The sequence below is a fragment of the Malus domestica genome, chromosome 17, assembly GCF_042453785.1.
Source record: "Malus domestica chromosome 17, GDT2T_hap1".
NCBI lineage: Eukaryota > Viridiplantae > Streptophyta > Magnoliopsida > Rosales > Rosaceae > Malus > Malus domestica.
The window spans coordinates 2948865-3017509 of NC_091677.1; the positions used below are offsets into that span (position 1 = coordinate 2948865).

At 38.4% G+C, this 68645-nt stretch overlaps 8 protein-coding genes and 2 long non-coding RNA genes across 13 annotated transcripts; 5 read left to right on the plus strand and 5 right to left on the minus strand.

The window, feature by feature from the left end:
• Nucleotides 1–7402: 7402 nt before the first annotated feature.
• On the minus strand, nt 7403–9160 carry LOC139193833 (uncharacterized). Of its 2 annotated transcripts, XR_011578335.1 has the most exons (5): nt 8801–9160; nt 8353–8407; nt 8080–8138; nt 7897–7975; nt 7423–7805 (listed from the first exon to the last, which is right to left on the minus strand). It is a non-coding gene; the product is annotated as an uncharacterized lncRNA (long non-coding RNA). The 2 variants fall into 2 exon arrangements; XR_011578334.1 differs by lacking the exon at nt 8801–9160 and having other exon boundaries at nt 7403–7805; nt 8353–8719.
• An 891-nt stretch (nt 9161–10051) lies between these two features.
• LOC103425825 (uncharacterized) lies at nt 10052–13747 on the plus strand. The gene is made up of 14 exons (XM_008363928.4): nt 10052–10282; nt 10370–10467; nt 10594–10773; nt 10871–10931; nt 11050–11096; nt 11219–11311; nt 11439–11529; nt 11994–12042; nt 12350–12466; nt 12563–12710; nt 12894–12986; nt 13087–13155; nt 13301–13343; nt 13463–13747. Exons 1-14 carry the CDS (start codon nt 10234–10236, stop codon nt 13561–13563), a joined length of 1239 nt encoding a protein of 412 aa, XP_008362150.3. The 5' UTR covers nt 10052–10233; the 3' UTR covers nt 13564–13747.
• A 1541-nt stretch (nt 13748–15288) lies between these two features.
• LOC103404376 (uncharacterized) lies at nt 15289–18979 on the plus strand. The gene is made up of 2 exons (XM_008343277.4): nt 15289–15517; nt 15773–18979. The coding sequence occupies exon 2, from the start codon at nt 15891–15893 to the stop codon at nt 18642–18644; it is 2754 nt and encodes a 917-aa protein (XP_008341499.3). The 5' UTR covers nt 15289–15517; nt 15773–15890; the 3' UTR covers nt 18645–18979.
• Nucleotides 18980–20551: 1572 nt separating this feature from the next.
• Nucleotides 20552–25339, plus strand: LOC103404378 (alpha-mannosidase 2-like). Of its 2 annotated transcripts, XM_008343279.4 has the most exons (5): nt 20552–21328; nt 21599–21748; nt 21997–22029; nt 22118–24858; nt 24962–25339. In XM_008343279.4, exons 1-4 carry the CDS (start codon nt 20765–20767, stop codon nt 24854–24856), a joined length of 3486 nt encoding a protein of 1161 aa, XP_008341501.3. In that variant the 5' UTR covers nt 20552–20764; the 3' UTR covers nt 24857–24858; nt 24962–25339. The 2 variants fall into 2 exon arrangements, with proteins under 2 accessions (XP_008341501.3, XP_008341500.3); XM_008343278.4 differs by having other exon boundaries at nt 20562–21328; nt 22118–25339.
• A 1855-nt stretch (nt 25340–27194) lies between these two features.
• LOC103404381 (protein transport protein SEC13 homolog B) lies at nt 27195–29031 on the plus strand. The gene is made up of 2 exons (XM_017324273.3): nt 27195–27402; nt 27786–29031. Exon 2 carries the CDS (start codon nt 27871–27873, stop codon nt 28771–28773), a length of 903 nt encoding a protein of 300 aa, XP_017179762.3. The 5' UTR covers nt 27195–27402; nt 27786–27870; the 3' UTR covers nt 28774–29031.
• A 1962-nt stretch (nt 29032–30993) lies between these two features.
• Nucleotides 30994–33310, plus strand: LOC103416981 (uncharacterized). Its single transcript, XM_008355189.4, has 5 exons — nt 30994–31551; nt 31656–31917; nt 32387–32485; nt 32569–32780; nt 32989–33310. The coding sequence occupies exons 1-5, from the start codon at nt 31103–31105 to the stop codon at nt 33062–33064; spliced, it is 1098 nt and encodes a 365-aa protein (XP_008353411.3). The 5' UTR covers nt 30994–31102; the 3' UTR covers nt 33065–33310.
• A 478-nt stretch (nt 33311–33788) lies between these two features.
• Nucleotides 33789–35407, minus strand: LOC103416982 (probable galacturonosyltransferase-like 10). Its single transcript, XM_008355191.4, has one exon. The coding sequence runs from the start codon at nt 35093–35095 to the stop codon at nt 33962–33964; it is 1134 nt and encodes a 377-aa protein (XP_008353413.3). The 5' UTR covers nt 35096–35407; the 3' UTR covers nt 33789–33961.
• A 3655-nt stretch (nt 35408–39062) lies between these two features.
• Nucleotides 39063–48116, minus strand: LOC103425826 (paired amphipathic helix protein Sin3-like 2). Of its 2 annotated transcripts, none has more exons than XR_003770929.2 (24): nt 47757–48111; nt 47578–47653; nt 46714–46920; nt 46438–46618; nt 46258–46356; nt 45961–46134; nt 45577–45874; nt 44923–45059; nt 44650–44725; nt 44525–44554; nt 44144–44343; nt 43914–44068; nt 43595–43722; nt 43232–43486; nt 42450–43121; nt 42236–42327; nt 41515–42129; nt 41329–41429; nt 41082–41220; nt 40825–40977; nt 40576–40739; nt 39745–39869; nt 39425–39597; nt 39063–39316 (listed from the first exon to the last, which is right to left on the minus strand). XR_003770929.2 is itself a non-coding variant. In XM_029097834.2 (24 exons), exons 2-23 carry the CDS (start codon nt 47649–47651, stop codon nt 39463–39465), a joined length of 4197 nt encoding a protein of 1398 aa, XP_028953667.2. In that variant the 5' UTR covers nt 47652–47653; nt 47757–48116; the 3' UTR covers nt 39063–39316; nt 39425–39462. The 2 variants fall into 2 exon arrangements, 1 of the variants encoding a protein (XP_028953667.2); XM_029097834.2 differs by having other exon boundaries at nt 39758–39869; nt 47757–48116.
• A 7712-nt stretch (nt 48117–55828) lies between these two features.
• LOC114822761 (uncharacterized) lies at nt 55829–56300 on the minus strand. The gene is made up of 2 exons (XR_003770938.2): nt 56189–56300; nt 55829–56099 (listed from the first exon to the last, which is right to left on the minus strand). It is a non-coding gene; the product is annotated as an uncharacterized lncRNA (long non-coding RNA).
• Nucleotides 56301–58606: 2306 nt separating this feature from the next.
• LOC103432041 (ABC transporter B family member 15-like) lies at nt 58607–66151 on the minus strand. The gene is made up of 7 exons (XM_008370208.4): nt 65776–66151; nt 65451–65505; nt 65165–65343; nt 64535–64992; nt 63498–64038; nt 60663–61586; nt 58607–60179 (listed from the first exon to the last, which is right to left on the minus strand). Exons 1-7 carry the CDS (start codon nt 66019–66021, stop codon nt 58800–58802), a joined length of 3783 nt encoding a protein of 1260 aa, XP_008368430.3. The 5' UTR covers nt 66022–66151; the 3' UTR covers nt 58607–58799.
• Nucleotides 66152–68645: the final 2494 nt, after the last annotated feature.

The following is a 68645-nucleotide window of genomic DNA, read 5'->3' on the forward strand; positions in this document are numbered from 1 at the left end:
GACTACACTCGTCCTCAGGAAACGTCTCACCTATATGTGAAACAACTATTTTAACGTTATTTTAATCACATAACCAAAACTATGTAATAACATCTCATACGTTGCTCAATTGGGGTATTTGAATATACCATTGTGGCCCACTCGACACCATAAACATCCCCATATTTTTAGAAAAATTTTCTAAGTTCCCACGCCCCCTCATGCGCTGGCCAAGGCACTGCCATACGTGCCTGGTACACTGACGGATTCCCTAACGGCGTTAGGGAATATTCCGTTAAATAACATCATATTCCATTTAATTTACCTAACGCCGTTAGCATATGTCGTCAAAGTTGACGGAATATTCTCCTTCTCCTTCCTTGGTTCGCCGGAGTCCGGTGCCAGTCACCGCTACACTTTCCGGAAACTGGAAAACTGAAAAACTTCAATATCTCTTCCATTTCAACACCAAAATGAAGCTCTTAACAAGGAGAATGTGATCTTACCACTTTGCAGTCCTAAATTCAACCGAAATTGGTTGGAAAAATTTTGTGAAAACCGACTAAGTCTACAACTCGATGAACTCGAGCGTCTCGACGTCCAAAACCTTCCAAAATTCCTTAACAACTTCGTAAAGTCGTTTTAAGACTCTCTTGTACCTTAAAACCTTGCAAAACACTCGTGATCAAACTCGAGCAATAGGACACCTTGTCGAAGCTCATAGGTTCTCGAGTTCCTGAAGTCCTCACGTCAAACTAATGGTATGGTTAGACTCATGAGCTTGCAAGGAACTCGAAAGTAACTTCCACTAGCTCGATGTGCAACGGTTTAAAGAGATTTGGGCCGGTTTCAGGTGTACGGAAAGATAGAGGGTTCGAGAACGAGAGAGAGAAAACGGGAAAGGTTACGAGTGTAAGTGTGTGTGTGGTGATCCGGATTGGGCACACACCTAAAATCCCTAAGTTCTAATTGGGCTATCCAAATTTGGTCCTAACAACCCTACAATTTCGATTGGATCCCAAAACTTAGGAAATAAAATAATTGGTCCATTCTTTTAGCCTTAGCCCATTTGTACATTCACAACCCAACGCTCAAGGGTAAAATTGATATTTCCACGTTATCGAGGACAAAATATATTATAATTCAGGACGAGTTGTCACAAGTTCTTTAAATGAGAAGCCTTAGATAGAAAACATAATACGCAAAAACTTTTCTGTCTCCCTCAGTTTTTACATCTCAATTTACATTCCTACTTTACAATTCTTGGGCAATTGATCACTACTTGGTAATCTCTTCTGTCGTTGGCGTGCATAACGGATCAGACATCCTGTGAGGCTTTATGTTGTATCTTGGAGTTGTATGCACTGCCATAACCTGCACGTAGGGAGTGTTAGAGTAAATGTAGAAATATAGAGAATAATCCAAAGGATGACTTTGAGGTACGACTTGAATCGTTTCCTTAAAGTGTTATTTGCCCCTACTCGAATGAGTTTGCTAAAGGGTTCTTGGCAAATCACTTATATGATACAACAAAGTATGAAATATTCGATTAGCAAAACCGAATTGTATTCCCTTAGAAATAACTAGAAAGAAATTGTATGAATGTGATGGAGAGAAAATAGAGCAAGGAATGTAGAAACAAATTTATGGAAAAAAAAAATTGTGTGTGAAACATTATGCCACAATAGGTATTTATAGGCATTAAAGCACCGGTTCATTGAGCCCTTTCATTTTAGTTGAAGATATATAACCCTTCTTAATAATGTTGACCCAAAAGACATGTTTTCTATTTAGAATTTTCAGAAAATAAATATTGACTAATTACATCTTTTAATTCTACTCATACAATTTGAGTAAGCATCATGTCTTTTAACAAAAAATTGCAACCATTAACAAAATATACAAATATAGAATGAAACCCAACCTTGCCGCCCGTACGCTTGTTGCACACCGCGACATCCTTTACCTATTATACACACATATGTTGCACAATGCAGCACCAAGTCACACACACACATGCTGCACAATGCAGCACCAAGTCATACATACATATATATAATAATAATTTATATATTTATTATTGAAATCTCTAACAGGGAGGCGTCTACAACTTTAGGGTAGCGACATCACGCCTCTCTTCGGTTCACATGCCATATATTCTTATTATTTTTTCCTAATTTAATTTTCATAAGCTTGATAGTGATTATGCATTTGATTTGTTATATTTGATCTTATAAATAGTTGTATATTTCTGCAATATATTTCACACTAGTCCCGAATCACATCGTAATTCTCATTTCTCAAATTTTAACAGCAACCCAACTCAGACACCATCAAAAACACCAAACCCCATAAAGAAAAAAAACTCTTCAAGATCTAAACTTTCTTGCTACTTCTTTACCAATAAAGCCAGTCGAAAAATTAAAGATAAAAAAAGTAAAAGAATGGTAAGAATAAGTAGTTGCAGAAGAGCTAACGAACACATATATGGGTGAATTGAGAAAGAGAGCGGTTCTGTAGAAAGGGGAAGTGGGGGTCGATAAGAGGAGGACGGCAAGGATGAGAGAAAGAGTGAAGACTCCTGCAATGAAGACGGGCTTCACTGAAAGCGCCACCATCTCATTTCTCAGCTCTGCCGATTCGATTTGGATATCTCTTTAATGGCACTCAGAAAGCTGAGCGGAGAAGAAGAAGAAGCTGGGTTTGGGTTCGGATAGGTGTGCTAGGATTGGGTTAGCCATAGTTAGGTTACTGGGTTTGTGGTGGAGGATGAGGAGGCTACAGGAGAAAGGGAAGCTACGGGAGAGAGAGGGAGGGTAGATAGTGGAATTAAGGAAAAGAAGAGGGGTATTATTGTCCAAAAAATTTATAATTTTGTGTTCCATGGGCTGGAACAAGTCGTTCCAGGAGGAAGGTGGAACCAAAATTTAGCTAAAATCTGTTCCACGAGACATCACGTCCCACTCTTTTTAGTGCAACAAATATGGGATGAGCCTGTTCCGTCCTACTGCGTTCCGTTCCATCCCACGTACTAAGCTCTGCCTAACCTTAATTTTCATTCCTTGATGGACATGGTGGCCCGTCCCTTGACAAAACCAAAACCAGAGAGGGATGAGGCTGTGAGCCCCACTGTTGACGGCACACCCTTTCGATTTACAAAATTTAGTGCTTATAATTGAAACTGTTTATGTTATATCTGAGAAAAATTGATGAGCATTCAAGTTATTTAGTCAATCAACTGTAACAAATAAACAGATAATTCGTAATAATTTTGTTAAATTGTAAGAAGCTTAGACTGCAACAATAAACACCATGATATAACGTAGAAAATTTGATTAGTAGTAGCACTCATCGAAGCCATCTCAGCAAAGCAGCAACAACGACACCTTCACGAACAACAAAACACCAGGAGCATCGAATACAATCTCTCACCTGATGAGGATATATTTGATGAGTCTTGCTCTTCTAAGCTCCTAATTTTGAGGACCTGTGAGAACAAGTGCAGAGGTTCGTGGAGTGCTTGAGCTGGACTGGAGATCTCAGCTCCACGGAGATTGTTGGTTTCGTCAAAGAACAAGTGCAGATGATATATTTGAAGCTGGACTGGAGATCTTGAGCTGGACTGGAACGGAACCCCTAGACCTTGAGCTGGACTGGAGATCTCAGCTCCACGGAGACGACCTGAAAGTTTGAAGCTTTGGAGGAGGAGGAGAGAGTTCGTTATTGACTTACTGTCCAAGTTTTACGGTTTAAAAGCACTTTTGCTGACTTTTGGCTTCTGCGGTGAGACTTGCGAATTTATCATAATTTCGATAAAATCGGATCCCAAGGGAGAATATTACTTGGACTCAACACCCTCAACGACGTCGTACGGCGGAAGCTGCGCTTATGTGCACGTGAGGGATTTTTAAATTGGTTAATAAAAGGAACATTTTGTAAAATAATCTCTTTTCTTGCACTTGTTTTGGGTCTCGTCTCTCGATTAAAATAGTTAAAAATATACATAGTCATTATCAACTATCTAATAATTTGGTTTGGTGATAATTTTCATTCTAAAGTTAATATAGAGTAACCGTTTGTAACCGAATTAAAACTCTACTTTCACAGTCGAATTTCTTTCGTAATATAAATTATATCCCTAAAATATTGCTTGAACATGAACCACAAACTACGTTGTCCGCTAAAAGAAGTGTACATATCCAATCCACCCAACAAAACTATCGCCCATTGCATGTTTCTTTACATGTGCAATTACATTCATTAGCCACACAATCATGAGCAACCATTTCTCATGACTGGAGGGGAAGATGCATGCCCATATTCAAGCAAAGAAAGATTTGATTTCATTAAGTTTATAATGTCGGACAAAATCTTTTCTCAGCTTCAAGATGTACACAAAGAAGTCCCCGAACGATGGCAAAAAAAAAGAAGGCGCCGAAAAGTCCATTTGGAACCACCAACAGGCTCCTCAATCGACAACGATGAGAGGGGGTATACAGGGTATTGTCTCGATGTGGCGCTGGTGGGTGTGGTGGAGAATGTGGTAGGTGTAGCGGTGGAGAAGGTGGTGGGGGTGGTGAGACGTTAGGGGAGTGAGAGATGGTGAGGCCTGTGTTGGTGTTGGTGGTGGTGGTGATCGGCCATGTTTGCTGGTTTTTTGCTAGGTTCGTAGAACAAGACTTGAATTTTGATAAGCAAAACATTGTAATCCAGAGGAAGCAATAAATGAGATAAATTCAGGAAATTGAAGGAAAGGTGATTTGGGAAATTAAGGGCTATGCTGGTGGTGGTGATCGGCCATGTTCCCAAATCACCTTTCCTTTAATTTCCTGAATTTATCTCCTTTATTACTTCCTCTGGATTACAATGTTTTGCTTATCAAAATTCAAGTCATGTTCTATGAACCCAGCAAAAAAGCAGCAAACATGGCCGATCACCACCACTACCACCAGCACATGCCTCACCACCTCTCACTCCCCTAACGTCCTACCACCCCCACCACCTTCTCCACCACACCCACCAGCGCCACATCGAGACAATACCCTCTATACCCCCTTTCATCGTCGTCGATTGAGGAACCTGTTGGTGGTTCCAAATGGACTCTTCGGCGCCTCTTTTGTTTTGCCATCGTTTGGGGACTTCTTCGTGTACATCTTGAAGCTGAGAAAATATTTTGTCCGACATTATAAACGTAATGAAATCAAATCTTTCTCTGCTTGAATATGGGCATGCATCTTCCCCTCCAGTCATGAGAAATGGTTGCTCATGATTGTGTGGCTAATGAATGTAATTGCACATGTAAAGAAACATGCAATGGGCGATAGTTTTGTTGGGTGGATTGGATATGTACACTTCTTTTAGCGGACAACGTAGTTTGTGGTTCATGTTCAAGCAATATTTTAGGGATATAATTTATATTACGAAAGAAATTCGACTGTGAAAGTAGAGTTTTAATTCGGTTACAAACGGTTACTCTATATTAACTTTAGAATGAAAATTATCACCAAACCAAATTATTAGATAGTTGATAATGACTATGTATATTTTTAACTATTTTAATCGAGAGACGAGACCCAAAACAAGTGCAAGAAAAGAGATTATTTTACAAAATGTTCCTTTTATTAACCAATTTAAAAATCCCTCACGTGCACATAAGCGCAGCTTCAGCTGTACGACGTCGTTGAGGGTGTTGAGTCCAAGTAATATTCTCCCTTGGGATCCGATTTTATCGAAATTATGATAAATTCGCAAGTCTCACCGCAGAAGCCAAAAGTCAGCAAAAGTGCTTTTAAACCGTAAAACTTGGACAGTAAGTCAATAACGAACTCTCTCCTCCTCCTCCAAAGCTTCAAACTTTCAGGTCGTCTCCGTGGAGCTGAGATCTCCAGTCCAGCTCAAGGTCTAGGGGTTCCGTTCCAGTCCAGCTCAAGATCTCCAGTCCAGCTTCAAATATATCATTTGCACTTGTTCTTTGACGAAACCGACAATCTCCGTGGAGCTGAGATCTCCAGTCCAGCTCAAGCACTCTATATTAATTCGAGTGTAAAAGTAGAGTTTTAATTTGGTTACACATGGTCTACTCTATATTAATTTTAGAATGAGAATTATTACTAAACTAAATTACTAAATAGTTGATAATGATTATGTATATTTTAAGGAGAAATTAGGTTATCATCATTCATTTTGCTACTCTATTGATTAAAATCTTATTCATTTTCAGTTTTTGATCAGTGTCATTGGGTATTAATAACATTATTAATTATTTCAGTAATAAATATTTTTTTATTTCTAAATATATTCATTTAATGTTAAAAATGTTACAATTAGTATATTTATATTTTTGACTAGATATTTTATCATATATTTTTAGTTTTAGTTTGTACCCATTTTTAATTTGTAATTCTTTTTTAACTTGTACCAATTTTCTTTTCAGTTTTAATTTGTACCCATATATTAATTTCTTTTTGTGCCCATATTTTTTAAAAGTTTATTTGTATTTGTACGCATATATTTTTTTTGTATTTGTACTTTTTATTTTGCTAAATGTACCCATGCTAATTATAAGTACCCATTCATGTAAAACTTTTTAATCTTAAAATGCACTCGTTCTTAAATATACCAATTTGTTATATGTAAAATGTACCCTTTTTTTATATATAAAATCTATTCAATTTTTTTTCTAATCCATTTTTAAACTTATATGGGTACATTCTTTTTTCTTTGATTTTAAAATGTATCCATGTCAAGTTTAATCAAAGAAATTTACTAATGTTATTAAGCCTAATATTTTTTTTTTTTTGTGATTTTGAATAATGTACCCATGTTTTGATACAATAAATTTTTTGGTTAATTTTGATGAATGTACCCATGTTTATATATATATACACACACAATAGTATATTTATATTTTAATATTTTTAATCCCACAAATTATGGTTTTTTTATTTAAAATCTCATTTATATAAACAACTAAAAATTCTAATTTTTAATTTAAAAAATATAGTAACGTACATAGAATAAATTATCACATTAATTTCAAGGATCTCGATAAAAAATTAAAAACCAACAAGTTTTCCATAAAAAAATATTCATAACTAAAAATCGCATCCAAAGTCTCCCATATTTTAAACTATTTTAATCTACAAACGATTACTCAAAACAAGGGCAAAAAAAGAGATTTTTTTACATGTTCCTTGTCTTGGACAAGGATCTAGGGCTGGGTTCGGTTTGAAACGGTTCAGTTTTTGCCAAAACCGAAACCGAACCGAAATTTCGGTTCGGTTCAATTTTTTTCGGTTTTTTTTTTGTTCGGTTTTTTTCTGTTCGGTTTCGGCCCGGTTCGGTTTTTTTTTTTTTTTGGAAAAATGAAAACAAAATTGAAATCTAAAATTTTAACATCTCCAACACAATTATAACATAAGCATTCTAACACAATGAACAAAATTTATAGCCTACTGATGTTTCATTGCCGTAGTTTTCATTGCCGTGCTCTGTATGTTTCATAAGCATTCTAACACAACTGAGCAACTTTAGAGACACAACCAATAATTCGTACAATAAATGACACACTGGCGAGGCATAATCCATGTAAACATGCCAAAGATGAGTTTGAGCATATACAAATTAATCGTAGCGCTTCTTCGGATAAACAACTAACGCTTATTTTGGGGAGTTTTTATCTGACTTACTACTGTTGTTGTGGCTATCATTGTATAGTCGGCCCATCTTAAATACTGCCTAGTTTTCCTCTCGAAGAATGATATGAACTTGAGGCGACCCCAACTCCAATTAATGAATTAGCATATAGCTTGGTACTTAGATTCTTCCTGTTTCCCCAAGGAGGATAAATTCAATTAGACCTGATGTATCAGTAAGAATATGTATGTGTCTATCAATTGACTTACAAAAAAATATTACCTTGGGGAGTGGATTCCAAGAACTATAAAAGGAAGTGAAGTGAGCACATTCACGACAGTTTCTGCAACACTCTGATCACCTAATAAAATGGGAAAATATGTAAGCAGATATGTGTTTGTCGTGCAAGAAATCGGATTGCAAATCAGATGAATATGAAAACAAATGCTTTTATATCTAAAATACCTTGAATGCAGCAACCCTGGATGGGCTTCAAACAAGGCGGGCTTTGCTGCCACACTCGCCTGGAGAACAAGTAGACAAAGTTAATTGTGGTGGAATCTCTCTTCTATGTATAACTGAATGTAGCATGACTTCAAGACTGGAATTCATCACAATTATCTTATACAATTACTACTCATCGCTTAGTCTTGTATCGTTGACGAGAACTATACATAATCCAAAATATTATTAGCATACGTTGATAAACAAATCTCATTGATTAGATTTCTCACTCACTGGATAAAAAGCTGCTGATTTCCTCCAATAGCCGAGCTTCCACATATATTACCAGCTTGACAGATTACCCCAAAAACAAAATGATAAGTCAAACATGATCAAATTGTTTGCAAATTAAGACGAAGAAAGAAACTGCAAAAGTAGCTCAAAAATCCAACTGGGTAACAAGTAAGCAAAGTTCCCAACTCAAATTTAGCATGCAAATTCAACAAATGGACTTAAATATTGAAATTTTCTCTACACCTACCTACTTCAGAACCCCAAAATTAGCTTCAACTAATAGTGTTCAGAAATAGCAAAACCAAGAGGAAGTCGCGAAACCAATGAAATTACAGAACCCAAAACAAATCGCAAAACCAATGAAATTACAGAACCCATGAAATTGAAAATAAAATCTGCAAAACCCATGAAATTAAAAACAAAATCTGTAGAACATGAGAGAAATTACCGTGCAAAGGAAGGAGGTAGTGGGTCGAGACTCGAAAAGGCGAGAGGAAGTCGCGGGTCACGGGGGTGAGAGACTGAGAGTGAGACGGCGAGTCGGTGACACTTGCAAATCGACGAGATGTGAGACGGGTCGCAGGTCGCTGGGAGTGGGAAGGAAGAAGACGAAGAGCGGCGGAGCTGGGTGTGGGAAGGAGAGGATTCAGTCGTCCAGAGTACAGATGAGAGGGATAAGGGAATGAAAATTTGAAAAGGTGCAACTAGTGGCTAAGGTTAAAGGGTTTTGTTGTAGGTTGCTGGGAGTGGGAAGGAAGAAGACGAAGAGCGGCGGAACTGGGAGTGGGAAGGAGAGGGTCCAGTCGTCCAGAGTACAGAGGAGAGGGATAAGGGAATGAAAAATTGAAAAGGTTCAACTAGTGGCTAGGGTTAAAGGGTTGATATCTCATAAAAAATAAAAAGATTCTCCGAAATGGAGGCATAAGGGTTCGAACCCATGGCCCTAGCTTCTAAAGTTTCCTTGAAACCAACTTGGCCACGGGTTCTATTTTGTTAGGATTGTATGACTAAACTATTTATAAATATTGAAAAAATAATTAAATATTTATATCGGTTTGGTTCGGTTTCCGAACCTCAAAAATCGAAACCGAACTGGTCAGATTCGGTTCGGTTCAGTTTGATAGTTTCGGTTCGGTTTTTTTCGGCCTCGGTCCGGTTTGGTTTTCGGTTTTTTTTCGGTTTTCAGTTTTTTGAACCCACCCCTACAAGGATCCTCTCCTGAGCAATTCCTTAGGGATCCTAGGGATCCCGCAATCTTGTCCGTTCATCGTATATCGTGTGGTCAGAAATCATTTAAAATTTAAATTTTAAAATTCAAATATGAATAGTACCTAACGAAAACTGATCGCATGATATAAAATTAACGGACAAGATTGCGGGATCCCTAGGGAATTGCTCAGGAGAGGATCCTGGTCCCCTTTTCTTAACCAATGTAAAAATCTCTCACGGGCACATAACCGCAGCTTCCGCTAAACGACGTCATTGAAGAGAGGTTTTTCAGTATAATCGGTACGGGATGTTACATCATGTGTCATTATACAAATGATGAGATATGTGTGTTAAAAAATTAATAACTTAAAAAATAAAATTTCTCATCACTTCTATTAAAACACGTGATGTACCACTTGTGTCCCTATTACCGTCACAATTAAAAATTTCTCGTGCTTGACGGTGTTGGGTTGGGATCCGATTTTATCGAAATTATGATTAGTTCGCAAGTCTCACCGCAGAAGCCAGAAGTCAGCAAAAGTGCTTTTAAACCGTAAAAACTTGGACAGTGTGTCAAGAACGAACTCTCTCCTCCTCCTCCAAAGCTTCAAACTTTCAGCTTGTCTCCGAGGAGCTGAGATCTCCAGTCCAGCTCAAGATTCCGTTTCAGTCATGGAGGAGAAGGTAGTCGCTGTAATCATGGTGGGTGGGCCCACCAAAGGTACTACTCTGTACAATTCCTAATTTTTTCCTTCAATTTTTGTTCTTGAATTTTTCTGATTTTTGTTGCGTTTGATTTTCTGGGCAGGGACTAGATTCCGGCCTCTTTCATTCAACACTCCGAAACCGCTGTTCCCATTGGCCGGGCAGGCCATGGTGCACCACCCCATTTCAGCTTGCAAAAAGGTTGGCTTTTGGCTTCTGGCTTTTAGCTTTTGGATTTTGGCTTTTCAATCTTTAACCAAAATCCCATCAAAGAATTTGGATTTCCAATTCAATAGCAAGAATTGAATGCTTAATTTTATGTTACAGATACCCAATTTAGCTCAAATCTATTTGGTTGGATTCTATGAAGAGAAAGAATTCGCACTGTATGTGTCTTCCATTTCCAATGAGCTCAAAGTGCCAGTGAGGTACTTGAGAGAGGACAAGCCTCATGGTTCCGCCGGCGGACTTTATTACTACAGAGATGTCATCATGGAAGACAGCCCGGTTCGAACTCTATACTTAATGCTCGTTTGTCTCCATTTTCCACTGTTATGTGTACTAAGATTTGCTTAACAATGTTGTGTTTGTGTCTGTGGAACAGTCTCATATCTTTTTGCTGAATTGTGATGTTTGCTGCAGTTTTCCACTTGTAGACATGCTTGGTGAGTTTTATTTTCCATGTTCGTGTATGTTAACGAAGAGTTTATTGCTGGGATTTATAAATAAGACTTTGAGAAAGTAATTGTTTTTGTTGCTTCTTGTTGTTGTTTGTTGTTGCAGAGGCTCATAAAAGATATAAGGGAATAGGTACAATGTTAGTAATTAAGGTTAGTTTGTTGATGGACGGCTGGAATTGTTGAATAATGTAGCAACTCTGCTCCATATAGCCGATGCTCTTCTTCTTCATTTTTCGTCATGCTATTCTTTGTTTTTTTTGGTTCATATGTAGGTTTCTGCGGAATCTGCAAACCAGTTTGGGGAGTTGGTTGCTGATCATGCCACCAAAGAACTATTGCATTATACTGAGAAGCCAGAGACTTTTGTATGTACACGATGCAGTTAATGTTTGGAAATTGTTTATTTAGTTGGTGCTTGATGATCGCAATTCTTTGTTTTATTTGCTTGTTCCCAGCCACGTTTGGTAAGGGTTATCTATGTTCTAAATTCAGGTGAGCGATTTGATCAACTGTGGTGTATATGTATTTACTCCAGATATTTTTACTGCCATTCAAGAAGTCTCCAGTCACCGAGAAGGCAGAGGTTGGTCTTTTTTTCTACTGGCATTATAGTTATGGATTGTTTTGCACTTGGGTTCAAATTTTGGAGCTACAGTTATTATATTACTTGATTTGTAATTATTGAGAACAAATTTGGCCTCAACACGTACTGCTTTTCCTATTTTCTTTTATCCCTATGAAGTAAATATGCATGAATTTCACAGTGAATGAATCATTTATTTTATTGTTAGGCAAGATACTAACTTGATGCACACGAGACATTTTGATAGATGTTAGTACTTTAGTATATCAACAAACCTTGGATTTATGGGAACTCCATAGAATATTCAGAATCATGTCATGAAGCTTGGATCATGATGCAAATGAATAGCCATGCAGCATTCATCAGCGTTTGTCCATATCTGAAGAATGAACTTATAGCTATTTTTCATTTGAATTCCCTGGTTTCCTCTTCTGGGAGTCTGAATTTGTATTTGACAATTGCAGCTAATTTGCGTCGTGTTTCCAGCTTTGAAGCCCTCCAGTCCGCAACAAGGTTGGCCTCTTTCTCCTGGTTGCATGCTTTTACTTTGAATAATGAATTTATAGCTATTTTCATTTAAATTCCCTCGTTTCACTCTGAGAAATGCTTACCACTTGACCGGATTATATCCATTGTGAATACCCATTTATAAGTTAAGGTCTTTCTTTGTTAGTACTAGAAGAAGGAACATATGTTTGAAATCCCCTGGAATGTCATCTCTTGTGTCATGAAGGCGATATAATGTGTGTTTACAAAGAGTGTTATTGGTTTAAATTCAGAGTGTGTCACTTTTAATATCGATATACACTCCTTTCAACAGGACTCTTCCCACAGATTTTGTTAGATTGGATCAAGATATTTTGTCACCTCTTGCTGGAAAGAATAAACTGTATACATATGAGACCATGGATTTTTGGGAACAGATCAAGACTCCAGGGTAGCGTAAATTTTCCTAATAGCTTCATTTATTTTTTCTTTTTCCTTAAACTTTTATTATCATTTGCCTTATACTAATCTTTGTTTGCTGTTACAGAATGTCTTTGAAATGTTCGGGTTTATATCTTTCTCAATTCCGAATTAACTCCAAACATCATTTAGCTAGTGGAGATGGTACCAAGAATGCTAGAATTGTTGGTGATGTTTATGTTCATCCATCGGCAAAAGTACATCCAACTTCTAAGGTAGTTCCAGTTCCATATCATCATCTACTATTTTGTTCTATCCTTATTTGCAGTTGCATGTTATTGTACATAAATATTGGATGAAGTAGGGTAGTGAATATAGTGGAGGCAGCAGCACAATCATTACTTAGAGCTTCCTTCTTCCACATTTCCTTCTAACTCGTGATTTACTTTTGCGCACAGATTGGTCCCGATGTGTCTCTTTCAGCAAATGTTCGTGTAGGTGCAGGAGTAAGGCTTATAAATTGCATTGTCTTGGACGACGTGGAAATCAAGGTATTGAAGTTGGTATATTGATGGATAAACAAGAACTTTTGTGTATTTGGGATGCTTTTGTGAATTTATCCGAACTTTTCAATGTTCTGTGTCATGACAGGAAAATGCAGTTGTTATAAATGCTATTGTTGGATGGAAGTCGTGTATTGGAAAATGGTCGCGTGTCCAGGTAAATGCTATTGTTGGATGTAGTTGCATGATTAGTGAATGAAACTAGTAAACATACCGTTTCTGTTAAGTTATAGATTTCTCTGAACTTGTGCGGATTGCTCCTCATTCTTGTTACTAACTAAAAACTTAACTGACTGGTTTAGGCTGACGGAGACTACAACGCAAAGCTTGGAATTACCATCCTTGGTATGCATGCCTGGTTTCTCCTTTCTTTCTTCTATGAATTTATTGCTGTTGATGTGCAAGGAAAATTTTCAAGTCAGTTGACCAATTTGAAGAGCCCTCATTTTTTCCTCTTTCGGCAGGAGAAGAGGTGACAGTTGAAGACGAAGTTGTGGTGATCAACAGCATCGTTCTCCCAAATAAGACTCTTAACGTTAGCGTACAGGAGGAAATCATTTTATAATCTTCAAGAGAGAGCTTGCTTCCTGGTTTTTGCTTGTTGCTCGCGTTCATGCCGGTATGTTTTGTTTAATTATTTTGGTTAACCAGCGTATTGTACAGTTGAGCTACAAGAACAGATAGGCAACATTTTTGTATTGCATTTGTATCAGATATAAGTTAATTTTTATGAAGGAATTGTTTCCGAATATGTTCGTGCCAATTGGATTCGAGTTCAATTCTGTGTTTAGGGTTTCTAAATCTTTTGATGCACAAAATCGGAGGTCTTGGAACAACGTAAATCCGACCGTGAATCTGCAAGAAATATAAATAACACAAGATGTATCGTGGTTCATCCCAAAGTTTGGGCTACGTTCACACTGATTATGTATTTATTTAGGGAGAGAGCTCTGAGAGTGAGAGCTTTGAGAGGGGGTGAGAGGGTCCTTTTATAGAATAAGGATTCCTCATTTATTACATATTTATCCATTTTTTTTATCACATAATTACATTTAAGTCCATCAAATATTTGTAAGAGATCTAAATACGAAGCCCTAAATATGGTATAAACAAAATCAAAATTTCTATTCAAATTCTGTCTAATTTTACCCATGTGTAAAGGTTAAAATTTCCGAGGCTTGTTTGGTTCTTAAATCAGGCTTGATACCAGCATGTTACCCGTACAAGTAATGTGCATGTTGGTTCGAATCAAAGGAAATTTGGATTGCCAAGAAACCCCCAAGATCTTTCGCCCCCTTACAAGTTCAAGTTAGGACCACACGGACGAAGGTACTAGTATATCAGAAATATCGGTAGTCTAAAAATACGGAAATTTCGATAGAAATATCAGGATATTATCGATATCAATAAAAATTGAATAAAAGCCACATATTGTAAGAAAAACTTGTAAATTTTTATTGAAACTTTGTAGGATGTTTATTTAGTCAATTATCTATTAGTTTATCACAAAAATTGAAAGAAAATGTATTGCATGATGAATTTAAATGATTTAAGTTAATTATATAGCGAGCTGACAAATATTGTAAGTGTAGAAAATATATAGTAATTAATTAAAGAAATTTAAACACACCATAATCATTTATATATAATGAATTAGTACAATATATTTTACACTTTATACATTGCATGGTAAGATACATGAGTGACTTAGTACCACATAGAGTTCCTATCAAGGTCTAAAATATCGATGATATCGGAAATATCGATAATCCAAAAATACAAAAATTTCGATGAAAATATCAAGATAATATTGATATTTTAGACCGACTGATTCCATTACTGCATTCTCATGGAAGTTTCTTCAATGGGGTCGGTGGCATTTATATGTTGCCTAGTCAGGGCAAAGACGATTCGTACGAGCAGTGAGACAGTCAAAGCAACCATCCCTGGTTTCACTTTGTTGTAAAACTGGCTGCTAACAATTATGCGGCAATTAAAAAAAAATCTCTTCCATGGTATACTACCTCGTGAACCGTCATACTAAAAAAATCTCTCTATTGTCTTGAGCCTCTTGTAATCAAAAGAAAATCATGCCGCAAACATCCATACACCACTTACATATGGTGTAAGTGTTACTATACAAATGATGTGATATGTGTGATCAGCACACAATATAATACATCATGTATCATTATACAAATGATATAATATATGTTTTAAAAAGTTAATAACTTAAAAAATAAAATATCCTACCATTTACATAAAAACATAAGATGGACTCGTGTTCCCTAATTAAAAATTTCTAGTATAAGACCAACTGGGCTAACCGTCAAAGCCCACGCGCCCAACCATTCCCTAAAAACACACACGCGCACGCGCTCTGAGCTGCTGCTGAAGCCTGAAATTTAGCAGCTCTCTCTCTCGGTCTCTCACAAACGACCGGCGCTTTCTCCAAGCGGAGAAATTTTGGTTCTCCGATCAGAGACCTCCACCGCGTCGTCTCTCTCTTCCTCTCAGAGGTCAGCCGCTCCTCCGCCGTTATCCTTATTTATATTCCAATGAGAAATCAATTCAATTTTCGGACACGATGTTTTCAGATCTATCACACTTCATTTCTAGATCCTCCCTCACGGAGCTTCCGAAATCACTATTTCTGGAATTTATTTATTTATTTTTTCCTGCAATTAACTGCCATTGATTTTGGATATTTAATTATATTGAATAATTTTTTATTTTATTAATTTGAATTTATCTATTTCAATATCTTGTTGCAGTGATTTGGGAATTTAGGTGTAGAACAAGACTTGAATTTTGATAAGCAAAACATTGTAATCCAGAGGAAGCAATAAAGGAGATAAATTCAGGAAATTGAAGGAAAGGTGATTTGGGAACATGGCCGATCACCACCACCACCACCACCACCAGCACAGGCCTCACCGTCTCTCACTCCCCCAGCGTCCCACCACCCCCACCACCTTCTCCACCACTACACCCACCGCCTTCTCCGCCACACCCACCACCGCCACATCTAGACAGTACCCTGTTTACCCTTTCTCATCGACCCCGATTGCAACTCCGTCCAAATACCGCCTCTCATCCCTCAACCCCAAACCGTTCAACCCCAACAGCAGCAAGTCCTCCCTCTCCTTCCTCTTCCTCCTCCTCCTCTCCCTCCGCTCCCTCTATTCCCTCCTCCCTTTCCTCCGCTCCTCCCCTTCTTTCTCTCTCTTCCCCTTCTCTTTCCTCGTCTCTCTCCTCTCCTTCCTCCTCACCCTCTCCTCTTCCCTCCTCACCTCCTCCTCCTCTTCCAAAGACCCTTTTCACCAAAAGCAAAACCAACCCATCTTCTCTCTCACCTTGATCACACAGTCCCAGCACAGAATCTTGGTTGCCAAATCGATTCTTCTTGCCGTGGTCTTCCTCCTCCGGTTTCAGGCGCTTCGTTATTGCGGCACCGCCGCCATGATCCTGGCAGAATTGTCCGGCAACGTGGCGGCCCGGTTCTTGGCGGATGGCCATGATTCGAGTGTCGGCGGCGATAGGAATCGGTCCTCCAAGGTCCGTGGGTTTCTTGCTCTGTTTTCTGGGTTATTTTTGTTATCTATGAGTTGGGATCGGATTGACTGCTTCCCATTTTCTGCTAAATTGGTTGAAAGTTTGGGACTTTCACTGTTTCCAAGAGTCAATTGTGTGAGAATTTGGCCAATGATGCTTCCATTTCTCGCTGGATTTTTGGGTTGCTACGAACGGGTATCGATGAATTGGGGAACAATTAGGCAATTGGGTCGAAAACGGGTTCGTGTAATTTCGCTGTTTTTTACAACTGTTGTGCTGTTCATTCCTGCTGTTGTGAGTTTTTTCATGTTTGAAGCTATGGGAGATGGAGTTTCAGTGGGAACTTTAGTTTGGCCTCTGGCAAACACCGTTGTTTTTGGGGTGCTTCTGAGTGAAAGTTTTAGTGATGACAAGTCATTGAGTTCAAACGATTTCCGAAGAGAGTATATGGTAACATTTCTGTGTACTCTTGTGTTGGAGTTGTTCTATTTTCCTGAATTATCACTTTGGGGACTGTTGCTATGTGGGTTGTTACTGTATGTTGCTGTTAGGGAATTGGATCCTTACTATTTGAAATATCTTGAACTGGGGATGGAGTCTTCAGAATCGTTTACTACCGCCATTATGAAGCCAATTAAGCACATTTTGAGTGAGAGGAAGTCACGCAAGATTGCACTTTTCCTTATGATCAATACTGGATACATGTTTGTGGAATTTGCTGCTGGGTTCATGAGCAATAGTCTGGGGCTGATATCTGATGCCTGTCACATGTTGTTTGATTGTGCTGCTCTTGCAATTGGGCTATATGCTTCGTATATTTCTCGCTTGCCTGCAAACAATCAGTATAATTATGGGCGTGGGAGATTTGAGGTTCTTTCGGGATATACTAATGCTGTTTTCCTGGTGTTGGTTGGATTGTTGATAGTTTTGGAGTCGTTTGAGAGGATTTTGGACCCTCAGGAGATATCGACTAGCAGTTTATTAGTTGTTTCAATCGGGGGGCTTCTTGTTAATGTGGTTGGTTTAATCTTCTTTCACGAGGAGCATCATCATGCTCATGGTGGATCAGGATCATGCTCCCACTCCCACCATCACCCGCATCCGCATGACTCTGTTGGGCATAATCATGAAGGTCATGGAAAGCATGAGGAATGCATACCTGTTTTCAGTGAAGACCATGAAAAATCATGTTCTGGCCATCATGACCATCATCATGAACAACAACATGGCAGTTCTGTCAGTTCTAAAGATCACAATTGCGGAAGCAAAGAGTGCCATGATCACCAACATGATCAGCATGACCACCATGGCCATAGTAAGCATGACAGCCACGTTCATAGCCACCACCATGACCAACATGATCATGCCCACCAACATCATCACCATGACCATGCCCACCAGCATGAACATCATGACCATGCCCACCAGCACGAACACCATGACCATGCCCACCTGCACGAACACCATGACCATGCCCACCAGCACGAACACCATGACCATGCCCACCAGCACGAACACCATGACCACGCCCACACTCATGGAAGCTTACCCCATCAAGTGGCGGAATCTCACATTCAAGAAGCAGGTTTCCATAGCCATAAACAGCCAATTGATGGAGAAAAATCAGCTAAGCATCAACATCGCCACATTGACCACAACATGGAAGGAATATTTTTGCACGTTTTGGCTGACACCTTGGGAAGTGTCGGAGTTGTGATATCAACCCTCTTGATTAAGTACAAGGGATGGCTGGTTGCTGATCCTGCCTGCTCGATATTCATTTCCGTCTTGATTATATCTTCGGTTATCCCATTACTTAGAAACTCGGCAGAAATCTTGCTCCAAAGAATTCCCAGAGCACACGAGCAGGATTTGAGAAAAGCTCTTATCGAGGTTAGGAAGATAAGGGGGGTTTCTGGCATTCGGAACTGGCACATATGGAGTTTCACAAACAGCGACGTAGTGGGGACTCTCCATCTCCATGTCTCAACAGAAATCGACAAGGCTGCTGCAAAGGCAAAGGTCTCACACTTACTACACGAAGCTGGAGTCAAGGACTTAACATTGCAGTTGGAATGCGTTGGATCATAGCATTGTAACTTTCGACAACTTTCATCCCTCGACAGAATTGACATTGACATTGTAGCCCATTTGTTGTGGACGCGATGCGATTGAGGAGCCTGTTGGTAGTTCCAGATGGATTCTCCGGCGCCTCTCTTGCCATCGTTCGGGGACTTATTCGTGTGCATCTTGAAGCTGAGAAAAGATTTTGTCCGACATTATAAAGTTTATGATGCCAATATGGGCATGCATGTAATTGTGTTTGAACACGTAAAGAAACATGCGAAGGGCGATAGTTTTTTGTTGGGTAGATTGGATATGTACACTTCTTTTTGCAGGCAATATAATTTATATTACGAGGGAAATTGGAGTGTGAGACTAGAGTCGCACGATGTTCTCGCCAATTTGGCTACGCAGTACCCTAAATTAACTTTGGAACGAAATTATCACTATATTCAGTTGACCAATTCGCAGAACCCTCTTGTTTTCTTTTGGCAGGAGAAGAGGTGACGCTGACAGTTGAAGACGAAGTTGTGGTGATCAACAACATCCTTCTCCCAAATAAGACGCTTACGTTTTTTTTTTCCTTAACGAAGACAATTGACGGCAGGTCACGGTTATCTATTCTTTTCGGAGGTCGGGAAGACTCTTAACATTAAGGAAATCATATTTATGAAGGAATTGTTTCCAAAATATGTTCGTGCCAATTGCATTCGAGTTCAATTATTTCATTAGGGTTTCTAAATCAGGCTTTATATGATCATGTTACCCTTACAAGTAATGTGCATGTTGGTTCGAATCCGAGGAAATTTGGACAAAAAAAATTGGAATTTTTTTTTTTAAATTTAATTATTTGTGAGCGAGCACATGTGCTTTCTCTGTTTTTTTGGTCTATCCATGTGCTTTCTAACAAGTGCTTCTATCTTATACGATCCAAGAGTCTAAAATTTGTATCTAAAATTGTGTAGAAAATGCAAGGTTCTAAAAGGTACTAAAATTGTGTAGAAAATGTAAGGTTCTAAAAGGCACTAATTGGGCAACAAAGAGGTACCTAGACAGGTTTTTTTTTTTTTTTTTTTTTTTTGGTATTGGAATAGAATGACATAAATTATAAAGTATTGAAAACATAGGAACAAGATTATAATAAGTGTTTATCCAAGTATTCAACAAGTCTCCTACAATTTATTGAAGAAATAAAATGAAAAATGAAAAGTTATTTATTTTCTGTTTAAAGAAGAGTTGCGACTTAAGCAAGCACTTAGACGAGCTCCACAAGTTTAAACATTATTTTTTAATTTCAAACGCTTAAAAATTAATTGAGATGGTACCTAACTGTCTAACGTCTAGATAAAGGCCTAGACATTGCAAAATGGAGATTTTAGAACGAGAAAATGTAGTGCCATGACTTTGTCTCCTTTATACTTTTCAAGTACCCAATTTTCTCCGATTATGATATGGGCATGAAAAACTAAAAAGTCAATAGCGTGGAAAAGAAAGATTGAAGATTATTTTCGGATTATCTTTGTGATAATTTTAGGATTCTTTAATTATATTTGTTTATTGTATGTCGTGAGATCATAAATTATTATAAATATTTTTATTTAAAATTAAATATAAATAATACTTGACGAAAACTGACTCATGATGTATGATAAACATATGTAATTAGAAGATTTCCAGAATCCTCACAAAAATAATCCGAATAGAATCCTCATTCCAAAAGGAAAGTCCCATAATCCAACGAATCCAATCGGTAATTTGGTATGGAGGTGGATTGTGTATCCTCTCATTTCTATACTTTTTTCATCAGCTTCTGTTTATGTGGTCACGATTAAACCACTTCAACATTTTATATTGATTTTTTTATAAAAATAATAAAACAAAAAGTGATAAGAATATAAAATGTTGACGTAGTTTAAACGTGACTATACAGTACACAGTACAAGTGGATGGGAAGAGTATGAAAATGGAAGGGTATTCATTACTCGACTAAACCAAGACTGCAAGTACAACAACTGCCACACTGAAAGGTCTCCGCCGCGGGTCCCACCCATCATCAGCAAGCAAACGACTGACTGCAAGGTCCGTCTCCTCCTCCTCCCCCTCCCCTTCCGTTCGATCTCATTTCCCCCAAAACAAAACAAACGGGAATGGCTTTCTCGTCGTACATTGGCAGCACCCGCCGCGGCGGCTGGGCCAACTCCCTCCTCCCTTCCTCCTCCGCTTCCAACCCCAAATCCAAGCTCACCAGAAAGCCCCGCAGGCGATTACCCCTCCGCGACTTCATCTTCGCAAACTTCTTCGTTATCGGCCTCTCGATCTCCCTCTTCTTCTTCCTCATCGTCTTCCTCCGCTACGGCGTCCCCACACCCCTCTCCTCCCACTTCAAATCCAAATCCCCCGCCCGCTTCTCCAAACCCCGGAAGCCCGTTTCCCGCAAGAACGTCTCGGCCGCCGACGCCGATGCGGGGGCCACCGTCGACATCACCACCAAGGACCTGTACGACAAGATTGACTTCTCGGATGTGGACGGCGGGCCGTGGAAGCAGGGGTGGCGGGTGAGCTACAAAGGGGACGAGTGGGACTCTGAGAAATTGAAGGTGATCGTGGTGCCCCATTCGCATAACGATCCCGGCTGGAAGCTCACGGTGGAAGAGTACTACGATATGCAATCCAGACATATTCTCGACACCATCGTCGATGCGCTTTCGAAGGTGAGCAAAACATTCAACCCTTCAATTGGGTTTTGCTTTGAGCTTAAATTTTGCTCATTTGGTGTTGAATTTTCTTGTTTTATATGATTAGTGCATTGAGTTCGTATGATCCAGTTAATATATCTGCTAAATGCTAATGCTTTTTCTTGGATTGATTGTTTTAATATATCTGCGAAATGCTACGTATAATCTTTGGTTTTGCTTTTCTGCTTTCGAGACTTTCCAAGTTTGTGTGAGATTCAGTTGGGTGGATTTTTCTTGGATGTGTAGGATTCTCGGCGCAAGTTTATATGGGAAGAGATGTCTTATCTGGAAAGATGGTGGAGAGATGCCTCTGATCACAAAAGGGAGTCATTCACCAATTTGGTGAAAAATGGTCAGCTCGAAATTGTTGGAGGTGGCTGGGTAATGAACGATGAGGTAATATTCATATTCATAGGCTTTTTGTTTAACCGCATGTTTGTTTTTACTTGATCATCGACAAGTATTTTATGATATTTCGTTCTCGTCACCACCCCATTGCATCTAGGTACAATTCTCTTTTCTTTTTTTTTCCAGTGGTCAGAGTTTACCATATGCTTAGATTACTCCTAGTACATGACGTGATTTTGTAATTAATGCGTTTGTGTTGTTGAAGCTTAATACATTGGTTCCTCTTCTTGATGCAGGCTAATTCACATTATTATGCCATAATTGAGCAGGTACATTTATCTTCATTTTTAATATTGTTCTATGCTTCTCTTTTGCTGCTGAGTTGCTGATTTTATCTTTGTGCAATGGATGTGTCAGATGACAGAAGGAAATAGGTGGTTGAACGAAACTGTTGGGGTTATTCCTAAAAATGCTTGGGCAATAGATCCATTTGGATACTCACCTACCATGGCATATCTTCTCCGTCGCATGGGTTTTGAAAATATGCTTATTCAGAGGACCCATTATGAGCTGAAGAAGGAACTTGCACTGCATAAAAATTTGGAGTATGTATGGCGTCAGAGCTGGGATGTGGATGAAACAACCGATATTTTTGTCCACATGATGCCCTTTTATTCTTATGATATTCCACATACTTGTGGTCCAGAGCCTGCTATTTGTTGTCAGTTTGACTTTGCTCGAATGCATGGCTTTGATTATGAACTCTGTCCGTGGAGAGACGATCCAGTAGAGACCAACCAGGGAAATGTTCAGGAGCGGGCACTTATTCTACTAGATCAATATAAGAAGAAATCAACACTGTACAGGACAAATACACTTCTTATTCCTCTTGGAGATGATTTCCGCTACAAAAGCATCGATGAAGCTGAAGCTCAGTTTAGGAACTACCAAATGCTGTTTGATTATATCAATTCTAATCCCAGTTTGAACACAGAGGCCAAGTTTGGAACTCTGGAAGATTACTTTTGGACCCTTCGTGAGGAGGCTGAAAGAATAAATCATTCACTTCCTGGTGAGATTGGTTCCTTTCAGGTTGGGGGTTTTCCTTCTTTGTCAGGTGACTTCTTCACTTATGCTGATAGGCAACAGGACTATTGGAGTGGCTATTATGTTTCCAGGCCTTTCTTCAAGGCTGTTGATCGAGTTCTCGAGCAGACAATTCGTACCACAGATATGATGATTGCTTTCCTGCTTGGGTACTGCCAGAAACCACAATGTGAAAAGTTGCCCATGGGGTTCTCCTACAAGTTGGCTGCAGCTAGGAGGAACTTAGCTCTTTTCCAGCATCACGATGGAGTGACTGGTACTGCTAAAGATCATGTGGTCCTGGACTATGGGACTCGGATGCACACATCTTTGCAGGACTTGCAGATTTTCATGTCTAAAGCTATTGAAGTACTGCTCGGAATGCGCCATGAGAAAAATGACAATAACCCGTCTCAGTTTGAGCCAGAACAGGTGAGATCTAAATATGATGTTCAGCCTGTTCATAGAGCAATCATGGCCCGTGAAGGAACTAGACAGTCGGTGGTGTTTTTTAATCCTTTGGAGCAGACAAGAGAAGAGGTTGTGATGGTTATTGTTAACCGTCCAGATGTTACTGTTCTAGACTCAAACTGGACATGTGTTCAAAGCCAAATATCCCCTGAGCTTCAGCATGATAAAAGCAAAACTTTTACTGGAAGGCACCGTGTCTACTGGCAGGCTTCTGTTCCTGCATTGGGGTTGCAAACATATTACATTGCTAATGGGCTTGTTGGATGTGAAAAGGCCAAACCAGCAAAACTAAAATTTTTCTCAAAGTCTGGTTCTTTATCCTGTCCCACTCCATATGCTTGCTCAAAACCAAAAGCTGATGTGGCTGAAATCCAGAACAGGAACCAAATACTCACCTTTGATGTGAAGCATGGCTTGCTGCAGAAAATAAGCTATAAGAATGGTTCGCAAAATGTTGCGGGTGAGGAAATAGCTATGTACTCTAGCTCGGGAAGTGGAGCCTACCTATTTAAACCGAAAGGTGATGCCCAGCCTATCATTGAAGAAGGTGGGCAGTTGGTGATCTCTGAGGGCCCTTTGGTGCAGGAAGTTTACTCTTATCCAAGGACTGCATGGGAGAAGAGCCCCATTTCTCATAGCACCCGTATCTACAATGGAGAGAATACTGTACAGGAATTTCTCATTGAGAAGGAGTATCATGTTGAGCTTCTCGGCCAGGAGTTTGATGACAAGGAGTTGATAGTTAGGTATAAAACAGATGTTGATAACAAAAGAATATTCTTTTCTGATTTAAATGGCTTTCAGATGAGCCGGAGAGAAACCTATGATAAAATCCCAGTTCAGGGCAATTATTACCCTATGCCCTCTCTTGCATTCATGCAGGGCTCCAATGGTCAGCGGTTTTCAGTCCATTCCCGGCAGTCGTTGGGTGTCGCAAGTCTTAAAAATGGATGGTTGGAGATTATGCTTGACCGTCGTTTGGTAAGAGATGATGGACGAGGTCTTGGACAAGGAGTGATGGACAACCGTGCTATGAATGTAATCTTCCACATCGTTGTGGAGTCTAACATTTCAGCCACATCAAACCCAGTTTCCAACCCATTGCCCTTGAACCCCTCTCTTCTTTCTCACCGTGTCAGTACTCACCTGAACTATCCGTTGCATGCATTCATTAACAAGAAGCCAGAGGAGTTAACAGTGCAGCCACCCCCAAGATCTTTCTCCCCCTTAGCCGCTTCCTTACCATGTGATCTGCATATTGTAAGTTTTAAGGTTCCCCAACCTCTAAAATACACTCAGCAACCTCTCGGAGATTCTAGGTTTGCGCTAATTTTACAGAGACAGAACTGGGACTCTTCATATTGTCGGAAGGGCAGATCAGGGTGCACTAGATTTGCTGATGAGACTGTGAATCTCTTTTACATGTTCAAAGACCTTGCGGTATTTAATGCAAGAGCTACTTCCTTAAATCTTTTGCATGAGGACATGGATATGCTTGGGTATACTGATCAATTTGGAGATGTTGCTCAAGACGGACACGTTCTTATGTCTCCAATGGAAATACAGGCTTACAAGTTGGAATTGCGGCCGCACAAATGAATGTACTAGCAGCAGATTTTCTTACTATATTCTCATGGTTGCTTTTTCAGCAGGGTTCATGGCTAAACGCTATAATGCGTCCTTATCTCTCCTGTGGAAATGCAGGCTTACAAGTTCAAGTTACGACCACACGGATGAAGGTACTGGTGACTTGATTTCATTTCTCCATTCTCATGGATGCTTCTTCAATGGGGTTAGTAGCATATGACAATGGTTTCTCATATCCCACTATCAACATGATCAAAGTGGGAACCATATATACGCTGCTACTTCAATACATGTTACCAAGTAAGTGCAAAGACAATTCGTACGAGTAGCGATACAGTCAAAGCAACCATCCATGGTTGCCCTTGCGAGCAAGTCGATTGATGGACTTGCCCTTGGGATTCTTTTTGTTGTGAAACTGCTGCTAACAATTATGTATGCGATTAGTATTTGTGTTCAAAATGATAGTGAGGTTAATGGTGATGTTTGGATTTTGTATTTTGCTTGTAATGGTTCACATGGTAGAGGGCTATTTTTGAAGTGTCCAAGTACTTCCATCCAAGAGATTCTTGGGTTTGATCACTCGTGCCATGTCAGTTGTCCGTCCAAAGAGAACTTCTTTGGTTCAAGCGCCATGTAGAGCTAGGGATGGGCAAAATACATATGGGTATGGGTAACCGCGGTTACCCGTCCATTTAAAGTTGACGGTTATGGTTATGGGTAATCGTTTGGACAAATAAACGGTTATGGGTATAACCGTTTATCCATGAAATTTAAATGGGCGGTTATAGGTATTATTCGCGGTTATAACGGGTATCCATCGGTTATGGGTAATATTCGCGGTTATAACCGTTTATCCATGAAATTTAAATGGGCGGTTATAGGTATTATTCGCGGTTATAACGGGTATCCATCGGTTATGGGTAATATTCGCGGTTATAATGGGTATCCATTTACCCATTTAATTTAATATATGTAAAATTAAAAACCTTCAGAGAACTCACAACTCCGTCACTCACTCTCTCCGCCTCTCGACTTCGACTCAACCTCACCTCGGCGACCTCACTCAGACAACCTCACCACCCTCCTTGGCCTCACCTCAGACAACCTCCTCACCTCAGAATTCGGCCACACCCACATCACATAGACCATCTGATCTCTCTCTCTACTTCTCATCCATCAGACCTTGACTGTGTCGAAGAGCCTTCCTTCACGGCACAAAGGCAGAGCTATGGGCACCGGTGCCACTCACCTCTCTGATTTCTCTCCCTTGACTTCTTCATCCAGATTTCAGGGCACTGTACACCGATTATCCTCCAAATCAGGTAAATTTTGGAATTAATTTAGGGTTTGTGAAATTTAAATTAGGGTTTGTGAAATCTAGTCTTGATTAGGCATTGTTCTTGATTTTATTAAAAATTTGCATTGTTCTTGATTTTATTAAAAATGTTGGTTGATTTTTAGAGCAATTATCCTTAATCAACCAACATTTTTAATAAAATCAAGAACAATGCCTAATCAAGACTAGATTTCACAAACCCTAATTTAAATTTCACAAACCCTAAATCTCAAACCCTAAATTAATTCCAAAATTTACCTGATTTGGGGGATAATCGGTGTACAGTGCCTTGAAATCTGGATGAAGCAATCAAGGGAGAGAAATCAGAGAGGTGAGCGGCGTTGGTGGCCATAGCTATGCCTATGTGCCGTTAAGGAAGGCTCTTCGACACAGTCAAGGTTTGAGGGATGAGAAGTCGAGAAATAGATCAGAGGGTCTGTGTGATGTGGGTGTGGCCAGATTCTGAGGTGAGGAGGTTGTCTAAGGTGAGGTCGAGGAGGGTGGTGAGGTTGTCTGAGCGAGGTCGCCGAGGTGAGGTCGAGTCAAAGTCGAGAGGCGGAGAGAGAGAGTGACGGAGTTGTAAGTTATCTGAGGGTTTTTAATTTTACATATATTAAATTAAATGGATACCCATTATAACCACGAATATTATCCATAACCGATAGATACCCGTTATAACCGCGGATAATACTCATAACCGTCCATTTAAATTTCATGAATAAACGGTTATACACATAACCATTTATTTGTCTAAACGGTTACCCATAACCATAACCGTTAACTTTAAATGGACAGGTAACCGTAGTTACCCATACCCATAGATATTTAGGAAAACTAATTAAAAGGGCTTGAAAACTTTGAGTTTTAATGATAAGGACAAAATAAAGGATAAAGTGAATAGTATCAGGATTGACTTTTTAGTGTTAAAATGTGGTTTTTCGTTAAAATGAACAGTACAGATGTTTTTCGTTAAAGTTCCTAGATATTTTCCCCATCCCCAATCCCGAATCAGTTATCCTACGCCCGGATTATATATCAAAGCCGACGCGCCCAAACATCGCTAAAAACACGCACGCACGCGCTCTGAGCTGCTGAAGCCTGAAATTTAGCGACTCTCTCTCCTCTCTCTTAAAACGATAAGCTCTTTCTCAGCTGAAGAAATTTTGGTTCTCCGATCAGAGACCTCCGCCGCGTCCTCTCTCTCACTCTCTTCCTCCCAGAGGTCAGTCGCTCCTCCGCCGTGGTCCTTTATTTATATTCCGATGTTAAATCAGTTCAATTTTCTGGCTCGATATTTTTCAGATCTATCGCACTTTATTTCTAGATCTTCCCTTACGGAGCTTCTGAAATCATAATTTCTGGAATTAATTTATTTTTTGCTGCTATTAATCTTAAATAGCGATTGATTTTGGATTATAAGATATGAAAATTTAATTATATGGGTTTTTATAGTGAATTTTTTTTTTTAATGTGACTGTATTTATTTCAATATCTTGTTGTTTGTGAGATAAATTGCCTATAGAAATTATCTGAATTGCAATGATTTGGGAATTTAGTTACAGAATTTTAGACTTGAATTTTGATATGCAAAACATTGTAATCCAGAGGAAGCATAAAGGGGACAAGTTCAGGAAATTGAAGGGAAGGTGATTTGGGGACATTTTTGGCACGAGAATATAAATCGGTAACGATGCCTGCCCAGAAGATCGAAACGGGTCACCAGGACACTGTCCACGATGTAGCCATGGATTACTATGGAAAGCGTCTAGCAACAGCTTCGTCTGATGCCACCATTAAGATAATTGGTGTCGGAAACGCTTCACAGCACCTTGCTACATTGTCAGCTCATAGAGGCCCTGTCTGGGAGGTAGCTTGGGCGCATCCCAAGTTTGGGTCGATTCTTGCTTCTTGTTCATATGATGGGCAGGTGATCATTTGGAAGGAGGGAAATCCCAATGAGTGGCAACAGGCTCATGTTTTTAACGACCACAAGTCATCGGTAAATTCCATTGCTTGGGCACCTCATGAACTTGGTCTAAGCTTAGCTTGCGGTTCTTCTGATGGGAATATTTCGGTTTTCACTGCCAGGGCCGATGGTGGTTGGGACACCACTAAGATAGATCAAGCCCACCCTGTTGGAGTAACCTCAGTTTCATGGGCTCCATCGATGGCTCCTGGTGCTCTAGTTGGATCTGGTCTGCTTGATCCAGTTCATAAGCTGGCATCCGGTGGGTGTGATAATACTGTGAAGGTGTGGAAGCTGTACAATGGGATCTGGAAGATGGACTGCTTCCCTGCCCTTCAAATGCACAGCGATTGGGTGAGAGATGTAGCATGGGCACCCAACTTGGGACTTCCAAAGTCCACAATCGCAAGTGCTTCACAGGACGGAACAGTGGTGATTTGGACTGTGGCCAAGGAAGGTGAGCAATGGGAGGGGAAGGTTTTGAAGGATTTTAAGACCCCGGTCTGGAGGGTGTCGTGGTCTCTAACCGGAAACTTGCTGGCTGTGGCTGATGGAAATAACAATGTAACATTGTGGAAAGAATCTGTCGACGGTGAGTGGCAACAAGTAAGCACAGTTGAGCCATAGGTTTTGTATTTCCTACTTCCAATTACTGTCTTTTAATATGATCATGAACTAGATTGCTAGCGTCTTAGAAAAGGTTTATCTTGGTTTTCCATTACTTTCCCTGTTAGGGGTTTATTGAATTGTTTTCGCTTATTGTGGGATGAAGATTCAGATTTTATATTGTAATCAGTTGGAGTTAGATCGTATGTGTTTTCCATCCTTGTGTATCTGTTTCTGATTTATTTTTTGCTGGTGAAATGGTAATAGTCATAAGTTGCACTTCTCGTTGGTTTTTCTTTTAGACCTTCGTACTAGTCGTTGGTTTTCACTTTGGCGGAAATGCTCAAAGTTGTGACCAAATTATGATATCTTTGCCTATGTTGTCGAAAACTCAACTCTTTTGCCCACCTGCATAGCTATATTTTTGTTAGTCTGGGAGTTCAAAACGGAACAGTTGGTCATCGTTTACTGCCACTGGCTGGAAATTGACGAAGCGGGGAGCGTTACCAGAACTGGTTGACTTTTGATTTCCTGTTTTGTTGAAGCTTAAAGGACCTACCATCGATTCTTCAGTCTTTGTTCTCTTCCAAAATTACTTAAGCTGCTGTTAAGTTGGTGATCTTTGCTCGTACCAAACCCAGGCACAATACTCAAAACCCCAAAGAGAGCTCTGCATGAAAAGACCTTTCTGCGCACCAAGATCACTCTATTATGAACGGCCGTGTCTGCTTGCCCGCGGAGCTCACATTTCGAGTTCGAATTCCCGGGTTTTCTCAGAACCGAGATTTACAGGTAGTGAAGCAGAAATCTCGTGAGGATCAGGCTGTTGTTATTGCCGGCCAGCTCCCGGACGGCGAGGAAAATTGCAAAACCTGTTGTCGCGGTTGAGGATCCCAGAAGGTAGCGTGTAATAGACGGGTTCCATTTGTGATTATACAAGTTGAGGGAAGGATTTTTTTTCCAAGTGTTTCTCCTCTTGTATAGTGACATGTGTATAATGACATGCATATGTGCAGTGCTCCGAGCACACTGAAAAATCTCTCATTTTTGGGTTCACGAACGTCGTTTGGGGTTTAAAAAACGTGTAAGAATGGTTGTCGGCCTAATCTTCACCTTTGAATTAGCCTGGATATGTTTTTAATGTGGGAGAGAAATAGAAAGAGAGAGAATCTAGATCCATATTAATTTTGCGACTAAATGATTCTTAATAAAAACACAAGAAACTCCAGATGACACTGGCATTGGCATTTGTTAGTAGGAGTAGGATTCTCTCTCCTCCTATTCTCATTTTCTTTCGTGTTCTCGTCTCACATTTTACTTTTTGTCATTTTGTCTCTATAAAAAAATTAATATAAGATGTTGACGTGACTTAATAAACATGTCTGATATGAGAAAAAACACGTATACAAATGCTTAGATCTCGTCAAACGTCACACGTTCCTCACAAAAACATAAGATGTCATGTACATTGATCTCACTTGAGTCTACATTCGTTCTATTTGATGTGAGTATTATATTAATAAGATAAGACAATAACGAAGCTTAAACTGGTTTGAGAGTTGCATAAACAAACGCAAAGTGTTCCAGAACTTACGTTTGTTTCAAGTAAAAATATAAGAAGAAGAAAAAAAAAAAAAGATAAAAGGAAGTAGTAACCAAATTCTTTTTCTCCTCTACTTTCCTAACTAGATACTTGGTACATTCGCAAATTGCCAACTCACTCGATTATATTAATTGCAATTTCTTAATTTCATGTTGCAAATAGTAATTAAGTTTTATTGGCTTTTTATCCAAACCCACCTCTATGATTGGTATAACTCCTCACTTAGTTCATGAAATTTAAAATCGATAAAAGTGACCACTGACTTGTTTACCATCAGTTATTTTGTAAAAAATCTCAGTTAAATTGAGGCTACTTTTGTCAATTCAACCCCTCTACTTGAACTAATGGTTTCTCCAATTTAACAAAGATTTTTTACAAAAATAACTAAATAATTGCCAGCAGATAATCTTAAAAACCAATTATATCGATTTTTAAATCTCAAGCACCAAAATTGCTAAAAACCCAATTTTATTTTATTGGAAATTAATACACAAAAATCCAACAACAAAATTGTACTCGTTTTCAGTCGGTACTTGTCTAACTAATATTCTCCTGTGGCCCTGTCCACCCAAAGCGTTTGGGCGAGTGGTGAATCTGTAATTTGACTCAAAACGCAGGTCAATCTCCTCGCGCAAGTTACAAAAGCAAACAAAACTGAAACGGCGAAGATAAAAGATTCCCAGGACTCGCAAGCCACAAGACAGTGAGAGAAGCCAAGAGAGCTTCCAACAAATAACCAGTTCGTCCATGGCGGCGACAGCTCGCGCCGTCATTCTCTCCCGCTTCACCGACCTGTCTCTCAAGCCTTCCCAGCCGCCGCCCCCGATTACCCGCCACCTCCTCGTCCGCCCCTTACTCCCCTCCTCCTTCCGGCGGCGTCGTTTGTCCGCCAGCTCGACTTCCGCCGTCCGATGCCTCATGTCCGGCGTCGACGGCGGCGGCGTGTCGGACGAGTTCGTCTCGACTCGGAAGTCCGGCTTCGACCGCGGTTTCTCCGTGATTGCGAACATGCTCAAGAAAATTGAGCCGCTCGACACCTCCGTTATCTCCAAGGGCGTTACGGATTCCGCCAGGGACTCCATGAAGCAGACCATTTCTACTATGCTGGGGTTGCTCCCGTCCTATCAGTTCTCCGTCACCGTTAGGGTTTCCAAAGCCCCTCTCCATCGCCTCCTCACATCCTCGATAATCACCGGGTAATAATTCACATTTCTAACCCCGTTCTTCAAATTTCAGTAAATTCAGTGCGTAATTGTATTAATTAAAGTAAAATTGTTTTGGGATTTATCTTATCAATTAGATATACACTGTGGAACGCGGAGTATCGGATATCGTTGATGAGGAATTTCGACAAATCCACGGAGAATTCTGTGCCGTTGGATCGGTCGGAGATCGATGGGGTGTCGGATAGGGTGGAGAGTGAGGAAAGGGATGATGGAAATGGTATCGGGGTGAGTAGCGAACTCTTGGATTCAGCAACTCCCCATGTTTTTGGCGATTTGCCTCCGGAGGCTTTGAATTGTATCCAGAGGTTGGAGTCAGAGTTGACAAATGTGAAGGAGGTGAGCATTTGCTCTGTGAATTTTCCGTTTTGTTCATTTCCACAATTACCAGTGCTTTTCTTTGAATTGCGCCTAAAATAGTCGAAAATTCTAGTTTGGACAGCTTGTTCTTTGGTTTTGAAAGCAAGATCAAAGCTCGTTTTGTCTGGTTTACAATCTTCCAAGTTTTGGTTTATGAACGTTTTTATTTTCATGCATGTCTTGTATCAATCTTAAATACGAAGGTGGAAAATCAACCCATCGGGTTGTTAATGGGTAACCATTAAGACCCGTTTAGTGTGATTTCACTGTAATATGGTGGTGAGATTGGTAGTTTTGATGATGGTGTAATACCTTATTATGGTGATGACAGTGTAATGATGCTCAAGTTTTGTGCTTTTGAGCTTAATTCGTTGTTGAAGTTAAATGCTTGAAAGATTGTGCATTGTTTTAAGCGGAATGTGGGAATGACATACTTTGCTTTTTTCAGGAACTGAAGGCGCTAAAGCAGGAAAATATGCAATTAGAATATGACAGAGGACCTAGGAACGATTTATTGGAGTATCTACGGTCTCTAGATTCTGATATGGTAATTATCTTACTCTGCGATGGAGTTGCAATTTTTACGAGTCCCATCTTTTCTGATGATGGTGTGATGATTTGTTTTAACAGGTGACTGAACTATCTCGACCATCATCATTTGAGGTGGAGGAAATTATACACCAGCTTGTTCAAAATGTATTGCAGCGATTCTTCAAGGACGGTACTTCCTCAGACTTTATGGAAGATTTGGTGACAGGGGACAGTGAGAATGGCCTAGATGCTGATGGCGAACTTGACACCATAGGAACTTCACGAGATTACCTAGCGAAGCTGCTTTTCTGGTTAGACTCCTGTCATAGTCCTCCTTAAATGCTTTGTTTTTCTTGCTTGTCCAAATTTGCTTTGCATTAAGTCACTTCTGGGAACCGTCCCGTGTTCACGTAGAGTCGTAGAGGCAAATAAATACGCCAGACTTTTTATGATATCTTACTAGCTGAACCGATTCCATTAGCGATTGAAATCTGAAGGTTCGTATATTTCTTGTGGCAGGTGTATGTTGTTAGGTCATCATTTAAGAGGGTTGGAGAACCGATTGCATTTGAGTTGCGTTGTTGGATTATTGTGAAGAGAGGAAAGTGGGAGGCGTGTACATCCTTTATGTTCGTCTATATCAACCTTTATTCTTCTTCAAGTTCATCTGTATTATTCTTCTTCGTTTTACGGAATACCGCAATAATTACGGTTCTTCCGACCTCTTTTATCGTGATTCACGATGAAAGAGGATTCGTGATCTCCATAAGTTAACCTATCGTACACATTTGGAATTGTATTCGATTTTACAAGTGTATAGATGAAAAAAATTAGCAACCAACACTCCTGCTGGCATAGCCAAATTCTTCTTGTTGCCATTATTTCGTGACAATTCAGACATCCGCACTACTCATTTTAAATTCGTCTTATAGAAACCAAGGATTCGGATCTCTCTCTCTTCTCAACTGCTCGAACCTCTAGATCCTTAAGCTTTGGAGATAGAGATGATCTTGACTTGTCACATATAATGATTACTTCTGAGTTTTATATTTCTACCCAACCAGGATGTTCCTGGACAAACACATCAGAGAAATAGGAAAGCGATCATCTCTTGATCCTTTCCATCTAATCCTTCTTATCAAACAATTTGGGTTTTTTAAATTTGAATCAACGGCTAAAGTTATTATAACTTCTAAAGTGAGCCCGTATTTTTAGCCGTTAAATCAAATTTCAAGGGTCTGAATTGTTTGATGAGAATGATTAGGTGAAAGGGATTCGGAGAGATCTAGAGAAATAGACAAAAATAATTTAAGACCAACTTGGGAAAAAAAATTAATTAAATTGGCTTAATTGGAACAATATGTTCCAAACTCTTCACTCTGTTCAAATCTCCCTCCCTATTTACATCCGGTAAAAATAATATTTCCTCCTATGTATCAACGAATTTCTGTAAAAAAAAATCATCAAACAAATAATCCTGTGCTAATTAATGCTACAACATCAAAAATTGTTGATGGTGGTGATGTTGAAGAAGATGCAGATCTTGAAGCTGACTTTGATGGTGTCTGTAGAGATCGAAAGGGGCCCACAGAAGATCGACAGGGCAAGGCGTTCCCAAATCCAGCCGCGTCCATGGCTTCCCTCTCCCGCTCCAATGCAGCAAACTCACCGGACCCGAATGCAGAGACCTGCAACTGTTCATCAAATTATCGCCGCCGAGGCCGTGCTGGTTCCACCGGTGGTGAATCGCCTCCACGTCGCCGCCGAACACCAGCAGAAACGGCGGAAGAGAACCCAGCTCGTAAATCCTCCTCTCCTTCTGAATCTCCATCCAAGTCTCGATCTTTCTCGTGAACCCTCCGGCTCTCCATCTCGCCAAGTCGATCACCATCACGCCGGTGTTGAAATAGCACGGGCGCTTTCGGTCGAACACCTTGGAGAGCTCGGAATCTTTCCAGAATTCGTCGGAGAAATACTTGGTGAAATTCGCGTGGCAGTACTCCGGAGCTCCGATCACTCTCGACCCGGATAAGGTAATCTCCCATAACTTCTGGATATCGTCGACAACAACGACGTCGGAGTCGAGATAAATCACGCGCTCGACACAGGGGTCGAGCAAATCAGCTAAGTAGCTCCGCGCGTAGTTCAATGGGTTCTCGAGAGCTCGTCGAATCGAAGACGAAATCAGATGACTCACCAAGCTCTCTCTGAACACATAGACTCGGAAATTAAGCGACGGAAAAGTCGATTTCAGAATGCGGGAGAGGTGGTGGGAATCGACGGCGCTGGAGTCGGAGGCGACGAAGTGGAAGAATGTGTTTTCCGGGCAGGAAGCGTGCTTGAAAACAGAGTGGACGGCGGCAATGGTGCCGCGCAAGTACTCGGAATCGATCGTCATCGCGACGTGGACGAGGGAGGGATCGCAAACCTCCTTTCCTGCTCTGTCGTTGGAGCCCACAAGAGCAGGGCAGCTGATTCCGTTCGTGTATTCCGGCGCTTCTGAGAAATCCATGTTGAATCCTTTTTCCTTTCCGGTTTGCGAGTCCGGGAATGATCGGATTGCGGCTGCCGGAATCAGAACGAGGGAGAGGAGGAGGAGGAGAGAAATGGGTTTAAGGAGAAGCATCGTCGGGAATGGAGATGGAGAGGAGGAGAGGGAGGAGTATTTGTAAGTGAAATGGTCAAAGAAAAAGGCAAGACGGAGAAAACACGTCTTTTTGGTACTAGTATTTTGTGGGGGTGTAGCAGAAAACGCGTCTGTAATATTTGGGTGCTTTGCGGAAATTGCAAGAGTATTTGGGGCCAAAATCAAAAATTACACTAACAGTCCCGTAGGTTAGTTGAATTTTCAGTTTTGTTCTGATAGTTTGTTTTTCTTTCGTCTTAATCCTTGTAAGTTCGTTTCGTTAGTATCGTTCCAATCTTGCAATGAGGCCGAATTTCTTTCGGTATAAGAGCAATCTTCAATGTTAAGGGAAGTTGCAGGAATGAGTGGGTTCAAAAATCAAGAAAGAAAACATAAAGAGAAGCTGTTATGCAGCATTCTCACGTGGATGGAATTGTTTTCTTACTTAACAGTGGATCCACTCTTTGAATTCCTATATACATTCCTCATATTTAAGGCTTTTGTTAATGTATCCGGCGAGTCCTTATATTGAGATATTTTGAGGATTTTTATTCCGACCCATTAGAAGCCTTTTGTTTCTATATTTAAGGACTAAACGGGTATAGGGTCCTATTAGAAATGCTCTAAGTTTTATAAATGAGAAGATGTGCACATGATAGATAGGGGAAAAAATTTAAACTTTTAGCGGCGAACTAAGGGTTCACTTGGGATCCCTTCCTCAATTACTAATCAAACACGAGCCCTAACTCGGGTGCATTCATCCTTTTGCTTATTAGCCTACGGGGTATTAGAAGTAGTTTTTAAATATTGTTCACCTTGTAGGTTTTTACTCGTTTTGCTTATGTAGGACTTGGAAGTGCTACTTTAAAAAGCAAGTTTAAGACCGATAAGCTCTTTCAACTGATACTGCTAAACAAATTCGTAAGCGTTTTTGGGTGCTAGAAACCACTTTTAGACTTTGTGAAAGCAAATAACAAACGTGTCTAAATTAGAAATAAAAAAGATCTAGATGGACGATAGTGCAAAAAAAACAAGTGTAAAGAAAAAGGTGAAATTTCAGGTAAATTGAGAGGACTGTTATGCAATTTAACATATTTGGTTTGGTGCAGAGGGAACTTTCTTGCTGCTTTCGGGTTGTTTGAATATTATTTTAATATGGTTTCCCATTGGAGGTTCGGTTCTGTCCGGCGGATGAAGCCATGTGGCCATGTGCTCTGAACAGCTTGGAATATCATTAATATTGACCACATGCCATGAACGTTCCTTTTTTTTTTTAACCAAAATAATTAGACTAACGCGAGAGACATTAAATTCGTTGATAAAATTTGATAACGACATGAAAGTAGATAATTCAATTATTATTTAAGTGTTGATAAATGCGTTCATTTCTTATTAATGACACATTATTTGGTTTCTTTAAGTGAGACTATTCATAGATTTTTCACTACCTCAGAGTTTAATATCACTTTATGTGCCAAACATTATAAAAAATTATACAAAAAACAAGAGTTGTCAGAAAGTTCATACAGAGTCTCACTTATCAGAGAGTCTCCTTAGCATTTCTCTTTAAGGAAATATTTTTGTTTACCATCCTAAAGTGATTAGTCATGTTCACTAGCCTATTTATGACTGTTAAATAATTACCATCCTAAAGTGATTAGTCATGCTCATTGGCCTATTTAGAATTGTTAGATAAATTTAAATTTTGAATTCTGTGTAGTAAATAAACACAAATCTCTAAACTTAAACTCAACCAACAATAATAAATAGGGTGTGAATATTATCTTGAGTGCGGTGAGCAAAATACATCATCTTTTTAAAATTTAAAAAAAAAAGTAAAGAGAGTCAAAAATCGTTCTATGTTCGTGGGCTTGTATCTCCTTTAAATATGACAATGATTATATTAGTACGAGAAGTTATTCTTCGATCTCTGTCATTTGTACCATAACGTGTACAAATTCGTATTTAAAAAATAACTATTTATGTTAAAGTTATTAACAAATAATTGACTAGCTTTGAAACCAAGATTTTCTCACAGCCAAGATATCATTTTTTTTATTGAATTAAAAAATATATTATGTGTGAAAAATGAAGGAAAAAAACAAAATAATAAACCAACTTGACTTCTTAATTTTCCAAGATGGTTAACAAATCACGTGGACAGATGAGGAGAAAACGGCGGCCACCTGGCTGTCGTCACCACAACGCCTTAGCTCCATACATCTCATCTGGCAGGTCCACATTACATTATTGAATAATTCAATCGAATTTTGACACGCAAAAATTGGAAATTCTAGAGTGTACCCGTTGGAACCTTCTATAAGAATTCATCGTCTATAGATTATGAGGCATGCTATGAGTCGGTTCGTACTAAACAAACACGCGAATTTATCTCAACGCTACAATAATGATATTTCAAGACAAATATATGTGGTACACAGCACTGCGTAATTGGGTTGAGAAAACTGTCATAGAGGCATCCTAGGTGCAGTGCAGGGAATATCTGCTCCCAGGAAACTTGAAATGTGTTTGCAAGTCAAGATGACAAAGATTGACTGTAACGAAACGTTGTTTAGGAGAGAGATCTTTTAGGAACATGCCATTGTGTTATTAGTTTAGAACGCTAGTGACATCCGAATAAGTGCATGTAAGTCCTTCCTGTCTTTAAGGGCATCAATTTGTGTCACAAAGTGTTGTTCGCTATAGGCATGGTGGGTTCAAGTTCACTTCCACATAAACCCAAATGAGTAGTGTTTTTCACTCTTTTTTACCTCTCACACACTTTTGTTAATTTTGTTCGTTGATCTTCTTCAATGCATTTGATTTAATGGCCAAAAATTGAAAAAGGTATCCAAAAGATAAAAATGAGTATGTAAATAGCACTACCCTTAAAAATTATTGAAGCTAACAAATGCAAAGTCAAAAGATCATAAAAGAAGGGCATTCTAGAACTCTCCCCTTGTTATAAGAAAATTTTAAAATTCAATTTGAAATATGTATATATATTTATATTTTTATTCTCTTTGAAACAAATTAATTAATGACTTTTTAATCAAAATGGTCTCTGAGATTTGCATAACTCCTAACTTTGGTCTCTGAGATTTGAAATCAATAGGAATAGTCTCTGAGTTTGTCCACCATTATTCATTTTAATCATTCCATGAAAAATCTTCATTAAATAAAGACTCAAATAACAAAATTATCATCAATTTTTGTCAAATTATTTTGGCTAAAAAGCCTTAATTAATTGTTGATATTTAAACGAGCCAAGGGCAATTCAGTAATTAACGGCTGCAACTTCTTGTTACCGCTGACGGAGCTCAAGCCACAAGTGGCGTGAGAAAGTCGACAACGCGACATGCAGAAAGTGGATCCCAATCGAGGAGTCCGTTACACTTCCACATCGGAGAACCACGTGACGGCCCGTTATCTATGCTAGCCGGATTCAACCCGCTCCGGCCCACTTTCCGAGCAGGCTAATCCAGTTCTGTGGGCCCCGACCCGTTCTAGCTTTGTAACATAGATTCAGCGTCTTCCTTCCTGGTCTTGAATCTCTCTGAACTTTTTTCGATCCATACTCCACGGTTTAAGAAAATGATTTCCGCACATTACTTTTCTTCATCTCTCACACCGTTTATTTCCGTCCTACGTAATTGAATCCGAAAATAAACAGAGTTGTACGATGGAGAAAATATGGTTGCGCAAATTATGCCTATCCCGGAACAGCGTACACAGAACAGAAGCATCAAAATACCACATGCGAGATCAATTTTCCAGAGCAAAAAGAGTTATTGACGAAGAACGCGAACAGTTGTAAACTATTACAGATAGATATCTTATAACACTACTTTACACTGAAATTTAAAGAATCTGTTCTATAAAACTGACATAATCTTACGGCGGAAAAGAATAATGATGCAGTAATGCCTGCAAAATGCTGGTATGAGACCGCAAAGAAAGCCCGGGATTTGTTAAAACACGCGCGCTTTTCTGCTATATTTGATCAATTTGTTACACTAAGTGTGCTTATGGAAGTGGGGAAGAAAATATCCTATCTATGACAAGGAACTATAACTTAAAATACCTTTTCTACGAAATTATCATACACCAACCTTATATACACAACAATGGCTCCTAGGCCGATCTTCTGACCCGGACACGCTCTACGTGTCCAGGACCGCCACCATCCTTCTCCGGTCTCAGAAATCGAGTAGATGACTCCTATTGCAAGAAAGCATTGGTTACTCTTGTTCTCAAAACTTGGGGCAGTGGAATATATACGGAAAAAGGGCGTATCAAGAGTTTTCAAAAAGTTTATCTAGTGTGTACCTTTAGCTTCCCAATCTCAAAAGGAATTTCCTTCTAAGCTATGATGAGACTGATAAGAATTTGTGGAACCGCTGTACTCTCGTCTGATCACAATACGGTGATCTGGCCCCAGATGTTCTCCTTTTCCTTCTCATACGGAAGAAGTAATCTTCTGTGTCAAGAACGTAAGAGATCTGCCACATGATACTTTGATGAACAAAACTCCGTGGACAAAAATTGCATTATATAATATGTATGGCTAGTATTTCTCCAGCTTCCAGCTGTGCTTATATTGTAAATAAGGTAAAACTGATGGCATGCCGAAGATAAGAAATACATACGAGGGCGAGATACCTTGGATGAGTTGCAAGCTATCTTGCACTCCAATCCATTGACTAACCGAACACCATCCATGGCCCTGCAAAAGGCAGAGGATTCATCTTGCCCTGCATATTTGCGCTTGTTTCTGCAAAAACGGATTGAATCTGCAAGTTAGCCATTAACTAACATAAACATTCTGGAAACTTTTGGCTCATAATATACCACAAGGTAACCTGAGTTGCTGTATACGACTAATCCAAACTACCTCTTAACAAAAACCCTCTTTGTCAACCAAAATAGGGTGAAAAGACCATTTGGTCTTCTATCACAAAATAAAATCATGACTAATGTAATTTCGAACAAAACAAATTTTGCTGTTTTTTTCCCTTCCCTTTCCCATATGTCATCACAACATATCTCTAATTTAAAATTTTAACAATTTAAGCCTCTTCTACGCTCTCTCTCTCTCTCCCTCTTTTCTCTCAAACTTCTCTCTCCTGTATAATTTTATTCCTTTCAAATATTTTATATTTACACACACAATGTGCAGGCTTCATCTAATTATTAATATATCATAACATTGTGAGAGGATTTACACATAACTTTTCTTGCCAAAAGAAAGGAAGGAACTAAATCCATTGAATGATCCCGTATTTCAGTGTCTATCATGTTTCTTCAGAAAAGTATAGCAATTCTAGCACTTTTAACATTTATTTAATTCTTATAGCCTCGGTATGGGCACAGAAAGATGTCCTAAACCATATAAGGTGCCAGTGCTCACTTACAGTGTGAGCCTAGAGTCTTACTGTTACCCTCTAATGTAATGTAAAATCCGAAGAGTGCATTATCACCTCTGAAGGGTAATCCCATGCGGCTCCTTTTTTCCAGGAAAAACCGGCAGAAATTCATTGTGCAGATAGGATGCAAAATTAGGTTCCATAGAAACTGCAAACACCTCGGGCTTTTCACTCACACTGTCCATCAACTGGATGGACAGTCGGGAGGGCACAGAGGACTGCACAAACAAAATTAAAAATAAGAAAGTATATTAAAAAAGGTAGGTTATGGTCAAATAAATGGGCAAGTGTCAAAGAACTTACAAACTCCAATCTGTAAATATTCTCCTCATGAATGAGGACACGTGCATTTTCATGGTAAACAGAATCAATTAACTTCCCAGTTTTCCGGGACTTTTCATATTCATATAATTGAAGCAGCTTATTGTCAGTCTCATCACTTGCAACAGTTTGAAGCTGCATAAATAACCACTAATCAGAACCTTGGCAGAAAAAGCAAACACACAGAAAAATTCGTTTTTTTTTTTTGGTTAAAAGTACAGAATTTCTAGTGAGCAAACCTGTTTGACGAATTTATATATTAATTTGTCCAAGGTGAATAATATATATGACTGGTTTCCAATAATAGCTCGGCATTCATCCTCAAATTTTGCGTTATCAACAGATCCATCTAGCAAATTGTATAGAGCACTCATAAATCTGCATAACAGATGAATAAATGTAGAGCATGTGATTAAAATTGCTTTGAACAGTTGCCACAGTTCTAATCTATTATCTATACAAAAGAGAAAATGGCCAGAAAAATACCTGTCATACAGATCCGGAGAGCTGCCATCCTTTGAAGTTCTCCATTTCATTTCTGCACCTGTGGAACTTGTTTTTGCAGATAAAATCCTTTCATATAGAATCTGCAAATTCAAATAAGTCAAGCTTATATCCGGTAGAAAATAAAGACATACACAAACTCCAAAAATTAATGAAAAGGTCTCTTACTTGATGAAGCCTATAAAGCACATAGAAATTATCATTCCCATAGAAAACACGAGAGTCTTTCCTTTCTTCAAGTAAAGAACCTGGTACATGCTTCGCAAGAGGTTTCACAGATAAAAGAAAACATTCGGACAACGGCGAACACATTCCATCTCCTCCAACAAGATGTCCATCAGCCATCCCTTCAGCCTCACCTTCGCTCTCAGCCTTACCATCAATGTCATCTTGTTCAGCATCTTCATCATCACCTTGCTCTTCTCGGGAACATTCATCACCAGCTGTCTCACTGCCAGAGACATCTTCACCAGCCTCGGAAACATTTTCACTGTTTTCATCATCTGCATCTGCATCATTGTCTCCAGCTTCCTGACCACTAATGTCTTCCCTATTCCCAGACTGAAACAGTCTACTTTCAATACTGCGGTTTGCCTTAGCTTGCACCCCAGCATCTCCAGGGACAACAAAGTTATCCTCCCCAAAGTCAGCAATTGGTGATAATTCCCCCTCTTCCTTTTCAATTTTGGAGGGCCCAAGAGACTCTTCATGATGACTTTTAACTTTAGTGCTTTCTGGAAATACTCCATTAGCAATTAAAGCAGGTTTTGCAATATCACCACCCTGAAGCACCAAACAGTATATCAGTAAGTGTTGCCAAAACCATATGATCAAATAAAAAATAAAAAATAAACAACAGATGACCATATTCCAGAATCAAGACTCATACCTCTGATGACGGAACAGCATCAGCATTTCCTTGCTGTAAAGGGTCATTGCCACTAATAGAGGCACCAGCCCTTGATGTGGTTGCAACACACCCTTCAATTCAAAAAAATTCACAGCATTCTAGCATTATTATAACTCCAGAAAGTAAAATAAATTATAACATTCGAGTAAGATGCCATCACAGGAAAATAAAAATCAAATTCCAAATAACAGACCTGATAGCACTTCCAAGCTCGTTCTACCATGATTATTATCTGCTCCAATTGGATGTGATGGTTGACTGGACGGCCATGCATTGTCCGTGTTGGTGGCCAGAAACCTTTTCTTAGGGACATCCGTATTTTTCTGGTCTCTCTCTAGTTGAAGTTTCTCAGATGTGGAATCTTTCCTAGAGACAGGATGTGCATCACGACTTCCATCTTCTTTAGCTGAGTTATCCCCGTTAGCCAAACTTTCAACTTCTGCTAAAGCATTTCCTTCTTCATTACACACAGATTTGGGCTGCTTAAGATTCACTGGGGCAGAATCGCCACCAGGACTTCCATCGCTTTCTCCTATGCTTGAAGCAATACAATTCTTAGCCTGATTCCTACTTTTGTCGACATCTTCATCATCCTCTGAATCGTTGGGTCGAGAAGAAACACCCAGCATTGGCTCCAAAATGGTAGTGTAAAGTCTCATAGCCTTATTTAATTGTTCTTTCGTTGAGAAAACCTCTTCACATGAATATTGGACAAGTTTATACAAGTCTTCATGTAAGCTGATATCTAAGTATTCATACTCCATATGTGGAACTATAGATTGCCTGTTTCCAGCAGCAACAGCCAGAAGGATATCATCCTCTATCTGCTTTTTCTCTTTCAATTCTTTGATCTCAGCCACCAAAGCTGTCAATCAATAGGAGTCAGAATCGGCAAGGAGGAACAATTATAAAAAACCGATATAAAGATAAATGCTCAAGGAACTAATAAACTAATCTTCAATATTAAAAACTTACATTTGCTACTCAAGTTCTTTGAATCTTGTTGCTTGAAATAGAAGCTCCGGTGATCAAGTGATTTGTAATGGTTTTTGGCATATATATCTGCCCAAACCTTGTAAAAATCGGATCTACACCTTGTCCATTCATCTTGTTTCTGCTTCAGGCGAGTTAATACAACAGGCAAGGCCAGAGTTGGATTTTTCCGCAGTATGTCCATCACATCAAGACCATGGTCACCATATAAACGTTCAATGCACCTTAAGTTTAAAGCTGCAATAAAACAAATAAATGACAAAGGTCAATGCAGTTTAAAAAGCTCAAATACCAGAATAGATACTTGACATTTAATTGCTTCTCAATTGGTTTACAGATACAAACCAGTGAAGTGGTCTTCAATACGGATTACAGTTTCCATGCTGATCTTATTTTCATTGATGCTGTTCAAGAGTTCCTCTGCTCGCTTAGCAGTTGAGCTCACCGACTCTAACAACATATCCAACTCAAACCTAAACTTTCCAAAATGAAAGCCAACATAAGTTATCAATAATGAACTAGCATGTGCTGTAAAGGAAATGCTATTATATCAATGATTCATAGTTATCCGCAGAACCTAATGGGACCTCTATCCATCCATACGATCATGCAAGCACACTTGTACACCAAAAGTAAAAATGATACTCAACAGCCTTAACATTACCTATCATCCTCACATCTGAACAGACTTTCTTCATACTGATTTCTGCGCATATGTTTAAAAGAGTAATCTTCACTTCCTGAAGTCACAGATACCCAATGGTCATTCAGAACCTGAGCACCAAGTTCTGATCTCTGGCTTGCTGAAGGTATTGGATACTGCAAAGTGACAAGCAACAATAAGTTGAGCATCAGACAATGTTACTAAATTAAGTACAGAATGTTAAGTCGTACGTCTTCAGGCAGAAGCCGATAGCTTGGAGTACAACGTTCACAGTTAGAGAGGTCAAGCTCTTGAATAGATTTTGCCCAATACTTCTCCCTGTATCTTTCCTTTTCTTTAGCTCCCTCCATTTCACGCTTTGGCTCTTTATCTTTGTCCTCTACCTTCAGGGATCTAGATGAAGGAACAGGACCATCACTACTCAGAGATTCTGCAATCAACAGTCTACCAATCAGGATTCTCTAATTACAGAAGCAAGCAAAAATTCCAGAGAAATGAGAAACCATATGATAGCTCAAATTCTAAAATGCGGAAGATTAATTGTTCTTCCAAATGCAGATAGTACAGAAACTCATATGAAAAAGAGACCAATGGAGGACTAATATACATACTTCTACTCATAACACCAGCAAGGAACCCATCTGCAAGTGCCAAGGACAAATACCATCAGATACAATTTAAAGGATGACAAAGCACAAGAAAGCAGCTCAAAATTGATGGCATTTTTTAAAGTTACCTATATTCTCGCAACGCTCCAAAAAATCATTAAACTCCTCCATAAGATCTGAATACTTTCCCAATAAATCAGTCACCTGAGATGGGCAAAGTTTAATGGAAAAAGTCAAACTAGAGGCAATAGCATTTTTTTAAGGAAGTTCATAGAATAGATAGATAAATATGTGGTTATCATGAAGTGTCCTTCGTCCAGTTTCCCCTGGCTCAAAGAGAAAGCACACAATGCTCGACTTTAGAAGTGTTGACTAACTGCTGAACATGGAGTAGCACGTACCAAACCTTGCAGATCATTCCTTTTAATAATTCCGTTGCTATATATGTTAAGCAACTTCAAAAATGCCTCGTAGTCATCTTGACTACACAACCTCTCCTTCACCTTCTCACAGAAAATGAATCCCTGGCTGTACATGCCTGACATACAAATGAGAGACCATAAGCAACACTGATGTAATAACACGAGAACTGACACTATAGAACTTTAAAAAGCAACAATGAAGTTCCAAAAAATGATGAATGTAAGCAAAAAAAGCTGCATCCATTTCCCAAGGATTTCAAAATCAAGTAATGTGATACAAAAAGTTCAGGTTTTCCTAATACTGAACGGCTAAACAAGGCACATTGCGGATTAAATGAATATTCAATTAACACATCCCTAATGACAGACTTTTAGACCAAGTACCAGAAATTGCGTCTCTTTCTCCTGGTAGAATTTACACTAACGCTAAAACTAAACAAGCAAAATGCATTTTTGTTAGTTCCATAACCTAAAATCGTATCAATGTTGACAAACACGAATATTGCAATCTCAAAACAAATTACAACTGCTTATTCCATTTAACAAAGCAGAGAATAAAACAACACTGCCTAAATGCAACACATTTAAGGTCCATGAATGTATATAACTGAAACAATTCCATCATAAACTCACTCTTTAAGGAGTCTTTGTCATCATAAGGAGCGAAGTTAGCAGTCACACCAAAACCTTCAACCTTCCTGGAGGGTTTTCTTTTATCAGGAAAACGCTGTAATTTGTAGTCCCTATTGTTATCATTCTCTAATTCTCTATCATCATCGTCCCGATTTCTTCTATCCCTATTCTCCTTTTCACTACGCTTTCTGTGCTCCTTCGGAACTTTCACCATTCCTTTGTCATCGTCGAGCTCAGGACGATCAACACTAAGATCACGATCAGCATGGGGTGTCATGATCCTATCCCTCCTACGTTGCTGTGAAAAGAGACCAGCACCCCATTACAAATCACTAACTAAACAAGAAACCGTTAAAAACATAAGAGAAAGAATTTTGTACTTACCTTCTCCATATGCATTGGCCGAAATGTGGGTGTAGCAGAGCTTCGCTCATTGAAACGGGGAAATGAATTGTGGCCATATTGAGCTTGATGTGCTGAAGCTGCTGCTGACGCATCTGGTAAAAATCTGGTGAACTCATCAAGTAAATCTGGATGCTCATCAAAAAGAGCAGCAACCTGGAAATTAATTTAAATTACTAAGAACATAGGGAGGAATATTTTCTAAAATAAATAGAAATACCTTGTAACAGCCAATAAATCATCATCAAACACCAAATGTGAAAATTTGTGTATATTTACCTCACTGTAAACTTCATTTATATCCTTGTGCTCCTTTCGATACATGTTTAGTATGTCCAGGAATGATTTATAGACATGATCATCATTTTGGAAACGTTTCTGTAGGACAGAAATCCATCAATCAAACAGACAATAATAAATGTTTACACTTGTGATTAGGATAAAATTAAACATATTCACCTTTATCTTGTTTACAAAACTGATAGCTTCCTCAAACTCAACTGTCTTTTTTGGTGGAGTCTCATCTTCATCAAGGGTTATCTCATAACCCTTCGGCAAGAAGGTATTAAAGCCCAAAATTAAGTTGTTATGCCCTTTAAATAATTCCTTTACTCTTGCAATGACACCTGCTGTGTCGGTTCTGAAATAGACAAAAACAGAATCCATCAGCTGAAAAATCAACTAGGAAGGAATTACGAGTGGAAAAAAAGAATAATAATGGGTACATTCAGATACCTTTGAGCCTTGAAATCTTTCATGACCTCAAGAAATGTATCGTATTTTTCTCTTTGGTCTAGAAACATGTCCTTCACTTCTTTGAGGTACGTTAGAGCGTCATTGGTGGTCAATTTCTGTGAAGCACCTCCTACTCCTCCAATGGGCCCACCTCCACCTACTCCAACGCCCCCTCCTCCACCTCCTCCCCCCGGTATCTGGGATTGCCTGTTGCCCCACATCCAGAAAATGATCATCAACTCAACATATAACTATAAAATAAATACTGTCAAATTCATGAAACATTATAAACCCAAGCATAATTACTCCTTCCTCCTACGCATATGCTCCTGATAACTTTTTTTCTAAATCCAATTAGCTGCAATAACCAAAGAGAACATACTTCCAGAAAACAAAGATAATCATCATTCTCCGGTACTATTTTCATCAACACTGCATCTACCGCATTGATCTTAAGCCCCAAACATAAAACTATATTAACATTCATCAGAAGATTTAGTCTTCCTGAAAGCATATCATATCCGCTGAAAACAACATACCTAACAAACTTTTCAGAAAGCTCTCGACTTTACCTCTAAAAACCACATTACTACTCAATTCAACTCTAATAAACAACAAACCCTAAACAAATTGAAGAAATTTCATGATCAAGCACAACCAATCCAATCCACAGCAGGTACAAAACTACAACGCAATTCGACAACAACGATCAAATTACACTAATATTAACAATCAAGTGCAAGAGAACCTAAATCGCGCACCGATACACTGACACGGGCAAAATTAAATTCTCACAAACCAAACAAAACAAAACATAAAGCAAATCATGCAATTGAAGAGTGATGAATAAATCATGAGACTTACGAGTCCCCGCGCGACGAACCGGGGGGCCGCTTCAATTGAGCACCGCCGAACACATCATCTCTTACTCTCTTCATCCCTGTCAAAAACAAAACAAAAATCGCAACTCAGAAAAATACAGATATTAAAAAAATTAAAACAAAAAAACAGCCATTTGCCTTAAGCAACCGCCGAAGACTTACTTTTCAGCAACAGATCTTTGATCGCGCACAGGAGGAAGAGAGAGAAAGAGACAAATTAAACCAAAAAAAGAGAGAGAGAATGGTTTTTGAGGTATCTGATTATCTTCTGCTTCCTGCTTTCTGCTTCTGCTTTCTGCTTTCTGCTTCTGCTTCTGCTTCTGCTTCTGCTTCTTGTGTTACGTTAGGAAGTGGATTTTGTGAGAGAAAAGAAGAGAAGGGAGCGATTTTGGGGAGAAGAGAAACCGTGGAAGTGCGGAGGAAGGAAATAAACGGAGACAAAATTCGAAATATGTGAAGGGAAATGGAATGCCTTGTGTTTTGGGGTTTTCTCTTCCCATCGGAGCCTCCACTTGCCAAATTAAATATGTAAAAAATAAGGCATTTTATATTAGCATCCCACAAAATGTTGAATGCATCCACATTAAAATTTAATATTAATGACTAATTTACTCTACTATGTAATGATAATTTTGACCTTATTAGGTTTAAAAAATAATAAAAATTTTATAAATACACCTCAAATCACTTTTAACGTATTATTTATCTATTTCAACTATCAAAACTCCTCTCATTCTCTATTATTGAATAAAACTCTAAGCAATGAAACTACAAACATGTTGATTGAGAAAAATAATTTTTGACGAATGGAACACGAAATCGATGTTTCAAAAGTTTTGAAATCATTATTATTGTTATTGAAAAACGTTCAAATGAACCTAAACATTTTTTGAAATCATTCAATTTGAAGTCATTCGACAAACTAACATTCAGATAGTTTGAAATCATTCGGCAAAATAAAAAATGAGTTCTATAAGATTTGAGAAATGTGGGGTGTGTATAGAAAATATAAGATGTATATTAAGAATGTGGGGTGTGAGGGTATTATGGGGAAGAAAGTGGGGTGTATTAAGATAATTTTTAATTGAAAAAGTAAATGTGGGGTATATTAAGTATGTGAGGTTTATTCAACAATTTGTGGGGTGCTAATATAATAAGCCCTAATTATATTAACATCCCACAAATTGTTGAATAAACCCCACAAACTTAATACACCCCACATTTGCTTTTTCACTTAAAGTTTTATCTTAATACACCCCACTTATTTTCCCATAATACCCCCACACCCCATATTCTCAATATACATCTTATATTTTGTACATACACCCCACATTTTCTTTACACCTAATAAATCAAATTTCCTCTTCTTATGTGGCCTTTTTTATTAACTTCCACACATAATGTTGAATGCAACCTACATTAAAATTTGATATTAAATGACTTATGTATCCTATTATGCAATAACAATTTCGACCTTATTATGTTTTATAAAAAATAAAAAATTTCTAAACACACACCCAAATCACTTTTAACCTATCATTTATCTTCTTCAACTATCAAAACATCTCGCTCTCCATTGTTAAACAAAACACTAACCAAACTATCTGCGTTATTTTATTCTCTAATTTTGATTTCAAATGAGATTAATCCCACATATCTGCTTGTGATTTCCCAAGAAACTATACTACCCAAGCCTATTATTGATTGATTTAAGCGTAATATTTATTTACAATTCCTAGAACACCCGATTATCTGAAGGCTTCTCTCTTAGGAATTTTCTCACTATTTTCAATGGTGAATTACTGCAACATAACTCATTCCATTCAATGGTTAATTACTGCAATATAACTCATTATGTTCAATTGGCGGCACTCAAGTGACTATTTTCTTAACTCCACATCAATCACACACGACGTTAGAGTTTTACTCCAAATTCAATTTAATTTATAAAAAAAATAAAAATGGGTATTATAAGATTTGAAGAGTGTGGGATGTGGAGTATGTGGAGGTGTATGTTGGGAATGTAGGGTGTAAGAGTATTTTGCGAAAGTATGTGAGGTGTGTAGTAAGATAATTTTTAATTGAAAAAATAAATGTGAGGTGTATTAAATATGTGAGATTTATTCAACAATATGTGTGATGTTAATATAATAAGTCTTCTTATATTTACCTATTTCGTTCATTTCGGACCGGTTTATGGGCCGGGTTTGAACAATTTTAGCCCATGATTATGTTGTCTCAAAAGTACATGTTAATTGTCACTAGAAAGTTGCCCTACTTTTGTACCCAAATTGTTACAACAACAACAACAAAAACAATCAAGCTTTATCCAATTAAATAGGTCGATTGCAAGAATCATGAAATGTCACTGTACTCGGTTTTATATCAAGTCTTTCGTTAATACTCAAATTATTAGAAGAAAAAAAGTTTACAACATTGAGTTTGATATGTTTGATGTCTTACCGAGTACTCTTGTAAGTATATAAGAAATTATGGCTCTGTTGTAGTTAGTACTTTTGTGACTATATTATTAAGCTCAGTATATTATGTGACTAGAAATCGACCTCATTTTCTAGATGATGTTGATGTACCACATCTTTGAAGTTGTATTGGTCATTCGCTATTACTCTATAATCTTTACTAATTAATAAAAAAAATTTGTCAACCAAAACAGAGTGAAAAGATAAATTAGTCTTCTATCACAAAAAAAATGATGGGCAATAATGTAATTTCACATGTCCAAAATTTTTTTTTTATTGAAGTCTCACCCACAGGTGATGTTAAAATATCTTCAATATTAAAAAAAAACAAAAACAAAAACCTCCCACTCCCCCCCCCCACATTCTCTCTCTCTCTCTCATTCTCTCCTTCTCATTTTTTAAAATAATGTGTTCATACACACAAAATACGTAGACAAATACTAGTCACAAATCAACGTAAAAGATATTGGTTGGCACTTAATCCATAGTTTTATTCCAAAACCCTGGACTTTGGGTGAAATTAGCAAAAAGGTAAACTGGGCCGAAATCTGGCAGAGTCTCCCCCCTTTTTTCGTGTGCGTTGGTTTTGTATTTTACTTGTTTTGTTTGTTTTGTCGGATAAACTTTTCAATGTATTGAGAATATAATTTGGTATAATAAATGTCATAATACAATAATTTAAATTTAAATTTTAAATTTGTCTCTATTTATATTATTATATTTGATGTAACTGATTGTGTTCCGGCAGTCTCGGTTTTTGTAGTGTTTGCATTGTGTTTCTGGAGGAATCTTAAACCTGAAACCGCACAAGTTTTCTGAACGCAAGTACACAAAAAGGTGGCTTCCTTCCTCCCAAGTGGTATCGTGGTGGTACGGTCAACTTCATGTACAAAAGTAATCACAGTAGACTATGCAAAAAGGCAAGCCCATATGATAGTGACAAAGGAGAAGAAAACAATGGGGAGGAGGAGTTGGGAGATTTAAAATTTTAAATACACATAAACATTAGTTTCATGACTTTGATTCATTCCTAACGACTTTAAAGCGAAGGGTCTACAACGAGTAAATATGAAGAAAAAAAAGAAAAGTGTTAAAAGCAGAATTAGGTTAGGTCAGTTAACCATGATAATGTGTTAGTTCACCCCCTCAATATCGTCTTATGTGTGTTTGTTTTCCTTCACTAGCCCTTATTGGACAAGACTAAACTACTAGTTAGTCTAGTCTCATGTTTGTTACTTCACGGACTAGCTTCAGTGGGAGTAAGTCGGATTCGCCTCAACTAAGAACTGATTTGGTACTAAGGTGCTTTTATAAAAAGTGGGTATCAAAAAAAGCTGAGCTCAAAAAGGTGTTTGGTAAACAGTTAAAAACAATTTATTTTCACAGTTTTAGATGAAAAAAAACTGAAAACGTAAAGCAGCAAAAATGAACTTATTCTCAAATTACAGCAGAAGCAATTTTTTTTTCAAAGCACATCAACAAGTAAATATGAAGAAAGAAAAAAAGGTGTTAAAAACAAAATTAGGTTACGTCAGTTAACCATGACAATTTATCAGTTCACCCACTCAATATTGTGTTATCAAGAAAGGAATTAAGGGTGTGTTTGTTTCCTTCATTAGCCTTCATTAGACTAATAGTTAGTCCAATCTCATCTCTCTCATCTTATGTTTGTTACTTCAACATACTAGGTTTAGTGACTAATAGTTAGTCCAGTCTCATCTTATGTTTGTTACTTCAACGGACTAGGTTTAGTGGGAGTAAGCTGGACTCGGCTTGGACTACGGACCAGATGGTCTTAGCGAGACATCGTGAACCATGGGACTAGCTAATACCTTCGATTGCTCTCTGCTTGCGTTCTCTCCCTCTCTCTTTGTCCCCAACCCTGAATCGTGAACAAAGACCTCGATTCGAGATGGGAACCAGAATCGGACTTTTGCAGTGATTTGCCACACTTTTCAGTCCCCAGAGGGTCCAGTTTGCGATCTCCCTTGAGTTTTGATCAAGGAGTTTGTATTGGGTAGGTAGATTTTGGGGTTTTACAATCAGCTAATCGAAATATCGAATTTGAAATTACTGAAATTCTCGGAATATTGGGGATTTGTTCTAATTCATTGCTCTGAAATGTAGGGTTTTGGGGTTTTGCAGGTGCAAGAGGAGAAGATGAAAGTCAACATCTTGCGTATCCTTCTCACTGTGTTTGTGTTATCATGTTCTTTCTTTCAAATTACTCTAGTTTATATGCCATTTGCAACTAGCTCTTGTAATTTTCTATACTTTTTATTCCATATATTAACTTTGTTGCATTTAATCATATGGTAGACTGAATTTTGGCTTGATAGTTTCAAATTCCTATGATTTTGATTTTGTTCTTTCTTTCAAATTTACTAGTTTATACCATTTAGAAATAGCTTTTGTAATGCTCTTTTCTTTCCCGTCTTCAAACTGTTGCATCCAATCGTGGTAGAATGAATTTCAGCTTGACGGTATTGAATTTCAATGATTTGTCATCCTCTGGAACTATGAATAGTTAATGAGCTGTGGAGTTTTACTACCTTAATTGTAGTCTAATGTTACGAATGGTGATCACAAGATCAGTATCTATTATGTTAGTCATGAATCTCTAGCATATGCTCCCCCTGTTTATGATTTGGTGCTATTATCTTTTTAACAACGATCGTGATAATTTGACAATCCCATTTGCTCGGTGATCTTGTTTTAACTTGGAACATCTTTGATAGGAAATGGACGTGTTGTGAATTTTATCATAACTGTTTTCTCTTGACCCTTCTCTCTTTGCGAATATCTGCTAGGGATTTTAAACAGAGTATGTCTTTTTTACCTTTTTCTATCTCTTATGTTAATTAATCAATTAGAAATAATCAATTGCTGCATGTGTGAATGTATCTAAGTGTAAATTTGATGTGCCCTTTTTTTTTCTGGGATATGTTTTATTTCATCTACTTTGGAGCTCTAACTCTTATCCCTTTGGACCTGCAGGTGGCATGTTGTTGCTTCGTGGACATGGGATGCACAAGACGAAATATGTGGGATTTGTAGGATGGTATTGATGGTTGTTGTCCCGATTGTAAACTCCCTGGGGATGATTGCCTGCTAAGTAAGTCGCTAGAAATTTGATGTTACCCATTTGTTTCAATTTATCTGTTATTTTTCCTTTTATGAATTGATTGATAAGTTTTTGTAAGTTGAAGTGATTTTTTCCTTCATTCCCTGCTTTCGTTTTGCTAGAAATTTGATGTTATCATATTTTGGGATGGGTTAATTGGTATCTTGTGGGAAAGTTTGTGAAGAAGGATTTGTGTGCATCTACACTGTTTAATGAAATAGCTTAAGAGACAAAGTGATGACGCTACAGGAGACCTCTTCGATCGAATGACCTTTTTTTTTCATAACATGGTTGTATGCTCTCAATTTTGCATAACTAGGGGTGAATTATGGAATGGATGGGATTCGGGAGGCAGATTAGCTAAAATTCTAGGGGTGCTACTCTGTTCCAAGCACTAGCAGAACTGTTGTGACATGTACCCTCAATTTTTTATCCCACAGCTGCAATTCATCAATCATGTAGTGCATTTTTCTTGTCTACTACAAGTGATGCAATATGAGAAAGCTACTGTTATTTGTGAAAGTGTTTTTGATACTGCAGGAAGGTCAAAAGAATAAGCTCTTCAAGTCATGAACGTATTTTCTTCGGTCCTGGACAGATGTGTCTTGAGGTATCTTAAGCTTTCAGACAAAGCCATGGGCGAAAAGGGTGTCAATGCATTTGGGTCACTTCTGAGATCACAAAACACTTTGGAAGAGCCTTATTTGATGAATGTGGCAGGGCTCAATATGTATCACAACATGAGAGGAGTGGCACCGCGATGTCATTAAGAAGGTCAAATGGCTGAACGAGACCTATGCCGCCAAGACTGATGCACTACAAACTCTTAGGTGGTAAGCTTGAGCATTGTGTCTTCTAGGAGGCCTGTGATCCTTGTAGACGAGACCTATACCACCAAGACTGATGCACTGGAAGCTGTTATGCATGCACCTGTCCATTTTCAAGGATCTCTGACTTTTTTGTGCAATCGGTATCAATTGCTCATATTGGCTGTAATGTATACTGCTGATGAGGATTTGGAGTCTATAACCAATGTTCAATAAATCTTATACAAGGCTCGTTCATCTTCTAAAATGCAAATTTGGTTCTATTTGCCTATCAAGTTGAGTCGTTGAAAGTTTTTGCTTCAATGGAGTTCCTTTTTTTTTGTATAATATTGGTTTAATTCTTGTTAATCGTATAGTATTAGTTCGTGGTTGAAAAAACTTAAAATTGAACAATAATTTGCAAACACCAAACTGTGAACAATACTATTTTCACTATCCTGCTTCTTAGTCTGACACTGCATCAAACGCTTTACTAAATCAGTTCAGTTTAGTCTAGTCTAAGCCAGTCCAGGTTAGTCCCTGAAGCTAGTCCAGTCCGAAATTATCCGGTGCAACAAACGCACCCTAAGTTGTTTATCAATAAGAAAAAACAATTATTTTATTTAATACAAAGAAAAAAAACTAAGATAAAGGCCCATCCATAACTGGAAACGGGAAAATGAAAGTGGATAAGCTTATTTGTTCTCTTCTTGCCAACTTTCTCCCAAGCATTCAATTTTATTTGAAAAATAATTTCCTACAAGATAACAGAAGTGTTTTACGCACACCTTAACACGCTCGTGTTTTTTTGTTTTTATAAAAACACAAAATGTTAGTTGACATAATCCTAACATTGAAATTTTTCTGTGCCTCGAACAAATTGCCCTTGATATAAAGTCGGTTTAACTTCACGAGGTTTCCGCTAATGCGTGGAATATATACTTCAACATGAATATATTTGAGGGATGATGCTTTACACCGTTTTTTACGTCCACATACATTCTTGTTAATTTATGTCATTTGAACTTCTTTAATTTATTCAATTCAACAGCCAAAGATTAAGAATAGCGTATGAAAGTAAAAAGAAATATGTAGATAGCACTACCCTATTTAAAAAGAAAACGGTAACAGATTTTGTAACAAAATTTGATTAATATCATCAAACACAAGTAGTGAAAATTACTTATGTTTAATTACCTCTCTGTCAAACTCCGTTATGTCTTTTTCTTGTGTTCGATACATGTCCAGATCATGTCCAGGAATGATTTGTAAACACGACTATCAAATAAATAGAACACATTTTCACGTGAGTATCGATCCCAATAAATTTCTATCAAATAAATAACATGGCTATATATGCAATTAGTCTAGGAATAATTTGTAAACATGGCTATCAATTGTTATTTTGGATTTGTCTAAGGAAAACGCTGATATTTTGTTATAGTCGTTGTGATAGTTGCACATTTTCACAAGTAATGAAATTTCATCAGATGCTTAGTTATGTTGTCCAACTGTGAATTTGAAACATATTCTAACAAAAGTTAAAACATATGTTCAAAGAAAAACTATGATGTGATGGTGCAATATCGACACGTGCATGGGCGGATGTACATTGGGACTAAGGTGGTCCTAGAACCACTTGAAGGTTAGACATATACATGTGAAGATCTTCTGATGACCGTCCAAGGATTTGATGTAATGTCTGCTAGCATATCTCGACAAGTTGCATCGACAGCACGCAATAGATTCTCTCGATTTCACTAATCAAATTGCTTCCGCAAAATGCCTCACTAAATAAACTGAATGCCTCGAGCCCACCACATGTTCGACAAAATGCTTCGATAAATAAACTGAATTTTTTTTATCACATTCTGTATATATCTAAAAAAATTAAACCTTCAACACTGCAACTCCCCAATGTTCGAATCTTGATCTGTCATTGAACACATGGTATATACAGATGAACAGCATGCATGATAAATATTACCCACTATTATGACCCTATATCTTGTTTAACAAACTGGTAGCTTCCTTAAACTCAACTGCCTTTTCTGGTGGAGTCTCATATCTTCTCAAAACGCGAGCAGGAACCCATCTGCAAGAATAAATCCAATCGGATACAATCTATAAAGGAGAAAGAACCACAAGCAAGCAACTTAATGTGATGACATTTTTGACACGTACCTACATTCTCATTTCTCACAACGGTTCAAGAAATCATTGAACTTCTCCAGAAGATCTGGATACTTTCCGAATAAATCAGTCGCCTGACTTGGGGGCAGAGTTTACCATAAAAAAGATGTCAAACTAGAGACAACACCACCATGTAATCAATCATTTTACAAAGGGCGACCCTAAATCAGTACGGCTCCACTCTTTGTGAGGGTCGAGTGGGAACGTCTATTGTATGCAGCCTTACTCTTGCTTTGAAAAGAGACTGTTTTTACGACTAGAACCAAGGTCACAAAGGACCAACTTTTCCATTACGCCAGGGCTCGCCCTCGTAATCAGTTTTTTTATCTTACATAATATTTTTTAACAAAGTTTAATAAATAGAAAGATGAAATCTATGCTCAAAAAGTAAGCAGACAATGTATAAGACTCACCAAAGTTTGTAGATCATTCCTCGTAATTATTCCCTTGTGAATTGTGATAAATCTGAAAGCACTTCAAAAACTCCTCGCAGTAAACTTAACTGCACAACCTCATTTGCACTTCTTCACAGAAAATGAATCCCTGGCGGTATATGCCCGACGAAAACATGAGAGACTGTAAGCAACACTCGGTTAGTAACATTAGCATACTGAAATTGTTAGAAGAACACTTGCAATTTGCGAAAAAATTAATGAACGGAAGAAAAACAAAGCTAGGGTTTGAAAATTATATATAGAACAAAAACATATATCATCATATTAAATCAAATCAGATACAATCTAAAAGGTAAAGAACCACGGTCCACAAGAAAGCAGCATAAAAGTGATGGCGTTTTCTTTTTACAGTTACCTGCATTTTCACGACGCTCCAATAAATCATTGAACTCCTCCAGAAGATCTGGACACTGTCCCAATACATCAGTCACCTGAGATGGGCAAAGTTTAGCGGAAAAAGTGAAACTAGAGGCAACAATATTTTGTAAGAAAGTTTACCGAACAGAAAGATATATGTGTGGTTATCATAAATTATCCTTTGTCCAGTTTGCCCTGGCTTGAAGAGCAAGCACACAGGGCCTGCACGTTAAAAGTGTTGATTATGTGCTGAACATCCATGGGGTAACTTGTGCCAAAACTTGCAGATCATTCCTTTTAATTATTCCGTTGCTATAAATGTTAAGCAACTTAAAACATTCCCGCAAGTCATCTTTACTACACTCTTGAATCTTGTGAATATTTGCTTAATCTAGTTGCTATAACAACAAAAAAGTTTATAATATCAACAGAAAAACATGAAAAAACGTGTTTTCAGAAACATGAGAGGGGGCAGACTTGCCTACACTCCGAGATTCTACCGTAGCATTCCAGACCAATATATAATGCTATGAGGGGAAAGAAAATTCAAAAGGGGTATTAAATGCACATAGACTCTCGATTTTTACTTAACTTACCTTAGAGATTTTATTTTATCTGATGGGGGAAACGAAAAAAAAGGCTAAAGCCCTTTATATAGGGCTAAACGCGCCTCCCCTGTAACTAATAATTAAGGTAAAGGCAAGCCTCCAATCTTCGACCCACTCAAGCTTCATTGGCTTCAGAAGCCATGATGGCATCTTTAGATGTAGAGAACTATAGGAGGTGTCTCTCACGGGCTCACCGGAAGAGGGTATCTTTCCTCTCGTACTACTTTCCTCAACTTTCTGCTTACAACATTAATGAATTAATCTAAGCCCTACCCAGCTCCAAACCCAAACACAAATCCAAAGTTTGTTTGCACTTTAAATGGTGCAAGCCGTACTGGTAAACAAGAATTAGAGACGAGACTTGAAATACATGGTAAGCACTGTTTAACCACTTGTGTCTTGTGAGACTCTTCATGTTTTGCTTTTAGTGGAAAAAGTTAAACAATCGGGTCGGTTTTTTCTTTTTCAATTGTATTGGTAATGTGGAGGTTCTTTTTCTTTTTTCTTTTTTTTTTCTGGTCAATAGTAATGTGGAGGTAGTAATCAAGCAATTCCATATCAAGTTCATAAAACTTGGGTATGTTTTTACGGAAAATTTAATTACTAGACAACAATGTACATCAGAGTTTGGAACAAGGGAGAATTGGTAATGTTAGAGAAACTATATATTTAAATTAAACTTTGTAAATCATATGATATGGTGATTGATGATTGAATTATTATTTAAGTGATGATTAACATATTTATTTTGTGTTAGTGACGCATCACATAATTTACAAATTTGGTCAAAAAATTAGTCTCTTTAGCATTATCCAATACTTGTACAATGCCTTAATATCCTATCTAGTTTTCCAGTCCATACTTCTTGCCCAAAGCCTACACATACTACACCATTATTACAAAGGAAAATTAATGAAAATAGCTTGAAAACTTTGAATTTTAACGATAAGGACAAAATAAAATGTAAAGTGAATAGTAACATGATTGACTTTTTAGTGTAAATATGATTTTCCATTAAAGTAAAAAGTACTAGTTCCCATTATTACAAAGAGACTTGAAGCTTTTACAACTTTAGACTTCATGCTTGGGACTATTTTAGACCTTCATCATCAACCACCATTTAGACGGGGCCAAAACGAAACAACAAAAAGAACGGAGGGGCTAATTGTAATTTCATTACAATTAAGTGCCCTCTTGACGTGGGGTTCTTTGGAGGCTGACCAATGAGAAGTAAGCACCTGTAGGACCCTTGGCCAAAAGCGACGAGTGGGTCCCCTTCTCCACCACCCACCCTTTATCGAGCACGGCAATCATATCGCAATTCTGTATCGTACTCAACCTGTGGGCCACCACCACACTAGTCCTCCCCACCATCACGCGCTCTAGCGCGTCCTGCACAACCTTCTCCGATCGACTGTCGAGCGCGCTGGTCGCCTCGTCCAACAACAAAACGACAGGGTTTCGAAGTATCGCCCTGGCTATAGCAATCCGCTGTTTTTGTCCTCCGGATAACTGCACTCCTCTATCCCCGCACGACGTGTCGTATCCATCTTTTAATCCGGCGATGAAATCGTGCGCGTTGGCCGCCCTTGCAGCTCCCACCACCTCCAACTCGTCGACCTTATCTGACACGCCGTACACAATGTTTTCTCGTATCGTCCCGGCAAACAACGTTGGCTCTTGGCTGACCAACGCTATGTGTTTTCTCAACGACTTGAGGTGGTACGACTTTACATCTCGACCGTCGATTTTTACTTCTCCTTTAATGGGATCGTAAAACCGTTCGATCAATCCAATGATCGTTGATTTACCCGAACCACTTTGGCCGACCAGTGCCGTTGATTTTCCCGCCTCGATTTTGATGGAGAAGCCTTTGAAGATCATAACATCGGGCCTAGCGGGGTACGCAAAATGTATGTCGTGTAGCTCAATGTGACCCGTTATTGCTTCGGGCTCGAGACCTTCCGGGTCTTCAGGCTCAATTTTTGTGTATCGGTCTAACACCGCGAAAACAGACCCGACGGCATCTGCGCCCTTGGCGAGGTCCGTGGTCATGCTACCGGCATCGGCAATGACCCGGCCTGTGCTCACCAAGATCATGAAGGTCTGGAATAGTTGTTTGGCTTTGACGTAGCCCTTGGCAACAAGCTTGCCTCCGTACCAAAAGTCGAAGGCCCAAGTGACGGTTGTGAGGCTTTGGGAACAAGCGAGTCCAATGCCGGCGTACCACGACTGTCGGATACTCTCCCGACGAGGGCCTTCTTGGGCCTTTTCGAGCATTTTCAATAGTCGTACTTGGGATGAGAAGGCCGTGACTGTCCGGAGGTTGGACACTGCTTCCGCGGCGAGCTTGCTGCTTTCTTCCTGGGATTTTATGGCCTTCCTGGACATGCTTTTGAGCAGGACTCGCCTTGTGTAGAAGCATACAATGATGAGGGGTTGTACGGCTATCATGACAATTGCAAGCCTCCATGTAATGATCAATCCCATTGTGCAAGCTACTGTTACTGCTGAGATGGTTTGTACAACAAGAGCCATTCGATCACCCACCAAAGATCTCACCTGCAACAAAATAATCAACCACTGTTCATATTAAATCTTCAAAATAATTCACACTTTTCACTGTTATAGCTAAGAACAGTCCAACTAGCTCTCCAGTGTTATTTTTCTCTTCAACTTCAAATTAAATTTGAAGTTCGAATCACATTGTTAGAATATATTTAGTTAATTCGGAATCTTCTGCGTAATTATAAAAATGTAATTTTCTATTGTAATTATTTTATGATTCCTTCTACATATGAGTTTTGCCACTCTTATATATATTGTAAACATTGTATTAGATTAATTAATTAGTCGTATTTCTACACACATTTATTTTAGGGAGTTTTAACAAACATAAAATATGCGACTCTATACATGATTCTAATGAGTATTACTATGGATACACTCTTAAACTAGTGAATGTGATTAGTTTATGTGCTTAAACTATATTATCGATCGTACTAAATTATTAGTGAACAAATTTGATATTTTGATTAGACGTACCACATTGGCATCTTTGGCGAGTCTAGAGCAAATGGCACCGCTAGAATTCTCATCCTGATCAAACCACCCCACTTCAAAAGTGAGTACCTTTGAAAGCATCCTCTCTCTAACCCTCTTAGTCAAGTACTCTCCCATGTAAGCAAAGTTGTAATGCTGGCTGACATTGATCACCAACGAGAAGATTGCCAACCCTAGAAAGCAAAGCGAGTAAGTCCTTGTTTTCGCCTTAATCTTGTCGTGATCCGTCAAGAAATAAACCGACACCATGGAACCCATGGCAAATGCGTACAGCGGTTGTACTGCACCAAAAAGAGTCGCACTCGTGCACCCCATAACTGCTTGTTTCCACTCCGGAAGGTTCAAGGCCAAAAGTCTCCTAAAAGAAGGCACGGGCAGTTTCTTATGTTCATACCCTACAACACTCTCTTGATCAGGAGCTCTACCCTGAGCAAATGAGTTCGCCGAACTCGAACGACTCAACATGGAGAGCCTACGGCTGCTTGTGCTGTGCCTACGGCTGCTTGTGCTGTGAATGTCTTTTGAAATGGAAGACGAAGCACCGTAATGCCCTAACTCTTCCGGTTCTTTTTCTTTTTCTGTTTGTTGGAGGCGGACAAGGGACGTGTAGTGGCCATTTTCGCGTTGGGAGAGCTCGTCGTGGGAGCCGGTTTCCATGACCTGACCGTTTTGAACTACGGCAATCACGTCTGCGTTTCGGATGGTGGAGAGGCGGTGCGCGATGATGATTGTGGTGCGGCCGACGGCTGCTTTGTCTAGGGCTTCTTGGACTACTCGTTCGGATTCGGAGTCCAGTGCGCTGGTGGCTTCGTCTAGGAGGAGGATACGAGGTTTCTTGATGATGGCTCGTGCAATGGCGATCCTTTGTTTCTGTCCTCCCGACATTTGAACACCCCGCTCGCCAACCTGTTTAATCACAACGTTAATTTGTTTTAGTACTTGCAAAACCTAGTAAAAAAAAAAAGTGTCTGCATGTTTCATAAAAAAGGTCGTACCCAGCGCACAAGGCTCCCGCTTTACGCAGGGTCTGGGAGAGGTGAATGTCGGCTAGCCTTACCCCCATTTATGGAGAGCCTGCTCCCAAGTCTCGAACCCGAGACCTACCGCTCATGGGCGAAGGCACTTGCCATCGCGCCAAGTACTAAATACTAAATAGACTTACTCATAAAAGATTGTCCTAAAATAGCAATTAATATATGACTTTTTAGCTAAAATGGTTTCTTAAATTGACGTAACTCTTCATTTTGATCTCTGAAATTTCAAATCAATAGAGTTGGTCCCTGAGTTTGTCCATCGTCACTCATTTTGGTAATTTTGTGAAAAATTTCAGTTAAATAAAATAAAATGACAAACATACGTTCAATTTTGTCATATCATTTTGGCTAATTGTTTATTAAATCAAGGGTATTTTTGTCATTTTGGTCATTATTTAACAGAAATTTTGGATAAAAAGCCTTAATATAATTATAAGAGAAACAAAAATCAGGTTCGCCACTGCAGCAATATAAATATGAATAACGTATTGACATGCAATGAAGTTATCGAGTTGAGTAATGCTAAACTTACTACATTTGTACTATCTCTTTAATAAAGGTAAGGTCAACCAACATATGTGGGTCTCATCTCTATTAAAAAATTGGTGTAAATATGATATGAAAAATATGATAAGAATAACATATTTGTATCGAGTTTAAATGTCATCACCATGGCATACGATAAGTCTTTTTATTTACGGGGCTAGTCTTAGTCTAGTGATTATTTGAAGGAACTTCTAACTTGAAACTTTTCCATACATGAACAAAAGGAAGGTATCTTAAAAGGAAGGTATCTTATAAGGCAGTGTCGACCGATCACAAACATCATTGTCAAAGAAGCAATACATGTTGTTCGAGTATATGATGCAAACTGATGTCTGCAAATAGTGATGCGCATGCAATACTACTTCTATATTGGGTTAGCAACTTTGGACGATTGAAGGAAGACCTTCATAACCTAGTGGGGGACAAAATCATCAATGTTTAGGAGCAATAAGATGCATTCCTATGTTGATCCACCACACACTTGACGACAAACATACCAAAGGACAGGAATCCAGATACTCTTTGTGAAGATCTGAATCCAGATACTTTTTGTGAAGATCTCGAGAATCTGTGAATCATGTTCGTTCATTATTTATCATGTGGTCAGAAAATATTTTAATTTTATTTTATTTAAAATTGAATACAAATAGTACATGACAAAAAACTCACCGCATAATGTATGATAAATTGACATGATTTACGGATTCCCAAGATCTTCACAAAGAGAATCTAGAGAGGATCTTGTTGAAAAAGACAGAACCTTTGACATCGTGAATTATGTGATTAACAAATGGAAAGCAATAATTTGTCATTTGCTTAAAAGATGGAATGTTTAAATGTCACACATGATTTAAGAAAATTTTAGTGTGCTGATAACACAGTTTAGTACACAAAGCGTCATAATATTAGTAGTTGGATACTTTAAAAAAAATCAAACACTAGTATTACAATATTTAATGTACCAATCTATGTTCTGGACACTAAAAAAACATTTTTATTCCAAAAAAATTATTTGAGTTCTTCCATACAAGAGTCATTCATTTTTGTTAATTAACAAATTAAATTTTGAGATACGTGCTAAAACTTTTCTTTTTGGTAATTAAAATTAGATATTTTGGTATATTAGTCAAACTATGATTAACAGTTAAAAGTAATAATCTCTTATTTGAAAAAGTCAACAAGTGGCTTGTCACTAATAAAACTAATTAACGTGTTATTATACTAGTGAAGTAATTACCTGAGTATCGTATCCTTGAGGCAACTGGGAGATGAAATTATGAGCATTAGCAGCTTTCCCAGCCTCAGTAACCTCTTCAATCCCAGCATCTTCTTTCCCAAAAAGTATGTTCTCCTTAATGCTGGTTGCAAATAGAGCAGGCTCTTGGCTCACCAAACCCATCTGCGATCGCAGCCACTTGAGCTGAAGCTTATTTATCGCCACCCCATCAAGAAGAATCTCGCCTCCGAGCGGATCATAAAACCGCTGCAACAGGGCTATCACCGTGGACTTCCCCGAGCCGCTTCCGCCCACCAACGCCACCGTTTTGCCCGCCGGAACTGTCAGGTTGAAGTCTTTGAAGATAATGCTTTCCGGCCTCGACGGGTATGCGAATTCCACGTGCTTGAATTCAACTTCACCGGAAACATCCTCCAAGATTTCGCCTTCCATGTTGTCGGAATCGATCTTGGGAACTCTTCTTATCACTTCCATTATGCGCTCGGCTGCCGAACATGCCTCTGAAAAGTACTTCAAGTTTGATAGTCCAGAACCTAATGCCCTATTCACCAAAACAATAAAACCATGCATTAAGATTAAGATCGATATTATTGGGAAGATTATGAATTTGTGTTTAAGAACAAAACGGAAGAAAATCAAAGCGTGCATCAGTATTTTTAAGATCAATTTTTTGGGAAGGTTCTAAATTTGTCCTAACAAGTATCAGATTACTAATTTACAGACTACAGTATATGGTACATTGTCGAACTTTTGTCGTAACAAATTAAAAAAAGAGCAATATGTACGAGTAGACATTTTGCAAATTATTTATTAAAAATAGAATGAGAGACACTAAACATATAATATGTCTTATGCTACTCACAGTTTTGTGCCACTTTAAATAATACACATTCAGTGTCATTCATGTTCTATTTTCGACTAAAAATCTAAACCGGTTCAATCAATGCATATTTTCCATCATAAAGAAAAAAAATCAACAATATACCGGGTATTTTATCCACATTAAAAACATGCAAAAAGGGGTTTAGCATTCTTACAATCCGCCAACGGCGATGGCAGCACCAACAGCAAAAACAGTGCCTCCCTGAGCGCCATGGTACATGACCATTCTGCTTCCATAAAAAGACATGAAAGACCAAATGGCGAAGACAACGCCGTTACTTCCGATGGCCAGTCCTTTGGCCAAGCCCTGGCTCAATCCCAACTTGACGGAGCCCTGAAGAGCCGCAGAGAATTCCGATATGGTTTTGTTTTCTCCGACGAAAGCATAAACTGTGCGGATTGAAGAAATTGCCTGCTCTGCTATGTTGCCAGCCTTGTTGTACTCTTCCCTAATCTGCCTAGCTAATCCCATCAAAGTCCTTCCGTAAATTAAACCGGGAATTACTAGCAGCACCACAAATGGAAACCCTACGATTGCTAGCCTCCACATCATTATAAAAGCCGCCACGTAGCTTCCGGAGAACATGGAGAAATTCATCAAGAAGTTCGGTAGCTGGTGGAATTTGAAACATGCAACTTCATTAATTGATGAAAATAAACTGGTAACGATTATTAGCACTACAAAATAATCGTTATCCTCTCCGGCGTCTATTAGAATGACGATTTTGAAAGGTGCTGATAACAACTCTCAATAAATTACACAGATTGAAAACTTGTGGGATTACCTTTTCACTTAGGACATCTTGAATCACTAAGCTATCATTAGAGACACTTGTGATCACTTCTGAGGTGCTTGTGACATGTAAATCAAAGTAGCCCACATCTTGCCTTAGAACTGCTTTCAAATATCGTACTCTCATCCTAGCTGCCTGCCTCTCGCCAGTTCTTGTCCAGCAATATCCCTCTACGAAATTACAAATTCAAAGAAATAAAAAAATATATATTACTAAATTATAATTCCATTTGATCTTTGATAACAAGCAAAAGTAAACAACATTTGGTGAAACTCACCTAGGAAACAGCATACAAATGACCCACAAGCCAAGTACAACAGCGCCACTGCATTCTGCCAACCATAAAAAACAAAACTCAATTAGAAAATTTTGTGTTTGCCTTTCTGCGACTATTTTTGCACTCCATTTTTCTTTTTCTTTTAGTCATTAAATTGAATAAATCAAAAGAGAATCAACATGCAATATTAAAGTAAAATACGAAAGGTGAAAACAAATGATTCCGCAAACAAAGCGCACAGAGAGAAGGTGAAAACAAATGATTCCGCAACAAAGCGCACAGAGAGAGAGAGAGAGAGAGAGAGAGAGAGAGTTTAGTTAATTACCTTATTTATGTTATGCAGAAAAGCATCCTGAGCTGAAGTTGGTGAACCGCCAATATTGTTCATCAATTTGCTAGTGATCAACAAAACCAACGGTGTGGAAAAGCCATCACCAAGGGATCCAAATAGCCCTAAGATCATCAGCAATCTATCAACCCCATCAGCATGCATGAAAATGGACCGCATGGACCCAACTTTCATGATACTGTTGTTGTTGCTGTTGTCATTACTGGGGCTTTTCTGTCCCATTTTCCCTCCCTTTCTCAGCAACCAAATAATAGTTAAGATTGGCAGAACACCTCCCGACGTGCGGTTTAACTTATATATGCTTCAAGAAAGTACAAACCCTTTTGCCTTGACCGTATACTGAGAAGAAAGATATATACAGGTGTATATATAGAAGAAATTTCAGTGCAACATGTATACAGGATAGCACATTATATGTTATTATACAAATGATGAAATATATGTATTAAAAAATTAATAACTTAAAAAATAAAATTTATTACTACTTATATAAAAATACGTAATGTACATTTCTTGTTTCGATCACATTAAAAATTTTCAGTGCGAAAAAAAGAGGGGACTTCAGAGTCCAGAGGGATTGCATATGGACAGGATTATAGTAAATAAACTAAAGTTTGGATGAGTAAAATGAACACGTGCTGATGAGTGAAGATTACGGCTGTGCTTACGGGCCTTTCTCTGCGGATAGCGTCATTAGTGACGATCGATGGGTCGGTGGACCCACCCAGTAACCATTTGTTAGTGTTTTTAATAATTTTTTTAACTGAAACGTATGATTTTTTTTTTCTTTTTTTTTTTGTTACTTAAAGGAAAATGAAAATTTGAAACTATTAGAATTAATGATGTTCGAACTCAAACGCAGGAGTGAAAACTCATAATCCTATCCAACCATATACGTTTACGATATTTATTACAACAAAAGAAATTGTACAAGAGGGTTAAATCACAAATGATAGAAGAAAACAAATCTTTGTCGGCGCTTTTAATCCGAAGTCAAGAAGAAAAAAAGACCATCATGACAAAAATTATAAAAATTTATAAATTAAACATTAGAAAATTCTCAATCACAACATCCGCTAACATATCTGATGATTCTTCAAACCAAACAGTTTCTTGCTCGCAGCAATCCCCGCCCCCACCCCAACCCTCCTTTTGCAAATCTGCAGAACATTGCAGGAATATATGGTCTCTGCTGGTGCTTAATTTTTTGACTTGGAAGCTCGATCGTGGAAATTAGAAACTGCCATGTTACCTTCAAGTTGGGACAAAGAATTAACTAATTATATTTGAAGCTTTTTGTTTTGAGAAGCGTTTTTTTTTTTTCCTACCTCATTTCTACTTTCTTTTTCAATACTCCTTTCTATCTGTTTATTTAATTCCACATATCAATCTTTTTTTCTTCATTAAAACGAACCTTAGCTTGATATTTTTATATTGAAAATTGGGCTAAAAGCACAAGCCCAAACAAAACTAATCAATAAAAAGTTTAAAATGGGACATCTCAAGTCGATCTTCATGAACAAAACTAACGAACAAGAAGGAGGATTATCAAAGTAAAAAATGCGTATATCTAAATCACGATTATAGTTCACTAAATTATCTGTCACAAAATTCTTTTCTTTGTAGTCATGCCGAAGATCGCATTGCCAAGATTTTGAAAGCACTCTCAACAGGCCAAAACAAGAAAGAATAATTGCCAGCAACTTGCATCACCAAATAAATTGTGAAGAACATTTTGAAGAAAATATTGCTTTTATACAAAATTATGCCACCTAGTTGAGTCATAATTGCATATGGAACTCATTATATATACACAAACTCGCATCTATATCCATAAGTCGCTTGAAAAATAAATGGTTAATCCACATATATGTCGAGACAACTATCACCAAACCAAATGCTGATTAGTTAAATAGAAAGAAAAAAAAAGGGTTTAACCCCATCTAACCCTATTTGACGGTCGATGGGTTGTTGTTGGGGTTGGGTCAGTGTGTCGGTGGCTGTTGAGCTTATTTTTTCTTTGTATTTTTAATTTTACTTAATTGTTGACAAAGTTAGATGGGTAAAATTTGGCGACAGGAGAGGTCACATAATGTTTTGAATGTAAAAGATTTGGACTCGAACAATAATTTGGAATAAAATATTTCTATTATTATTTCCCACAAATGGAGTTGTAAACGACTATTAAAACCTGTTTCAAACAAATAATCAGCAGTAAAACATTCACTGAAATTTCAACAAATATTTCATATGACTGTCCAAAAGATTCGTAAATAATTATCAGTGATATATATATATTTTTTTTGGTCAAACAAAGATTCGTACAAGGCTTGCACATCAGGTGCATAAAACTCTTATTAGAATTTAGAATTGCATCTCTGTCGTCACATCCCTGTCATTACGATTATATATGTAATTAAGTGCAAACGACGGTCAACAGTGTACATAATCACGTTGTACAGAGCACTGTGAGACAGTTAAGCTGAGAAAATTAAAATAAGACGGGCACTTAACTTTCAAACTAGCTTGCTTATATATCTACTAATTGAAAAGTTGTAGTTGATTAAGAGCTTCTCATAAGCATTAAAAAATCATTATATAAGATTACTGTCGATCTGATGCTAGCTCATCGCAGTCATAAATTGACATCCCACTTCTCATTCCACAAATAAAAGAAATAAAAAAGAATAAATAAATAAACAAAAACAAATATCTTAGTCCAAAAGGATCAAAATCATATAGGGTTCGGATTGCAAGGGACAAAAATGAGATTGCCTTTTGCGACAAAAACACAGTCTCAACTCTCAATGGTGTGAAAAAGAGGGTATCTCTCGACAAAAATTAAT

What these genes read in the sequence shown, in the direction of transcription:
- LOC103404376 (XM_008343277.4), top strand. Translation starts at nt 15,891, where the DNA reads ATGGCCGATCACCACCACCACCACCACCACCAGCACAGGCCTCACCGT.
- LOC103432041 (XM_008370208.4), bottom strand. Translation starts at nt 66,021, where the DNA reads ATGGGACAGAAAAGCCCCAGTAATGACAACAGCAACAACAACAGTATC. An exon ending in GCCATCGCCGTTGGCGGATT is followed by an intron (nt 64,039 to 64,534) that starts GTAAGAATGCTA and finishes TTTGGTGAATAG; the next exon opens with GGCATTAGGTTCTGGACTAT. An exon ending in TCGCCAAAGATGCCAATGTG is followed by an intron (nt 60,180 to 60,662) that starts GTACGTCTAATC and finishes ATTTTGTTGCAG; the next exon opens with GTGAGATCTTTGGTGGGTGA.
- LOC103416982 (XM_008355191.4), bottom strand. Translation starts at nt 35,095, where the DNA reads ATGCTTCTCCTTAAACCCATTTCTCTCCTCCTCCTCCTCTCCCTCGTT.
- LOC103425825 (XM_008363928.4), top strand. Translation starts at nt 10,234, where the DNA reads ATGGAGGAGAAGGTAGTCGCTGTAATCATGGTGGGTGGGCCCACCAAA. An exon ending in TCCACTTGTAGACATGCTTG is followed by an intron (nt 10,932 to 11,049) that starts GTGAGTTTTATT and finishes TTGTTGTTGCAG; the next exon opens with AGGCTCATAAAAGATATAAG. An exon ending in GAAAATGGTCGCGTGTCCAG is followed by an intron (nt 13,156 to 13,300) that starts GTAAATGCTATT and finishes TGACTGGTTTAG; the next exon opens with GCTGACGGAGACTACAACGC.
- LOC103425826 (XM_029097834.2), bottom strand. Translation starts at nt 47,651, where the DNA reads ATGAAGAGAGTAAGAGATGATGTGTTCGGCGGTGCTCAATTGAAGCGG. An exon ending in ATGCTGTTCCGTCATCAGAG is followed by an intron (nt 42,130 to 42,235) that starts GTATGAGTCTTG and finishes TTGGTGCTTCAG; the next exon opens with GGTGGTGATATTGCAAAACC. An exon ending in CATGGGATTACCCTTCAGAG is followed by an intron (nt 39,870 to 40,575) that starts GTGATAATGCAC and finishes CCGTTTTTGCAG; the next exon opens with AAACAAGCGCAAATATGCAG.
- LOC103404381 (XM_017324273.3), top strand. Translation starts at nt 27,871, where the DNA reads ATGCCTGCCCAGAAGATCGAAACGGGTCACCAGGACACTGTCCACGAT.
- LOC103416981 (XM_008355189.4), top strand. Translation starts at nt 31,103, where the DNA reads ATGGCGGCGACAGCTCGCGCCGTCATTCTCTCCCGCTTCACCGACCTG. An exon ending in ACATCCTCGATAATCACCGG is followed by an intron (nt 31,552 to 31,655) that starts GTAATAATTCAC and finishes CTTATCAATTAG; the next exon opens with ATATACACTGTGGAACGCGG. An exon ending in GGTCTCTAGATTCTGATATG is followed by an intron (nt 32,486 to 32,568) that starts GTAATTATCTTA and finishes TTGTTTTAACAG; the next exon opens with GTGACTGAACTATCTCGACC.
- LOC103404378 (XM_008343279.4), top strand. Translation starts at nt 20,765, where the DNA reads ATGGCTTTCTCGTCGTACATTGGCAGCACCCGCCGCGGCGGCTGGGCC. An exon ending in GCTGGGTAATGAACGATGAG is followed by an intron (nt 21,749 to 21,996) that starts GTAATATTCATA and finishes TTCTTGATGCAG; the next exon opens with GCTAATTCACATTATTATGC. An exon ending in ATTATGCCATAATTGAGCAG is followed by an intron (nt 22,030 to 22,117) that starts GTACATTTATCT and finishes TGGATGTGTCAG; the next exon opens with ATGACAGAAGGAAATAGGTG.